The sequence below is a fragment of the Lycium barbarum genome, chromosome 6, assembly GCF_019175385.1.
Source record: "Lycium barbarum isolate Lr01 chromosome 6, ASM1917538v2, whole genome shotgun sequence".
Taxonomy (NCBI): Eukaryota; Viridiplantae; Streptophyta; class Magnoliopsida; order Solanales; family Solanaceae; genus Lycium; species Lycium barbarum.
In genome coordinates, this window is record NC_083342.1 from 83,252,501 (window position 1) to 83,324,589 (window position 72,089).

The 72,089-nt window shown below is 37.8% G+C and overlaps 2 protein-coding genes and 1 pseudogene across 2 annotated transcripts; all 3 read right to left on the reverse strand.

Annotated features, from left to right (window-relative positions):
• Positions 1–2,119: 2,119 nt before the first annotated feature.
• Positions 2,120–4,779, reverse strand: LOC132644411 (F-box/kelch-repeat protein At3g06240-like). Its single transcript, XM_060361008.1, has 2 exons — positions 3,495–4,779; positions 2,120–2,759 (listed from the first exon to the last, which is right to left on the reverse strand). Exon 1 carries the CDS (start codon positions 4,617–4,619, stop codon positions 3,537–3,539), a length of 1,083 nt encoding a protein of 360 aa, XP_060216991.1. The 5' UTR covers positions 4,620–4,779; the 3' UTR covers positions 2,120–2,759; positions 3,495–3,536.
• A 16,741-nt stretch (positions 4,780–21,520) lies between these two features.
• LOC132644413 (putative late blight resistance protein homolog R1A-3) lies at positions 21,521–30,687 on the reverse strand (annotated as a pseudogene).
• On the reverse strand, positions 22,104–23,098 carry LOC132644116 (alcohol dehydrogenase 1-like). Its single transcript, XM_060360675.1, has 4 exons — positions 23,029–23,098; positions 22,836–22,918; positions 22,550–22,718; positions 22,104–22,258 (listed from the first exon to the last, which is right to left on the reverse strand). Exons 1-4 carry the CDS (start codon positions 23,096–23,098, stop codon positions 22,104–22,106), a joined length of 477 nt encoding a protein of 158 aa, XP_060216658.1.
• Positions 30,688–72,089: the final 41,402 nt, after the last annotated feature.

Here is a 72,089-nt window from a genome sequence, read left to right on the forward strand (position 1 = left end):
ATCACCTAATATTTTGTTTCCGCTCGAAATTAAACCTGAGACCTCATGGTGCTCAAGCCTCAACCCATTTATCAGCGCCTCATGATTCTTATTCCTTCATTTACTTTAGATGTTTCTGCTCTTTGCGGCCAGTGTTTGGTGCATTTGATCCAAGGTTAGTTTGTAGCTCCTGCAATATCTCATCCAATAAACTTCACTTCAATAAAGTATTATACCATTTATCCGTATGTGGTTATCAAAGTTATTTGTCTCTCCTTTTATTTGTCTCTCCTGCAGTATATCATGAGCATAGACGGATCCAGAATTTGAAGGTTCGGGGTGCCGCATTTCTTTAAATCCAAACAAAGAAAATTCTTGATTGGTTTGATCGACATTGAGCTTCGAATCAGATTATTCGCCTTTTCAATTTATATTAGACAAATCGATTGAATGGAAAAATATATAACTATGACAACTCGGCATAATAGAGATTTGGTTCCGAAGGGAGAGAGAAGATTTTTGGACTAGAAAACTTATGATAATTTAACTTTATATATTTTAGCAAATACTATATATATATATATATATATATATATATATAAAGTCAAGATTAATTAAACAAAGATAATAATACTAATAACTAAAAGCAAGTTAAGAGGAGGAACTAAGGAAAAGAAAAGAAATGAAAGAGACTAAAAGCATTTTATCAAGCGTGTATTTTGTTTAGGTACAGCAAGCTAAAAAGTAACAAAAGTGCCTTGAATGAGGCTCGAACCCTCATCTCCTGGGAGGCAACTCCCGCTCCTTGCCACTGGCACTTTCTCAATATAATTTCATATGGAGATATACATATACACATAGCGGTTTCACCGAAGCTTGCGGGTGGCGTGGCACTCTCCCAGCCCTTAGTAGATCCCCCCCCCCCCCCCCCCCCCCCCCCCGCGATCATGAGAGTGAAATTGTGTTAGACTCGGCATTTGACATGAAAGTAAAATTCAAAATACACGTGCAATTTTTCTTTCATATGTCTTGAGATTCTAAATGCCGGGAAAGATTTTTCAGAAAATATTTCCCTTCGTACCAAACACACCCAAAGTGTACTATTTACGGAAGGATATCAAATTCAATTTCGCAGTCTTGTCCCTCACCCTCTGTTTGGATGATTGTTTCCCGTGGTTCATTAATGTACAGTATGGTATTGTATTGTATTATACTGTATTAATGAACACGATGTTTGGATAGACTGTATCGTTTGTTGTGGTTTAATAACATTTATATTGTTTGGTTTGACTATATGGTACTGTATAATAACTTGTAAGTTTACTAAAATACCCTTAACTCTTAATTAGAAATTAGTTTATATATATTAATAAAACTCAGATAAAGAATGAAATAGGAACTTTAAAAAATAAGTAGGTAGTGGGTGGTAGGGTCGGGGTGAGTGGGTGGTAGGGTGAGGGTGGGGTTGGGTGGTGGTGAGGGGTAGTGGGTGGGGGTGGTGGAGGGGTGGATGGGGGTGAGGTGGGTGGTTGTGGGATGAGGATGGGGGTAGTGGGTCGTAGGGTGGGAGTGAGTGGTTGTGGGGTGGGGTTAGGCGGTGGTGAGAGGTAGTGGGTGGCAGAGGAGTGGGGTAGTTAGGGGTGGGGGTGGGTGGATGGTGGAGGGTGGGCAGGAGTGGGGTGGGGGTGGGGTGGCATGGGGGTGGGGTATAATGGAGAAATGAAATAAGTAACCACGGAAAAACCACCAAATCCGTGGTTACAAAAATTGGGACTTATCATGGTTATATAACAATGGGATGAACCACAGGTTTACAACACCATACCACATAATTTTAAGAACAACGGAAACAAACATGGTTCATAGAAAACCATACATTAATGAACCACGGGAAACCACCATCCAAACAGGGAGTCAGTGTCTCCATTCTTGAGCTGTGTCCATTTTGAAATGGATACTCTCCTCCTATCATAGTATCCATTTTATAACATCGTAATTAAGGAGTAACACCCTTGGAACTAAAATATATTGAGATTTAGGCCTCTGTGATTCTGTCCACATTTCTCCAAACACTTCTATGCCACATAAGCAGATTAATCCTATGCAATAGAAAAGGATATGCAACCCTGTACTCTCAACACGTCTGTAGACTATATATTGTAACATGATGGCAACTTCAGAAGAATAAATATGAAAACCAGCAATATTCATTCCCTTTTACCTATGCCATGATGCTCATGGGCAGCTTATCTCTAATTGAATTTCCTTATCTTTCTTCTTCAAATTATGAGTTCAGATTTGGGGAGAGTGGATATGACAGGGTGGTGGAATCAAAGCGATTTCATAACCATAAAGAAAGACCTCCAGTTCCGTCCCTAGATGTAGTAGTCAATCAGCGGGATGTAATTTCAAAGAGGCGCGACCGAACCCAAGAACCGGACCGAAGACAGGCCCCACTGTGATACCTCGTGCAAGTTCTAGGAAAAAGCAACCCCAAAGATTTGGGACCAAAAGCGATTAGCGGTGATTCAATTCCTAGTCTGCCCTCTCTTTCACAGCCTAGGAGTACACATCGATGAGCTTAAGTAAGCGTTTTTGACTAATACACTTTGTTGATACAACGAACTCTTTCTATTTTCTCATAACGAATAGGCTAGCTCTATCTCTCAATGACCTATCCTGCGCTCGAAAAGGTCCCTCAGTTCCTCAGCAGCACCTCGAGCAATGCCTTCATAATACTGCTGATACTATTACCTATCAAGATTGCTACCACAGTGTTCCTACACAAATAAAACAGTGGTTTTTGAATAAATTACTGAACAAACAAGACAATCAGTGACAAACCATCCTGTTGTAGCAAAAAACTGAACCAGAAAATAGCAACATATTTCTACATCAAGAGTTCAAAAGAGCTTATCTTATAAGTAAAAGACAATGTGTTGAACCATTAATCTGCTTTAAGCTATAACACTAGCCAACATTGATCTTCAGTCTTGATAATTACATGATCATGCAGGTAGCAACATAAATGTTATTTCTGTATTTAGAGCAGCTAGATGGGACTTACGGTAAAATTGCTTAAAACCCGTATTGCACAAAAGTAGCCACAATATATTAGTCCATTATGAGATTAACTCATGATTCAAAGAAGAGTGAAAACATCTGGAAACTATTCTTTTCAAGACACTGTATGCCCAATGTAGCAATTGTTTCCCCCTTATAAAGCACCACCATTTTGCGATGCTGAATTGATGCAAGCGACAAATCAAAGTTTTTCCTTTTTCATGTAATACAGTTAGTCACTGTATATTTCCTTCAGTAATGAAGAATTACCATCACAAAACTCTATGAGGACCAGCGACTTACCATTCACACAACTCTTATGAGGACAAAAGAATTACCAGCATAAAACTCTATGGATTCATTTTATTGATGAAATATGAAGACCAATATCAAAAACATTATGCAAAATACACTAAAAGTAATAAGGAATGATGAAAATATTGATGTAATACCTGAGTACAACATCATCTCAGAATTATGCAATATGGTAACTCTCAGTTCACTTGCCATTTGCCAAACATAGGAGAGACAAGACTATCGATGAAAGTTTCAGTCCTTTCAAACTTAGCAGTTATTCCATCAACCTTCATATCTCTCCACTGATCCTCTTTCATGTTGTAGACAGTCAACTTCTCTCTATCCACATTCAATACAATATCGTCATCACTGATTGTACAAAATGGTACCAATCCATACTCAATACACATTCTAGCAACTCTAAATCTGGTCCAAGATTCCTCAACTCGATACTCCCTCATCATCCAAATATCAATTTCATTTTCTAATGTATCATATAACATACAAAGACACCCTCTAAGAGCCGAAAGCTTATTAAACAATAAATTATTGTTATCTAGAGTAGTAGGTGTTGGCACCTCCAAAAATTTCTCAGTACTTAAATCAAAAGCAACAATTACATATGAAAAATCAGGAGCTTTCCTAGCCAACCAATGCAAAGCCCCATTTACCAATACCCCAGAAGCGCGCATACGAACTGCGCGATAATGAGGTAAACTCTCAAGTCTCCTCCATAGACCCATTCTCAAAGAGTAGACATCAACAAAAGTATTGTCAATACGCCCTCGATAACGAGAAAGAGTAACCACCTTACAATCATCACTAACAAAATCATACCCTAGACCATACACACTACAACTATCCAGCTTGGGAATAGCCAAATCAAAGTTTGGAATTCTATGGTACTTTAAGGTTGTGGGGTTGATTAAAAATATAATATTCTCCTCATTCACTACCAAAACCAAGCCATTACATGAGCCAACAACTCTTACCCAATTGTGTGAGAGCCCCTGAAAATTAAGCTTTCTTGAAGTGACATCAGTTCCATTATGGTTAAACATGATAGTGTGGAGAGCATGAGAGTGAGAGATAAAAATGAGTTTCTTTTCTTGCTTATGGGCATGGATAGTGAGGTGAAATTTGATGAATTGTGGGTCTGACAGAAAATTACACCATTGCTTTGACACATACCTGTATTGGCCTATGTATTTTGTAGGCAGCAAGGAAAGTATGTCAATTATAATTTCTTGAGGTAAGGTTTCAGCTTTGCTCATGGCCATGGTTGCATTTGGATTTGGAGGAGAAATTTACACCGTTGCTTTGACACAAACCTCCATTGACCTATCTGACTAGTGTATTTTCTTGAATCTGTAAACCGACAATTACAGAGAAAATAACAAAAATGGTTCCGTACGTTTGAGGTAAGCTTCAAAATGGTCTATTAAGTTTGCACTGAACAGTTTTGTTCCCTTAAGTTTGTCAAAATTTGATACTCGTTATTTTCTAGATTTGCCCCTATGAAGAGGTATGTGATCAAATCTCAATACCTATTTAATTAGGATAGTTTAGTCAATTACTTATTTTATTCTAGGAGTTAGTATTTTCTTGAGGGATGTACAAATGGTTAGGTGGATACTCTTTTTGATCCGGAGGGAGTAATTTTAGACTCTTTGAAATAATTAACTATATAATATAAGTTTGTAAGGAAAAAATGAAAAAAAAAATTACACACCAGAAAACCCATCAAATCTTAGAAAAATGCAATAGAGACCAAAATGACATAAGAAATAGCAGAAATTGCACCTCAAAAAGCTGGATCAATTTATAAAACATAAATCAAAATATCAGAAACTATAATAATTTAATCTCTAAATATGAGTTCCCGCTATTTATTTTTTATAGTTCTCCTTAAATCTAACAAACAGATCTCGGTAAAAATTTGATAGAGCGTAAAAGTTTTAACTTTTGGCAAACTTGAAGGACCAAAATTATCCGGTGCAATGGAAAAGACAACCTTAAACCTACCTCAAACATAAGAGGCATTTTTGTCATTTTCTCACAATTGTACTTTAGTATTTTTTCAATTTTAGAAAGAAAAAAAAAACTAAAAATAAATTTTAGCAGGAAAAGTTTTTCAACATTCGTTCCAGGCTTTCCGAAAATTAGAAGCGTTTTCACTCTAATAAAATTTTATCTTTCGACTTGTTCTTTGCACAATATTTTGATGCAGTAGAAATTGAATAGTTGAAAGTTAAAGTTCTATTTGAATATAAATTTTACTTGAAACAATGAAAATTTTATAAGTGAAAATCAAATTTCACTTATTTAAAAAAAAATGTAATAAAAGAAGAAACTACGGGTATGTTTGGTACGATGGAAAATGTTTTCATATTTTCTCTTGTTTGGTTGCACTTAAAGATCTTGTAAAATATTTGCCTCCAAAAAGGAGAAAATGTTTCCATAAAAAATTGAGGAAAAACTATTTTCCGGATTAACAAATACACACCAACGCATTCCCCAACTGATGCAATCCAAATTACCACGGTGACGACTAAAGTGTTCAAGCCGAGGAGACCCAAATTGAAGTCCGAAAGGATGTGGATTGAAGCCCAAGATCTGAAAGAACAAGTCTAGCAGCCCAAATTAGGACTTCTAGAAGCTCTAGTGTGAACATGAGGGGCTGGACTAATGTGAACGAAGGAAGCTTCCCTTTTTATGTTTTCTAGACTTATTAAAGGCTATTTTGACTTTCAATATATGTAGTGGCTTTCTAGGTTTCTAGGAGTATGCATTTTGTAGTCTTCTATTCACCTAGAAGACTACACTTCTATTTATTTCTTTTAACTAGTATATTTTAAGAACCTTATTTAAAGGTGCTTGTAATTGATTTGGAGAAACCTATCTTTGAATATTGAATATTATTGAAACCCTTTAGTCTTGAATGACTAGTGTTAATTTGGTGGACTCCAAATTGTACAACCCCCGTTTAATCTAACAGTTTGCAAGAGATGGTTATTCTCTTGAGGATTGTTCGAATAAGATAGGTGCCTTTTGATCCTTTTGGGAGGTAACTAGGACTAGTTCTTCTAGTTATTGTCCAATTGTTATTCAAATTGTGTCTTCTTTCTATCTTTGTTATTTTTCTTGCATCATTTGGTATCAGAGCGAGTCATAGATTTGTCCCTACAAGTCTAGTCCTTGTTTTGTATCAAACTTTATTTAACCAAAAAAAAAAAATTATTCTGTTTTGGACGAATTTCTTAGTGTTCTTAGGGTTAAACTTCTTGATAGTTGTTGTTTTGGATGAAATTTGTGTTACTTGGAGTATTTGGGTGTTCTTGATCTGTTGGTGAATCTGATTTTGTTTTGTGTTTGAAGACATGTGTTCTTGGATGTTCATATGTTCAAGAAAAAGTTCATGAACTATTATTTTAAGTCTCAAATCGTGCCATTAGTTTAGGTATCTTGAGTGATCCATGGTGATATTTGGAAACTAGGCATCAAGATGGTCATTTTGGTATATCATTTGAAGTGTTTTGAATACTTGTGTTCTTGAGTGTTCATAAATATTTTGTGAATGTTCATGTGTGTTCTTGATAATTTTAGATTTACAAACTTTGTTTGATCTAATTTTGGTGATAAGTTAAGCTTTCAAGGTGTTATGGAGTGTGAAAGCTATTTGGGAAGTCAAAGGGACTAGTCAAGAGTTAATTCCCAAGGAGTTGGTGCATTGAACCCCTCCAAAATGTGGAGAAGGGGGCTGCACTCATTAGGAGAAGTCAAAAATCAGTTTGGGGTGTGTGAAAGGGAGTAGAGGCAAACAAATAGTCAAACCATTAATTGACACAAGTTCCCAAGTCAATTCTTGGGAAGACTAACAGTCACCTTGAGAAAAGAGTGTCCAAGTTCCTAATCACCTCTTGGGAAAATGAGAAGTCAAGTTTGCAAGTCCCTAGTCATCTTTTGGGAAAACGAGAAGCTACATTGAAACTTGTAGTAATTAAATTCCAAGACAAGTTGGTCAAAAGATATTAATTAGCAAGACTTAAGGGGCTGCCTTGCACATTTTAAAGGGGGGTTGGGAAGCTTCTTAATCCTCCTTTCTTTGTGACATAACTTCTAGCTAGTATCCATTGAGTAATTACCTACTCAAAGTTTACTAGTTCTTGAGCTATAACTTTTTCCGTGCTAATTCTTTCAAGTTTTTCTCGTTTTAACTCGTCGTGAATTGTTTGACTCAAGTGCGCCACGATTAAAAGAGTCGTCCGACTATAGAGTCCATAATCTCACTCTAATCCCGAAGAGGTAGCATCTTTTGTATAATTTGGGAGATTGAATAGGAGTTGGTCAATTCCGAGGAAGCCAAGTACTACAAGACGGAGTGAACTAAACCTATGTATCATTGAGTGAACCGAGGGCCACCCAAATAAAGTAAGGGAGTGAGTAAGGTGATTCTTAACTCATAACGTTTTCTTTGAGCTTTGTTATGCAGGTATGATGGACCAAGGTGCAATGAGGACTAAACCCGTTCAATCGGAAGTAAGAACTAGATGGCTTACACAAAGGAGAGGACCACTATTTCCAAGAAAAGGAGAGAGATTGCCTAAGCCAAGGTTTCAAAAATTGAAGGTGAATGTTTGTGGGTATAATGGCTTTGATCTAGAGCTTGACGATTTGTGTAACTCCACATTCATCTCTCCTTATGCGGCTGATTGGTTGAATTTGACATGGGTTAAAAAGAGATATCCATATTACTATAATGGGTATCAAGTTGAGTGGATGGTCAAGGTGGTAATATCTCATGGAGATTATGTTGAAACGGTCCGATGTGATGTGTTTCCCCTAAAAATAAGTCACTTATGCTTTGGACAACCCTAGTTTCGAAAACACAACGTTCCAAATGTACGAGATTGGATAAGGTATGTCATAGACGAGGAAGGATGGCCTCTCTTTCCATTCCCACTTCCGAAAGAAAATCCCAATAGTGCATATGTCTCTTCTATGCCTATAGGGGAGTGTAATGCCATGCAAAATGGGAAGTCCTGGTTGACTGGAATGAGTGGGCTGCCACAAAAGAAACAAGAGAATGGAATTGAAAAGAACATGAGAGAAAAGAAAGAAGAAAAGAAAAAGAATGGGGGAGAGAAAGTTCTTCACTCTGACACTCACAATCTTTCTTTTTCCTCTAGTTGCTTGAATTCTTTTGTAGGTACCGGTGAAAACAAGCTGGAAAGTGAGCCTCCGACAATGGAAACTCATGAAGAGGATGCAATGACTTCGGAAGAGCTGATTTGCCGAAAAGAGGAACTTGAAGGTAAAGAGAACCATTCTTGTGAGCTTGAAGGTAAGTTGACTAAATTCACTACTTTAGATGCTAATGTTGAGCATGCTGATTGTGTGAGTATGAGTAAGGAATTATCTTGTGTGGGCTTAAAATCTTCTTTGTCTTGTAATGATAAGTTGAATGAATCTTGTGGAGATACACTAGTTGTTCTTGGTTGTGATCCTGAAACTGAAACTACTTGTGCGTTTAATGTGATGAAAACTAGTGTTGACACTTATGATGAGAGTCTTAATGCAAAAGACACAACTTTTGTGGGTGAAAGGAGTGTAAACAAGTTGATTGATTTTAGCGTCTTGTCTTTAGAAAGCAATCTTGAACCTTGTGTGTGTGTGAGCAATATTCCATTATTAGTTGATGATTATTCTGGATATGATGGAATTGTTGGCCATAAATGTGATTGTTTGGGATTAGGCACACCACCCATGTTTGATAAGGAAGAAAGCAATTCATCTTTAAGTCTTTATGATGTTGAATCTGCGCATGATAATGAAATTGACTTGAATGATGAGTTTGAACATGTGAACTTAGATGAGACCTTTCTTGTGAAACTATTTTTACTTGGAGATGCTTGTTTGTTTAATGATGAGTTTGAGTTTCTTAATACTCTTTCTTGTGATGGAATTAACTCCTTGCTGGATAGTTCACTTGATAGAGGACATTGTCTTGGAAAGGAAAGTGTGGAAAGTTGCTTAAGTAATAAATCTTCTTTGTGTGGTCCAAATCGTGATCTTGTGCTTAATAGTATTCATGATTGTGAAAGTGAACTTACTGATGGTGAAGTGACCTTAAGTAGCACTTTTCTTTACTATTTGTTTGCATATGATGAGGGTCATGATTGTTTTAGGAGCTTTTGTGATGTGGAGGACCTAAAGTGTGACTTTGAGTGTGCTAGACGTGTAGGAAGTGATCTTGAAGAGGATTGGGAAAGTAGTGCAGAATTCTTTAATAGTGAAGAAGAATGTGAGGATGAGTTCTCACTAGGAGCAGAATTTGAGTTGAAATCTCTAGGTGTGATTCTTGAAGCGGAAAAGGAAAGTAGAATGGTGGATGCTAGTTCTAGTGTCTATTACTTTACTTATTGTGATCCTTACATGGATAACTCACTTGAGATAGGCTATACCAAATTCCTTAGCTTGAAATGTGGAAGTTATGCATTTGAACCTTGGGATTGTAGTCATGATCTTAGAGGTAAAATTCTTCCTTTTGATAAGTTTGATTGCTTATTTGATTTTTGTGTGAGTTCTTGTCAAAGGAAAAGACGAGAGAAGTATGAGAAATCTGGTCATTACACATGGTTTGATCCCTTTGATGTTTCTAAGATCAATGATGGCACATATTCTTACCTCATGATTCATGCTTCTCTAGAGTACTCTTGTAGTAATTGGATACATCATTGTCACTCTTGTTTGTTGTTACTATTCGAGTTACTAGTTGATATGCTTGAGACATATGCTAACCTTGATGTGTTGACCATTTTTGTTTTTGACCCTGGAATTGATCATAAGGTTCATAACTTGTTGGAATTGATGACTTTGGGGTGGGCTGGTACATTACTTCGGTATTGGGAGTTGAGTTATTCTACTTGTTTTGTACTTAGCCTTGGAGCGAATTTAGTGTATTTTAAGGTGAATCAGGTGGAAAGCCATTGGAAAGATCCTCCCTGGACATCATTGTGGTATGCAACCACGATTTATAAACTCACTAAAGATGGTAGGTTTTCTTGGCTCATGCTTCTTCTTGGGCTTTCCAAATCCATGACGGTAATCTCTATTATCTTTGGGCAGTTTTGTAGCACTCTTGTTTTATATCATGATTATTCACTCATGTTGCTACTGAACTCTTACCCGATTGAGACTTGGAAGCAACACATAGTCATTCTCGTCCATGTTTTGCAGGGATCGAATTTGAGGACAAATCCTTTTCAAGAGGGGGAGAATGATGTAATCCGTATAGCCATGATGATGATCCAACTGTGCCATACTGATGTGGTTGAGGTTGATGATGCGGTCGCTGCGGTCGAGGTTGATATTAATGTTGTAATTTCGAGGACGAAATTCTTCCAAGAAAGGGAGGATGATGCAATCCAAATTACCATGGTGACGACTAAAGTGTTCAAGCCGAGGAGACCCAAATTGAAGTCCGAAAGGATGTGGATTGAAGCCCAAGATCTGAAAGAACAAGTCTAGCAGTCCAAATTAGGACTTCTAGAAGCTCTAGTGTGAACATGAGGGGCTGGACTAATGTGAACGAAGGAATCTTCCCTTTTTATGTTTTCTAGGCTTATTAAAGGCTATTTTGACTTTCAATATGTGTAGTGGCTTTCTAGGCTTCTAGGATTATGCATTTTGTAGTCTTCTATGCACCTAGAAGACTACACTTCTATTTATTTCTTTTAACTAGTATATTTTAAGAACCTTATTTAAAGGTGCTTGTAATTGATTTGGAGAAACCTATCTTTGAATATTGAATATTATTGAAACCCTTTAGTCTTGAATGACTAGTGTTAATTTGGTGGACTCCAAATTGTACAACCCCTGTTTGATCTAACAGTTTGCAAGAGATGACTATTCTCTTGAGGATTGTTCGAATAGGATAGGTGCCTTTTGATCCTTTTGGGAGGTAACTAGGACTAGTTCTTCTAGTTATTGTCCAATTGTTATTCAAATTGTGTCTTCTTTCTATCTTTGTTATTTTTCTTGCATCACCAACTCGCTCCCCGCACACCCCACCCCACCACCCCCAACTTCTACCCCCACACCAACCAAACCCAACCCCACGCCCCCCACCCACCACACCCTAAACCCCCCCCACCCCAAGCCACCCCACACCCTACCTTCCACCACCCACCCCATCCCAAACCCCACTCCACTACCCCCATCACCCCCACCAACCCCTATCTTCCACCACCCCCCTTCGAATTTTCTTTTTCATATATTTTGTTTTACTTTTATAAAAAATTTATAAGAGATAGAAAAAAATTTCTTACCCCCACCACCCCGCGACCCCCCCCCTCCCCCCCCCCCCCCCCTTTCACCAACCCCTCCAAAAAAGTTTAATTTTTTTTAAAAAAAAGTTTTTAAAAGTTTTTTTTTTAGATATGCATAGCGGTTTTGCTTTGAGTATATGCAAATGCTCTTAAAATGACATTTTCGAACTTGCGTACCAAACACAAGAAACTGAGTAGAAAAACTACTTATTTTATTGGAATACATTTTCTTTCATACCAAACACACCTTACATAAATATTTAAAGGGTCAGTGTGCCATGTAGCATGGGAAAAGAAAGGAGATATTTAATAGGAGTTTTGATAGTTTTAACCTTATACTTTTGATATCAATGCCAAATAATTTATGAATGATTATGAGATTGGAGTCAACACACTTTGGCAGAGTGACCGGGACTAATTAGAGAGTTTGACAACAAAGGATCTTATCATGGTTGACTGTCTTGTGAGTTATTAGCTTTTTCTTGCCTATTAGAACGGTATTTTTAGCCAGAAACTTAATGTCAAGGGCACCTTTGAGCCAAAAATGCAATGGAGGATAAAATTCATCTATTTCGAAAAGCTCAGACAAATTTTTGGCCTTTTCCTTTGTAGTAATTTATAAAATATTAAAAATTAAAAATTCACGGGATTTATACATGCCCTGCGCCTCGAGTCTTATACCTCAAACCTTATCAGGTACAACGCCTCGCCTTAGGCTCGCATTTTTAAAAATACTGGACTGTATTGGATTGGAGGCTTTGTGGAATCTTCACGCGTTTAGCATTAGAGTCTAAAAGTGAGATATATGCCATGAAAATGTCACGATAGTATGCCATGCGCGTTTCTTTACCTCTAATTAAACAGAATGAGTAGCAAAATGATTGTGAAACAAACCAGTCATGCCTTTTCTGCAAAAATCCACAACACACGAGTTTCATTTCAATGTAAAGTTTATGATTCCGTATTTAATTATTTTCTTTGGGCAGCAAATATAGTAATTTAAAAACACTATAACTATTTCTAATTGTAGCGCTTTGCCGCTTTATAATGTGTAACTAGATGACTTATGCCCGTGCTGCGCACGAGCCCAATACTTCGGATTATAGTGTATTTATGTATATGTAGTTGTGTTTAGATAGTGATAATATATATATATATATATATATATATACTATGTTCAAAATACGATTAATATAACATTGTAGTTTGTGCTCCGTATCTAAAACTTTATTTTATTCGTGTTTGCTACGAAAATTTATTAATGTATTTTAAAAGAGAAGACTTGTTTAAAAGAAAACTATTTTCCTCTCTTTGAGATAAAATAATAGCAATATTTAAGCATCAGTTGATACTTTCAATTTTAATTCGATTAATTTAAAAGTGTAAAATACTTATTATTTTTTATCAAATTTTGATTTGGATAATTCTAATTCAAATTATTAAATTAATTTTACATGTTTGAAACGAAACAAAGTGGAAATTAATTTTCTATTTAAACGAAGAAATGCTATTTTTTAATTTTTGGTAAATATTCTCGGTTTAACTCATTTTACTTGTCATGTTGTCTTTTGCATGGTTTTTAAGGAAATGTGAATTAGAATTATAATTTGACTAATTTACCTTATGCATTATTTGATCTTCATTTGATATTAATCTCTTTTCACATTTATGAGAGTAAGAATAAAAATAAAAAAGTAATTAAATTGTATCTTATTTTTTAAATATATATATTTTAAGTATATTTAACACGGACGACGATCTTGCCTCTATAAACCGGCTCTTCTATATGTAGTAATAGTAAAGTAATACATATAATTTTTTTATCAAATTTTGATTTGGATAATTCTAATTCAAATTATTATATTAATTTTACATGTTTAAGATGAAACAAAGTAGAAATTTGATTTTTTATCTAAATGAAGAACTTCTATTTTTTAATTTTTAGTAAATATTTTTTGTTTAACTCATTTTACCTGTCATGTTGTTTTTTACACGATTTTTAAGGAAATGTCAATTAGAATTATAATTTCACTAATTTACCTTATTAATTATTTGATCTCCATTTAATATTATTTTTTCTTTTATGACATTAATCTCTTTTCACATTTATTAGAGTAAGGAAAAAATGAAAAAGTAATTAAATTCTATCTTATTTTAATATATAAGTATTTTAAGTATGTTGCTGCACAATAATTTCATTTGCTCCCACTAATGGGTTGATACGCATGTGACAATGAATCCATCATTATTGATTTAATTGTTTGATTTTCTAAGAACTTTTTTTTAACATTGTTTGTTTTTTTAATATGGGATTTATTTTTTTTATTATTATTAATATTACTTGATTTTGTTAACATGAGGTCCACGTTTTTTTCCCATGAGTTTGGATGTGGTGGGTTCCACTTTTTTTCCCGTGAGTTTGGATGTGGGGCCATGGGGATACTTTGGGAATTACATGCATATTGTTTGATTTTTTAGTATATGGGGTGCTCGTTTTTTTTTTTTTTTTTGACGTTGCCTTTTTTCTTTTCTTTTTTTAATATTGGGTCCATTTTTTTTTTTCATGAGTTTGGAGAGGGTGGGGTCCACTTTATTTTTTTCATGAGTTTGGGGAGGGTGGGGTCCAGTTTTTTTTTTTTTTAAGAGTGACTATCGACGAAGCATGGGTAAACCGATGCTTCTATATAGTAGAAAAATAGAAATATAATAAAATATTTCTATCTACTTTTTAGAAGAGTTGGTAATATAAAGTATAAAATGTTATTTTTTTGCCCTTAAATAAAAAAGTGGGTGGGACCACAAATGATTTTTAGTAAATATTTTTTGTTTAACTCATTTTACATGTCATGTTATTTTTTACACGATTTTTTAAGGAAATGTCAATTAGAATTAGAATTTCACTAATTTACCTTATTAATTATTTGATCTCCATTCAATATTATTTTTTCTTTTATGACATTAATCTATTTTCACATTTATTAGAGTAAGGAAAAAATGAAAAAGTAATTAAATTCTATTTTATTTTAATATATAAGTATTTTAAGTATGTTGCTGCACAATAATTTCATTTGCTCCCACTAATGGGTTGATACGCATGTGGCAATGAATCCATCATTATTGATTTAATTATTTGATTTTCTAAGCACTTTTTTTTTTAACAATGTTTGTTTTTTTAATATGAGATTCAATTTTTTTTATATTAATATTGCTTGATTTTGTTAATATGGGATCCACTTTTTTTTTCGTGAGTTTGGATGTGGTGGGTTCCACTTTTTTTTTTTTTAATACTAGTTGGTGTTTAATATGGGGCCATGAAGAACTTCTATTTTTTAATTTTTAGTAAATATTTTTTGTTTAACTCATTTTACTTGTCATGTTGTTTTTTACACAGTTTTTTAAGGAAACGTCAATTAGAATTATAATTTCACTAATTTAGCTTATTAATTATTTGATCTCCATTTAATATTATTTTTTCTTTTATGACATTAATCTCTTTTCACATTTATTAGAGTAAGGAAAAAATGAAAAAGTAATTAAATTCCATCTTATTTTAATATATAAATATTTTAAGTATGTTGTTGTACAATAATTTCATTTGCTCCCACTAATGAGTTGATACGCATGTGGCAATGAGTCCATCATTATTGATTTAATTGTTTGATTTTCTACGCATTTGTTGTTTAACATTGTTTGTTTTATTAATATGTGATTCACTTTTTTTTTATTGTTTGTTTTTACTATATATATGGGGCCCACAATTTTTTTTGCTTGATTCTGTTAATATGGGGTTCACTTTTTTTTTTCCCGTGAGTTTGGATGGGGTGGGTTCAACTTTTTTTTTTTTTTTTTTAATACTGGTTGGTGTTTAATATGGGCCCACAATTTTTTTTTAACATTGTTTGTTTTTTTAATATGGGATTCACTTTTTTTTTTAATATTGCTTGATTTTGTTAATATGGGGTCCACTTTTTTTTCCCGTGAGTTTGGATGTGGTGGTTTCCACTTTTTTTTTTTTAATACTGGTTGGTGTTTAATATGGGGCCCACATTTTTTTTGAATATTAGTTGTTGTTTAATATATATGGGGCCCACAATTTTTTTTATGGACCTGTTTAATATGGGGCCAAAAAAAAAAAATTTTTTTTTAAGGGCCCACGATGGACGACCAAAAAGGACCACAACGGACGACGAAAAAGGCACCAACTAGTGCTTAATATTGCTTGATTTTGTTAATATGGGGTCCACTTTTTTTTCCCGTGAGTTTGGATGTGGTGGTTTTTACTTTTTTTTTTTAATACTGGTTAATGTTTAATATGAGACCCACAATATTTTTTTTTATGGGCCTGTTAATATAGTGCCCAAAAAAAAAAAATTTTTAAGGGCCCACGATGGACGATGAAAAAGGACCACAACGGACGACGAAAAAGGCACCAACTGGTGCTTGTAAATAGTAGTAATAATAATATAACTTGGCCTACTCCTATATATATTTGTGCAGTTTTATACAACACATATGTCTATAGTTTTGACGCAAATAATTACTTTCTCGGATCCAGCTGGCAGCTCGTCTCCATTACACTATAAATACACCCCAATTGCGCGAGGTGTTTTCATTCTTCATCTTCACAACATCCGTTTAAAAGCTCGTGAACAACTCTTTTAAATTGTCATCAGAACATTAGTCACTACTAGTGCTGACATTTTCCAATAGAGGAAGATCAGCATGTAAACAACGGCAATAACTGCTCTAGTCCCATTGGTTGTTGAGACGAACAGATTGTTGCCGCTAAAGAATTTAATCAGAACAAACAATCTGCTCGCAACTATTGATGAGACTAGAGCAGTTATTGCCAAAGGAGGATATTCTCAACACTCCTCTGCAAAATTTACTGCAATACCGTAGAACATTTTATGGTATTGTTACCACGTACCATTGTCTTCTTAGTATTTCTTTTCATTTTCCCCAACAGTTTTGCTATTCATACATATAGACACAAGTCATCATGATAAGAGTATGGAATACGTGCCACTTTGGCTCTCATTCTTTGTTGCTCTATCTTGCGGTTCATGGTTTATCTACATAAGCAAGTGTACAGTCTCCCTCAATATTTTTTTTTTTTTTTAAATTTCTCAAATGAAGTGAATCACTTACGTACAGAGACAGATCCATGATTTGAAGCTTATGGGTTCCCAGCTAACCGTGTCTGTTGTTACTGGATTCTCAGCTCAAATTTCTTATATATTTGAAGGATCTCACATTATAAATACAAAATTTTGATAAAGTTGTGAGTTCCCGCAAACGCACAACCAATGGTGTTTCCGCCCCTGGGTATATATTTATCTTGATCTATTGTAGATTTCATCTGGTGTTGGCCCATTTTGGGCATACTGCAGCTTATCATGTACGCAATTTATAAAGGGGTACTGGAGAATGTCGCAATATCGGTAGAAGGGTGTAATAGCAATAGCAACTGATGTACCCAACTAACTTGGGCTTTATCAATCGATATGTGACTTGGATAAGATGACACTATATCTCATGTAAAGATCCCCTGTCACTTACATTGGTTGGACACAGACATCAAATTTACTGAATCCTTTATCGTTAGATATTTCATATACATATTTGCAGTCTCTGAAAGAGATTAATTCCGTGATTATTCTCATTGATTGAGTTGGTAAATATACCATAGTTCCAATGTCCTATTAGGATACAAACTATACTAACCTAAAATAGAAGATTTACAAAATATTCTTTTACTACATATTTACACTATTTATCACACCCCCGCAGTCGAAACGGGAGGTTTACGAACGCTGAGACTGTCCCGAAAATCTTCAAATAAGACCTGTGGCAGTCCTTTAGTGAAAATATCGGCGAGCTGATATCGGGACGGAACATGAAGGACACGGACGTGGCCGCGAGCCACATTTTCACGAACAAAATGTATATCCATCTTAATGTGCTTGGTGCGCTGATGTTGGACTGGATTTCCTGACAGGTAAATGGCACTGACATTATCACAATAAACTAAAGTAGCCTTAGGGATCAGACAATGTAGTTCCAAGAGGAGGTTACGTATCCAGCATGATTCAGAGACAACATTAGCAACCCCCCTATATTCTGCTTCCGCACTAGAGCGGGAAAGAGTAGGTTGGCGCTTAGATGACCAGGATATCAAATTATCTCCCAAAAACACGCAATAACCCGACGTCGAGCGTCTGGTGTCTGGACATCCCCCTAATCAGCATCAGTGTATGAAACCAAATCAGTAACTGAAGATGAGTAGAGATGCAAACCATGATCAAGAGTACCCTGAATATACCGAATAATCCGCTTAAGAGCAAGCATATGCATATCTCGTGGAGCATGCATATGAAGACAAATCTGTTGTACGGCATAAGAAATATCCGGTCTAGTGAAGGTAAGATACTGAAGAGCACCTGCAAGGCTCCGGAAATGAGTGGGATCGTCACACAGATCGCCAGAAGAGGAACTGACCTTCGGTTTAGTGTCAACCGGAGTGGAAGAAGGCTTACACGAGGACATTCCTGCACGTTCAATAATGTCCGTAGCATAACTTCGTTGTGATAGAAACATACCACCCTTGTGACGGGTCACCGCAATGCCAAGAAAATAGTTCAAAGGACCTAAGTCCTTCATAGCAAATTCTGAGCCAAGAAGACCCATAATAGAATAGCGGAGAGCATCTGAAGAAGCAGTAAGAATAATATCATCCACATATAGTAAAATGTAAGCCAAGTGGTGCCCTTTGCGATAGATGAACAAGGAGTGGTCAGACCTGCTATTAGCAAAACCAATGGAAGAAACAAAGTCAGCAAATCTTTTATACCAAGCTCTCGGTGCCTGTTTAAGCCCATATAAGGACTTGCGCAACAAACACACATAATCGGGACGAGATGGGTCTCTAAAACCCATAGGCATCTCCTTGAGCTCGCCATGAAGAAATGCATTTTTGACATCCAACTGATGAATGGGCCAATGTTTAGATAGAGCTAGACTTAAGACAATGCGGATCGTTGTTGGCTTCACGACCGGACTGAAAGTCTCACCACAATCAATGCCAACCTGCTGTGTTTTGCCATCACCTACAAGACGGGCTTTATGCCTCTCAAAACCACCATTAGACTTTTCTTTATGAGTAAAAATCCACATAGACCGAATAACATTCACATTAGGTGGACGGGGTACCAAATCCCACGTCTTATTTTTAATAAGAGCATCATATTCATCATCCATGGCCAATTTCCAATTCGGGTCACGTAGCGCATCCAACGGTTTACGAGGTATGGGGGACTTGGTAACCGCCGCATGTAGATTAAATGGGTGCTTGGGTTTGAAAATCCCGCGCTGACTACGAGTGACCATGCGTGTGTGGGTATTGGGCTGGACAGGTGGAGAAATGGTCGAGTTTTGCGGGGTGGTGGGAAGCTGGTGGGGGAGAGGGGCGGACTGGTCCTGCGTAGAGGACGATGGAGGCTGCTGCCCAAGTGGGGAGGGGTCGGCGTGGTCCTGAGTCACGGGCAGCGACGGAGGGGGACAGGGCAGCGGTGGAGGGCTGACGGCTATATGATGGATCAAGTAAGGAGAGAGACCATCATCAAGGAAGTCATAAGAGGTGGGAGCCGGAGTATGGATTTTGGAAAACGGTAATTGAGTCTCATCAAATAAAACGTGACGACAAATAATGATTTTATTTGAGGATAAATCAAAACATTTGTAGCCACGATGGTTTGGTGGATATCCCAAAAAGACACATGGAGTTGACCGAGGGTGCAACTTGTGAATAGTAGTAGACGGAAAAAGGGGATAACATAAACACCCAAAGACTCGGAGATGAGAATAAGATGGTTTCCGTTGGTAAAGGACCTCTAAAGATGATTTGTGACCCAATAGCTTACTTGGTAAAATATTAATGAGATACGTCACCATTTGCAATGCATGATGCCAAAAAGACGGAGGAATGGAGGCATGAGCAAGAAGAGTCCGGATGACATTATTTAGTGAACGAATTTTTCTTTCTGCTTTTCCATTTTGAGAGGATGTATGAGGACACGAAAGACGGAAAGACATCCCATTGGATGCACAAAATTTTCCGAATTGACTATTAGTATATTCCCTCCCATTATCACATTGGACATTCTTGATAGGACGTTCAAATTGAGTACGAATATGGGTCTTAAAATCCATGAATTTTGAGTAAACATCAGATTTTCTAGCCAAAGGGAAAGTCCACAAATAGTTGGTAAAATCATCCAAAAACATAACATAATAACGATGGCCCATAGAACTCAAAATGGGAGAAGTCCACAAATCACTATGAATAATGTCAAATGGAAACAAAGTTTCGGAAATAGAACTAGCAAATGACAACTTAACATGTTTACCAAGAACGCAAGAATGACAAATACTAGATGAACTAGAACTATTACATTCAATGCTTTTATTACGCCTAAGAAAATCCAAAATAGAAGCTCCCGGGTGGCCCAAACGATCATGCCAACGGGTAGAAGACAAGGCAGCAAAAGTCGACGGTGAATTGGTGGAAAATTTGAAGGTGGACAATGGATAGAGAGCACCCCTACTATTACATCTCATGAGAGCCATCCCCGTCCAGAAATCCTTCACAGAAAACCCATAAGGATCAAATTCAACACTCACATAGTTATCAGTAGTAAATTTACGAACCGATATCAAATTCTTTATGAGTTTTGGCGCATGAAGGACATTGTTTAACAATAAAGGAGGGTTCGGGGGAGGCAATTTAGCATGACCACAACCTCGAATTGGAATTGAATTACCATTACCAACAACAATGCAGTATTACGATTTCTCAAATTAAAATAAGACGAGAGAGTACCTTTTATGGATGTCATATGGGACGTGGCGCCGGTATCCATATACCAATTCGAATCGGGTTGGTTCAACGTCATCGTGTGCATGACCGATTCAATATCCGTCGGAGTCCATTGCGTCGGGGGGCCCGCGACTGCATATGCCTGCTGCTGTGGTCGCGAGCCCAAAATGCCAGGCTGGGCCAGCGACCTCGGGCCAGACGAAGAAGATGGCGACTGCCACTGCTGCTGTGGCCGAGCCCACTGCGTGGTAGGATACGGGCAAGGGGGAGCCCACTGAGGCATCCAACCCCACTGCCACGGTGAGGAGGGTTGTTGCCACTGCTGCTGGTCACCTGAGGGGCGTCCTCCATGGCGTCGGCTGCCACTGCCGCCGCCCGAACCACGGCCACCGCCGTTATTATTCCCGCCGCTAGAGCCGCGGTTTTTGTTGTTATTTTTGCCCCGATGATGGTGAGAACGACCAGAATTTTCCAGATGAGAAGAGTCATCAAAATCACATTTGGAATTAACCACCATAGCCGCGGGCGAGTCATCGTGCATTTCAGCCAACGCCTTTTCCTCAAGGCACAAACTTGACCGAGCTTCGGAGAATGGTGGAAAGGCTTACTTTGGCGGATGTAGGTACCCAAATTCTTGTATGCCTCTGGGAGTCTAGCCACCAGCTGGAGAACGAGGCGGTTGTCGGTCACCGGAGCCCCCACACTCTTAAGTTGATCGGCCAAGGTCTTGAGACGTTGGCAATACGCCGAAGCGTTTGGAAAATCCCGCATCTTGACATGAGAGAAATCATGTTCCAAAGCAACGGCACGGGAGTTTTTGTTGTCTTGAAAAAGATTACGGAGGCGATCCCAGGCCTCCTTTGCCGATAGGTCTTCTTCGATGATTGTATGCAATAAGTCCGTGGAGATGGTTGCATATACCCATTGAAGTACCGTGGCATCCAAAGTGGACCGCAACTCCTTTTCGTCGTCGGTGGTAGGAGCCTTCTCCTTTCCGGTTGGTAGAATGTGGGAAAGGACACGGTGAGACCGGACATGAAGTTTGAATAATTCGGCCCAAGCCGAATAATGATCCGTTTCCATCTCAAGAATGATTGGGATGTGATTCTTGATATTGGAGACAGCCAAAGCAGGATGGAACTTGGTGTCTGCCATTGATGGAAGGCAAGAAAAAATGGACGAAAATCGAAGAAGAAGAAGTAGAAGACGTCGGAAAAGTGAGTAGAGGACGTCGGAGAATTAGGGCAGCGGAAGAGAAGGAAAAGAAACCCTAGTATCTGATACCATGAAAGAGATTAATTCCGTGATTATTCTCATTGATTGAGTTGGTAAATATACCATAGTTACAATGTCCTATTAGGATACAAACTATACTAACCTAAAATAGAAGATTTACAAAATATTCTTTTACTACATATTTACACTAATTATCAGTCTCATTTATGCTCATTTATGCTTGCTGCATTTTGTTTTCCATTATTATAAATCTTAAACTATTTGGACTCTGCACTGTCTTAATGCAAAAATAGATCGATAGCGGACCTTGTTCATTATCATTAACTCAAAAGCCTTGTTGATCTGAGCAAATGGGATTTATGAGTGATGAACTTCTCCAATTCAAGTTCCTTGTTCATGTGTTTCTCAACTACAGAAGGAAGGCCGGGACGACTGATGACGCTTGTAGTTTCCAAAGAAGGTTCCTCTGAGAGTCCTTCCATTCAATAAGTTCATAGGGTGTGAAATTATAAGAACAGCCATTCCCCAGCCCTGAAATTATAAGGTTCATTAGCATCTATTTTCCTGTAAAATTAATGTAGTAATTTGAACGTACACATTCAAATTCTGATATAAACATACGTCCTGGACACATTCAAATTCTGAAATCATAGCATCAATGTGGCAAGTACGTTCCACGCTACTGCGGACATTAGTCATCTCAACAATTACCGATCAAGCAATCAAGAATCCTGTAGACTCCGCCATTAGTCATCTCAACAATTACCGATCAAGCAATCAAGAATCCAATAAATAATTATCAATTTCTGACCCATGGATGCCTCTTTTCTTTTGTTGCAAATTGATCCATTAGGGAAAGAATCCATTGAGTTCAAAAATTCTGTCACACCAAATTTCTTAGCTGTAGAAAAGAGGTAAAATTCATGAATGAGTTGCTTTGCAATAAGACAAGCTATAAGGAAGGAACTAAATAAGACAATGGATCAAGAAAGTAGAAGATACAAGAAGTTTTATAGCATTGGCACATGTGTAGGTACAACTTAATTAATTACCTTCCTCGAATCTTCTACTCCATTTAAATCAACACCAATTATCCTTGAAGCACCAGCAATTCTTGCTCCTTCAGCAGAGCAGCCTGATCAAATGGGATCAAATAAATAATAAGATTACTTAAAGTAAAAAAAGGGAAAGAACAAAACAGAAGAAAGGTAGATCATTAATGTGATTTGCAATACGGAGACTCACAGCAAGGCCTGAAGCTTCCAGTCCAAATATAGCCACACTTCACCCTTTTTGCTGGTTTAACTACATCCATAGTTGCACCCAAGGTCTAGAAAAGAAGCATTTGATCAAATCAACAATTGAACCCCTTAAAAGAAACTACTATTTAAGGTACATCACTTATCTTCGTTTCTTCTTGAAGGTACAATCATCAAAGTGCTTATATATAAAAAAGTTAATTTATTGGATCTATTACTTCATTTTTCAATGTTGACGTCACCATTTTCAGGTCAAAGCACCGCTTCTGTGGAAACTAATGTTGTTAATTCAAAAATAAAATCTACGTCTGGAACATCTGATGATGCCTAAATTTCTCTAATAAATATATGCGGGAATGTTACAATTCAAAAAGTTGGTGAAGGCCATAACCCTTGAAATCTACCACTAACAAGGCAACCTGTTTCATGTAGTTCAGTTATAGCCTAATGTAGAAACCACAGCCTACATACCTTACTGGTATGCAATTCAGTAAGATTGCAAATCTTTAGCTATTGCAATGCAGAGTCCCAAAGAATATTTAATCAGTCAAAACAGATTATGTTTATTCAGCTATCAATTAAAAGAAGAATGCCTTGTACCTTATTCCAAATAAAAGCTTCCAATATAACTTACAAATATGCAAGGCCGTGTCTGAAGTATAAAGAAACCACAGACGTGCTTAAGATTTATTTAGCTGAGATGAGTCTTCTCATAGAATGTTGCGACAATTAAATCATCCAATTTACTCAGTCTAGCTTAAACTTCAAGATTATTAATTCCCAATATTTGATGGGGCTTTTTCACTCCAAACAAGCAATTTAGCTACGCAAAGAGTTAGTTAAGGAGCATTGCATCTATTAGTTATGTATGTCTGTTGCCAATTATATGATATAAAAAAAAGTAAATGATAACTGTGGAAACTGATACTATTGCTCGACATTTCTCACATAGAAATGTCCCAACATCAGCAGGATGCAGGTTAAAGGTGTCATGTAATTAAGTTTTGCCTATGGCATTTATTATCCCATGCAGAACCAGATAGAGAAAAATAGTTAATTAGTGTTCCTTTAAAAAAGAAAAATATAGCACTGCTGGAAATTTGTTAATGTTATGCATCTTTGATTTTGAAAGTACAACAATCTTCTTATTAGAGACCAGGCAGTGCATTAGAATGGCTAGGTAATTTAACCTCAATGCAGTACTTAAAAATCAGCACAACTGTGAGAGCAAGAAATATATGGAAAAACTTAAATAGGTTTTCTAATAAATCTCTCTCTTTTTGTTTTTATTTGGTTGATTGATAATTATAACAAAGAAGAAAACAAAAATAGTAAAGGGACCAAAAGGTTTTTAAGTCTAAATAAACTTTACAATCTGTGTTCAAAATCTGTTCCAATAAAGAGGAGCTCGCCTTTTGAGAAAATATAGACAAATGAAATGAGAATTATTAATAAGTCAAACTATGGCAAACGGTCATATATACCCCTGTACTATCCCAAAATAGTTGTGCGTATCCTCCGTTTGCTTTTTCGATGATATGTACCCCTGCCGTTAGCGTTTTGGTCATATATACCCCCGCGTCTAACGGCTCCGTTTAACATGGACATGTGGCACGATCTCAACGGCTCCAACCATTTTCTTTTTTATTTAATCTAATTTATCATTAAAAATTATTTTAAACCAGAAAAGGGCTATTTCTTAAAAATGTGGCTATTTCTGAAATTCAAAATGCGGGATTTCTTCTTCTTCTCCAACTAATTTTCAACTGAAATTCACCCAAAAACCCACCGAATTCTTCACCAAATTATCCCAAATTTCAGATATCAATTCTTCAAGATTTAACCGATCTTTTTCAATAACATTCACTAGAAACAAAGCTCATTTGACGAAACCCAAACCTTGAACTTGAAGCTTCAAGTTTCATTAATGGCTGTCCATGGAGTTTCTGTTTTTTCTTCACGTTCCAGCTTTTCAAGACAAGCTTTAATTACAATTTTTAGATTCAATTATCAATACACAATTTATTCCAACAAATTTTTCACCATTTTGAATTTTTTTTCGGCCACCATTTTCATATGCAAGAATCTAATTGTAGAGTTCATGAACCTTATGGGCAGATTTCAAAGTGAGTTTAATTTTGGATCTATGAATATACCGTTGTAGTCGTCGGATGCCGGTGGTGGAGCTTCACCGGAGATTAGACTTTCTAATTTTCAATTTTTTATTTTGTTTTGTGTTTTTTTTATGATAAATTAGATTAAATAAAAAAAATGGTTGGAGCCGTGAGATCGTGCCACGTGTCCCTATTAAATGGAACTGTTAGATGCGGGGGTATATATGACCAAAACGCTAACGGCGGGGGTACATTTCATCGAAAAAGCAAATGGAGGATACGCACAACTATTTTGGGATATTATAGGGGTATATATGACCCTTTGCCGGTCAAACTAATTCTCGTAGGTGCAATACATAGAATGAAACATACAGACAAAAGAAGATGACCTAATTCTTCTATGAGCATTGCTGCAACACTTATGCTTGTGCTTTGTGCACTTGTCTAAGCAACCGTCGAATCAAACACATCATCATCAAATTAAGATCGCATGGAGAAATTAAGAGAAAGCAAACATCTAATCAAGAAAAAGAAAAAAAGAACGTACCATGTTGTTGTGCCAAGCACTTGAGTCAATGCCACCAAGCACCCTGTATTGAGCATATTGTTTGCACATTAGAAGAACATTGGTACTCAAAAACAGAACATAGGAGTTTGCTTCTACTTACTTTGGTAATGACGTCTAGACGGTCACATCCTTCAACCTCTTTAATTTCTTCCTTAATTTTCAGTGTTGAATCCTTGAGAGATTTCTTACACCATGCAATCAACTTTATCTGTTCCAGTGTTTGAATATCTGCAAAGCTAAGGGGGATCTCCTCGAGCTGGAAACACCCTTTCATAACAAGAATTTCAAGCAGGGGAAAAGATGCCTCTGAGGCATCCCAACTTGAGATACCTAAGTTCACCAGTTTCAAGACCTTAAGTTTATCAAATGTGATATCTCTGAGGCACCACTCTTCCGACTCAAGTCTTGAATCCTTTAATTGGAGATACTCCAAACATGGTAGTCCTGCAATTAACGAAGCCACGCTTACTATATGAGAACCATAAAGTACCAGCTTCCTTAGATTTGAAGGCAAGTGTAACTCGGATAAAATAATATTGCTACCACGAAAGCAAAGTTTAAGTGATTGAAGCTGGGTAAGGCTCTCCAAATTGAAACTGGAGGTACTACTCTGCGCAGAATAAAATTCATAGCTAAAAATCTCTGTAGAATAAAATTCATCGCTAAAAGCACTAATCTCAAGTTCTTGAAGACTAGGACATTTCTGTGATAACACATTTATGCAATCAACATCTCAATTGGAAATTCAACTTTCCTTAATATCTTCAAATTTTCCACCATAGATGATTCGTCAAAGATCCTCTGCTTATTGTTTTCCAAATCAAAAGAAGCATAACACTCAATATACCTTAACTTTTCCATTTGCCAAAAAATTGCTGGCAACAATACACGACCACTTCCTTTCACTACAAAAGTTTCTAGATGGCGCAGATGTGATTCTGGATGGAAATCGAAATCAATTGTGGAAACTGCGAGGTACTTAAGGTGAATTAGTGGATTCAATGTAGTTGACGACAAACGATCCACTCTATTGGAACTCAAATCCAAGACTTTAAGAAGCCTCAATTTACTAATCTGAGGGAAGGGATTCCAAAATAAACCATTGGTTATTATCAGTGACCTCAAATGTTGATGGAAGGATTTCCGTGGTTAAGATTTCAACCTCAAGTTCGCATCGTTGAAAATAGACTGAGCTTTACTGAAACTAAAGCTCAGTCTATTTTCCTTCCAATCAGAAGGTTGAAATTGGCTTCGATGCCCCTTCACCGCCAGCATAAACTTTTCTTCTCTGCTCCTCTCCAAGCAAAAGTGAAGCACGACATCATGAACATGGCAGTATTTGACTTTACTGTTATATCTTCTCCTTGAAACCATAACCATGTTACTGCTAATGAGATGCAGCAAGCAACCTTCAGCTGCCTCTTCCAATCTTCCAGATTCAATGTTCAGCACGAAGCCTTCGGCAATCCATAAACTTATCAATTTAGACACTGGAATTCTTGCATCCTCCTGGAACATGCCCATGTATAGAAGGCAAGGTCTTAAATAATCGGGTAAGTTATCATAACTTAACAGCACAGTCGAAAGACTATAATCTTCAGACTCACCAAGATAGGAAAGCATAGAATTTTTAACCTCATGCCACCAAGAGGCTTCCATTTTCTTCCTTTTGATAATTCCAGCAACCAAGATAATTACCAGAGGGAGTCCTTTGCATTTTTCTGGAATTGCTAAACTCACATTGTATAGTTCAGGCGAGGGACACTCCTTTTGGAATACTTTTCTCCACAACAATTCACAACTTTCTTTTGGTGGGAGGAATGGAAGGAAATAAAGGTCGGTATTTTGCTTGATTTGCGTACCCACTTTCTCAAGTCGGGTTATTACGACTATTCTACTTCTGTTTTCACCATTTGGGAAAGATAATATTAAATCTTCCCATGCCTTAACATCCGACATATCATCCAAGACAATCAGATATCTCCTGCCCATTAACCTTTTTCTCAACATGTCAGCAAGTTCATCATCCGGATCCTTATCTACATCGTCCTCGGAACGGCAAACTTGTCTGTAGATCTTTTTTAATAGCTCTATCCTATTATACGTCTGGGAAATGTAACACCATGCTAGACGATCAAAGTGAGAAGCAATTATGTCATTATTATACACCTTTCTAGCAATAGTTGTTTTCCCCTGTCCCCCCATCCCTACAATTGGGATGACATCTAGCTCATTTGTACCTCGAATCAGATATTCAATTATTTTTTCTGCTTCATGTTCAAAACCAACTATCTCCTCATCATTCACAAGATTGCGATGTTGAATTGGCAAACCTTTAGATGGCTCTACCACATAGCAGGGCTTAAGAGCAAGACTCTCAGACCACATCTTGGTCACCTCCGCTCTAATATGCTTTACCTCTTTTAAGATTCTAGGAAGTGGGCAAAAAATATGCCTAAGAGCATTATATTCAACAAGAATAGAGTCAATAGCAACTTCAGCTTCATATGCCAAATTTATAGTATGCCTATGAAGATCTTAAAGAATTTCATGTTCATGGTGCACCTCTCTGAAAATAGACGATAGAGATGACAGCTCCTTCTCTAAAATGGATATAGGAGATGACAGCTCTTACTCGAATATACCAATATGAGGTTTCTTCATGAAATCTAAACCTGCTTCAGATTTCAGCATCTCACTAAATTTCCTTAAAAGGGAATCCAGAAAGCTCAATCCACCAACCGTGGGAAACTGAGATGCAGTGAATTTTAAGGATTTGTAGTACGTCTTCACTTGTGCCTTTAGATCTTTAGTTTTCTCCAATATCTGTATTGAGCAAACATTTATTTTGCTAGTGCCATCGCTGTTTATTGAGCTAGGAAGAAGTTTTTGAATTACATATAGGACATCACCCACTATAGCTCCAACATTTTCCAAGATCTCATTCAATGTTTTACCATTAATAACACAATTTGACACATCAACAAGAAAAATCAACAAGAACTCTATTGCCACATCAATATTTTGAGCAGAGACATAATTAGGAAAGTTGTCATGCTTTTTGTCTCTGAGATACACCAGCAGCCTGTGGAGATGATGTGAAAATCCTTTTGGCAATATCTTGTCCATGAACGTTCTTGCTTGAGTAAATTTTGAAGCCTTCAGTTCACCAAGGAAAATCTTCTTCATTTCCAGCTCCACTAGCACAATCAAGCATAATAGATACGGAGGTTTATACAAGAGATCATCTTCATCGTCATCCTCATCTATATCATCGTCGTCTTCAACCTCATAAACATAAATACCAAGACAAAACTATCCTACATTATCAGCCATGAACAGGATTTGGGTCTCCAAACCTTCCAGCTTCTCATGGTTAACGTAACCCTTTATCTCTTTGACGTATAAGTATCTCAAAAATCTCATTTTCTTTTGAATAATTTTCACTTGCTTTGAAAACCAGTTCAACTTAAGGATATGTCCATTCGTCAAAGAAGGGTCAGTCCTAACCATTTCCGAGCGCATGAGTATATCATTTAGATTCTTGCTGAGGCAATCCATATCTTCCGATAAATTGGAATCATTCAACTCATAACTGTACCTTAAACAGGTGTTTCCTTCAATGAATTCCTACAACTGTGTTAAAAGCCTTTCCACATTATGGTTAGTTTCACATACATCTGGAATTCCACCAAAAAACGGAGTGAAGAATTTCCACAATCAATTTGGCTCTCTTTGTGATTTTGACTAAGGAATCAGGCGAAAGAACGTGATGGTACTTCATAAAGGTTCTCCAAAATCTTAGATGCATTTCAAGATTCTCAATTTCATCAAATTTGACGCTATTCAGATCACCTCGACTCTTGATCCTTCTTAGGTTTTCTAACATATCCTCAATGTCATTATGATCCATCTTCTGTAGATAAAGTAAAATATTCCTGCAAGTTCACCAAATTCTTGGAAAATTAGTTTCATTAATTAAGAGCAACATTTTATTCATGTCTTTCAATATCTACTGTTAGAAGCTATAATACTTGTGAAAGATTATACACCTCGTACCGTTTTGGTTACGTGAAATTTCACAAACTTCCCTTGAGGTTTTGACTAGTAATACATAACTCTCTCCTGGTTTCAAATATGGCATAAATAAATAAAACACAAGCTAACAAAGGTGTTTTGGTGCTAATAGTGTTTCATTAATATACCCCAAAACCATCTCTGTAAGTAATTGTTCAAAATTTTCTAGTTTCGGAAGGTGCCACATGAAACGGGCTTAAATTTAGGATTAAATTATAAAGTCCAACGTATGAACTTTTAGTTGATCAATCATTATTCGACTAGTAAAAATGAGAGAATGGTTAGTTTGACACGTATCAAATTAAAAAGAAAAATAACTTTCACAACAAAAGCAATTAAAAGTAATTGTTATCAAGGTAAAAAATGAATTAATGTAATTGTTCTAGCAATTTAAGAACTTGACTTACAGATAACAAGTGAAACCAACTTACGTCTAACAATCAATGTGCCTGCGTGTATTTGTCTTCTTTCGCCCGTTTTATATCTTAAATTTCTGATCCAATCCTAAAAAGGAGTAAAAGAGATGATAATTACAATTACAATTAAAAGCAGGTTAATTCCATCAAGGAAATTAAAAAGACATCTGGGGTTAAAAAAAGAAAAAGAAATATATACTGTGTTTGCTTCATAAATTTGAAAAGAAATTCCACAAAAAAAGTTTAAATTCTTTTTTTCTTTTTGTTGCAAAAACTGTTTTCCAACCAAACCAAGAAAGAAAAACTTTCCTTTTCTTTATTTGAAAAACCACTCAAAGTAGACTGTTCTTTCTTGGTTTTTGGCCGAAAAACTAATTTTGCAAAAAATTGAAAAGGATTTGGTAAAACTTAACATCACATAACAAGGAAGAAGGTTTGAAGGAGAGTAAGATCAAGATAAGGTTAATGGATGAATACTTTTCTAAATACCTTAGAAAATATGAAACCAAATAATGGTTCAACCAAATGGAATTTACCACAATTTGCTGTCTAGTAAAGAAAGATGACTGAGGAGATCAAACAATAATTCGAGTCGTTAATGGCACAACAAGATAGATTAACATTGCATTAATGCACTAAACTAATTAATTAGTGTCAGGTAATTTGATTTTACACAAAATTTAAGAAATAATGAAAAAAAATTGAAATGTAAAGTTTAAAAGAAATCTATTTATGTTGTTATAAATTATCTTATAAAATTAAATTATTTATAGTTAAAAAAGAAAAGAAGATAATTTTTTGAAATAGTAATATTTTTTTGTACAAATAGCTAAGTAAATATTTTATTTTATCCGGATGGAGTATTAATTAGTGGGAGGTAACAACAATTATTGCTTTAAGTGGAAAACGACAAGAACTTTGTCGGTGGCCTTATTCAAATCCTGGCCGGTTCTTTTCACCTAATTATGGTGTAGCCGCTTTTGGTCTCAAATTTTTGAGGTTGTTCTTTTCAATAAATGTTGATCACCTTTCTACGGGGACGTCCTAATGTTGTAGATTTTAAGAATTTTAAAAAGGTACTTATGTCATGATTTGCGGTTTAATTATTTTATTTAAGCTAATATACGCCTTGATGTTTTATTTTTATTTATTTATAATAAAATTTCAACAAAAAAAGTACACATAAGAGGGGTCAAGTTTTACCTTATTAATCTGGCAAGATAAGCCATGGAAAGTGTAACAACTCGTACCATTAAACAAAACTATGTTCATGATTGAGGACTTAGAAACCAAGATAGGTAGTGTTGGATTGAAAATTTGCTGCAGATTGTTAAATGGACGTTTTACGTCATTTGTACGGCCCGTACTTTATAGACGTACCTCACAAGGGAAAATTCGAGGTTTCTGGTATTTGGCATTCTAGGTACGACTATATTGTACGGGCTGTAAATTAAAGTACGAGCCGTACATGGTGCCCGTACCTCACCGGAGAAAAATCGAGGTTACTGGAAATTGCCATTCCAGGTATGGCCATAATGTACGGGTTGTACATTCATGTACAGTATATGGTGCCCGTACTTTTCCTGTCTCAGCAGACAGTATAAATACGGGACTTCAGTTCCTTTTTTTATTTTCATATTCTCAAGCCCTGGGACGAAGTGTTTCTCCTCCCATCACTCTCATACGCTAAGGTAAGCCTCCTTTCAAGTGAATTCTAACCTGTATCCATGATTGCTAAATAAGAATTCATCATTCCTAACCTAGGGTTTTCAAGAAAACTCATCACAAGGATTCAAGACTAAGGCTTTTGGACTTCTTCTCAAAGTTCAGACTATTATACAAGTTTTAGAGCGTTACAGGTATGTAGGTTTTCTATCTACGTGTGGGAACATCATTGTTCTTCCCCACGCCACGTTCATCCATGAAAAACACGAAGTTCCATAAACCTATGGTTTCTATTACAATCCATGTTAACCCTAAGTTACAAGTATCATGCTATACCATGTTTGTATTACTATTTCGTTATTGTACTCTTGATATTTCAATTTGGATATTGACAATCCGTCTGTAATCCATGAATACCCATGTCTTGAATTCCATGGGTTCTTAAATGCAAGATATAAATTATTATGCCTATTTTCATGAAATGCTACATGCTTAAATGTTTTCATGCAAGTTATACTAAATATTATACACTCACGAATCATGTTTAGAACCATGTTTAAGTAATTCATGGACTTCTAAGCCAATTATATCCATGTTCATGTTTTGAGAGTTGCATAGATTACCGAAAAGGTTTAATACCTAAAACTATATCTGCCAACGTAGGATAAGGATTGCTCCGCCCAGTTAGGACGGTTCCTTCATGTTTACCTATTGCGGGTTATTAGATCCATTCATGTTCATGTTCATGTCTTGTACCCCGACAAGGTACATGATGGCTTAGTTGGTCGGGCAGAGATCAGATGTCACGTACTTACATGGAGGTTACATGTCGGTTATACTAAGGCTTTCCCACTTAAAATGTTTTACATGTTTCACATATATATTCATGTCAGATGATACTCATGCTCATGTTCATGTTCAGCTTACAGATACAGTTTCAGTTTCGATTCTATTATTTCATGTGTCATGCTTATTTCATTCAGTTGCTTTACATACCAGTACAATTCGAATGTACTGACGTCTCCTTTTATTTGCCCGGGGGCCTGCATTTCACGATGCAGATTTACAGGACGACAGATTAGCTTGTTAGGACTTTGCTCGTATCAACTATTGGTGAGCCTCATTCTATTCGGGGTGTTATCTTTATTTATTTTATGTCAGTTATGCAGTTAAGGTATGCCAGGAGCCTTGTCCCGGTAAATAGTTTAGCAGTCAAACTCATGTCAGATGTTTTCATAGACTAGACTAGTTTAGTTATGTCATGTCAGATGTTCAAAGTCGTATAACTAGTATTGGCTTAACATTTATTATATATTTTCAGACTTATGATTATTTGATCTCATGTTTTACTATCACAACGCATGTTGGTATTACATTCCGCATCAGTACATGCCCCATGTTGATTCAGCAAGCCATGTGGTTCACTCGGTCACATGCAGTAAGGCACCGAGTGTCGTGTTACGCCTAGGCCATAGTTCGGGACGTGACGAAGCTTGGTATCAGAGATTAGGTTCAAATGTCTTAGGGAGTCTATGAAATCGTGTCCAGTGGGATTACTTTTATAAATGTGTGCGCGCCACACATATAAACAGTTGACCACCAAGACATCTAAAATTGTCTCACTTCCTTCATACTCTAGATCGTGCAGTTGGAACTATGCTTTCAGGAATCCTTCTAACTCGTGCGTATTATGTATTTTAGTTAATGCCTGCGAAAAGAAAGTACACCAAGAGGACATCAACCACTAGCCAAAGGGCTACTACTGAAGACTCTCAGACTTAGGAAGTTCACACCGAGGCATAGGGGCTTGCATCGGATGCAGTGCCCCCGACTGAACCCCTATCTACGGAAAGACCTGCGGAGGTCCATCCTACAGTTACTCCGTAGCCCAGTGCTACCGACATGTATGTTAGGGGTGCAATCCAGCTGCTCACCCAAATTCTTGCTAACCAGGCTCAACGTCAGGAAATGGCTCCTAGCACAGGTGCTAGTGGAGGGCCGAACAATTCTAGGACCAAATAATTTCTGCATATGAAGCCCCCAATGTTCACAGGGACTGTTAAGGGGAAAGATCCTCAAAATTTCATCGATGGGCTTTATAAAGTTTTTCATGTCATGCATGCTACTGAAACAGAGGAAGTAGAGTTGAGAGCTTATTAGTTACAAGATGTTGCTCATATTTGGTATGATGCGTGGGAACAGTCTTGTGGGGAAGATACATCTTAAGCAACTTGGGACGAGTTTGTAGACGCCTTAATTGACTACTTCCAGCCGATTGAGGTCAGAGAGGCAAAGGCCAACAAATTTGAGAGACTCAAGCAGAATGACATGAGTGTGAATGACTATTATCTCAAAGTTGTTTCTTTGGCCAAGTATGCTCTTCACATAGTCCCTGACATGAGGGCCAGAGTTAGGCGCTTTGTGTTGGGCCTTATACCCGACTTACATGGTGATGCGAATATTGTTGTTCAGAATGGGACGATGACTATCACCAAGATGGTTGCTTTTGTTCAGGGTATTGAGGACAAAATGAAAGAGGAAGAAGCTCTTCAGAAAGAGAAAGACAGAGAGTTTAATAAAGAGCTAGTGTACAGGTAACTTCAGTCATAGGGGAGGTGGAGGCAGGAAATTCTTCAAGAATAGGTCATTAGGAAACGCTCCATCTGCAGCCAGTGCCCCAACCCCAAAGTTCAGGAACGATCAGTAGAGACAAAATTTCAGGCCAACATGCTCCTACTCTGAGGCTAGTGTGGGTCGGAAGACTTATGACAATCTGATCTGCAGTAAGTGTGGTAAGAGACACCCAGAGGATTGTTGCATGGGTATGGATATATGCTATGGGTATAGCAAGCGGGGCTATTTTTAGAAGGACTGTCCAACAACGAAACAGGGTACCGATGGTAATGTGGCTCAACCCACTAATTCAGCAGCTCCTCCGAATTGATGAGCCCAGTCAGGGCATGGTGCAGCTAAGTCTGGCAATGCAGGCTGAAGTCAAAACCTCTTGTATGCTTTAGTAAGTATTCAGGATACAGAGGCATGTGCAGATGTTGTCACAGGTATAATAACAGTTTTCACTTTTGAAGTTTATGCCCTTATTGACCCAGGATCCACTCTATATTATGTAACTCCATTTATTGCTAAAAACTTTGGGATAGAACTAGAAAATTTGCATGAACCCTTTGAGGTGTCCACTCCGGTTGGAGAGTCTGTTATAGCTAGATGTATTTATAGGGGTGCCCAGTTTTAGTCTATCACCGCAGAACCATAGCTGACTTAGCAGAATTGGAAATGGTAGACTTTGATGTAATCATGGGTATGGATTGGTTAGCTTTATCTTATGCCACAGTGGGTTGTAGAACAAAAATAATAAGATGTTAGTTTCCTAATGAACTAGTCATAGAATGGAAGGGCAATTCAGTAGTGCCTAAGGGTAGATTTATTTCCTATCTCAAAGCCAAAAAGATGATTTTCAAGGGGTATATCTATCACTTAGTCCGAGTCAGGGATACAGATACCAAGACCCCAACTCTCCAGTACGTGCCAGTCGTTAATGAGTTTCCAGAAGTCTTTCCAGAAGATCTTCTCGGAGTTCCTCCCGACAGGGAGATAGACTTTGGAATTGATCTACTTCCCAACACTGAGCCGATATCTATTCCGCCATACAGAATGGCTCCAGCAGAGTTAAAAGAGTTAAAAGCCTAGTTGAAAGATATTCTTGACAAGGGATTTATTAGGCCAAGTGTCTTACCTTGGGGCACGCCAGTCTTGTTTGTCCGAAAGAAATATGGTTCCTTAGGCATGTGCATTGATTACCGTCAGTTGAAAAAGGTCAACATTAAGAACAAATACCCTCTCCCCAGAATAGATAATTTACTTTACCAACTTCATGGTGCCTAGTGTTACTCCAAGATGGACCTCAGATCAGGATACCATCAATTAAAGGTTAAGGAAGTTGAGATTCCTAAGACTGCTTTCAGAACCCGTTATGGTCACTTTAAATTTCTTGATATGTCATTTAGGTTGACAAACGCTCCAGCTGCTTTCATGGACCTTATAAACAGAGTCTTCAAGCCTTATCTTGATTTATTCATCATTGGGTTTATTGATGATATTTTGTTATATTCCCGTAGTGAGACTGAACATGCAGGACATCTCACAATAGTGTTGCAGACACTTCAGGATCGTGAGCTTTATGCGAAATTTTTGAAGTGTGAATTTTGGCTTAAGTCAATGGCATTTTTAGGCTATGTAATTTCAGGGGAAGGTGTGAAAGTTGATTCTCAGAAAATAGATGTCGTAAAGAATGGGCCCAAACCCACCTCAGTTTCAGATATAAGAAGTTTCTTGGGTCTGACAGGTTATTACCGATGCTTTGTGGAGGGATTTTCCTCTATCTCAGCTCTATTGACTGAGTTGACACAGAAAAAGGTTAAATTTCTGTGGTCAGATGCATGTGAGCAAAGTTTTGAAGAGTTGAAGAAGAGGTTGACTTTTGCTCGACTTTTGACGCTACCAGAAGGAACCGAAGGGTTTGTAGTTTATTGTGATGCTTTGGGAGTTGGTCTCGGATGTGTCTTAATGCAGCATGGTAAGGTTGTAACTTATGCATCCCGGCAACTTAAGGCTCATGAAAAGAATTATCCGACTCATGACTTGGAATTGACAGTTGTGGTTTTTGCACTTAAGATATGGCATCATTATTTGTATGGAGTGCATTGTGATATTTTCACCAATCACAAAAGCATATAGTATATTTTCAAGCAAAGAGAGTTGATCCTCTGGCAGGGGAGGTGACTCGAATTGCTTAAATATTATGATGTAGATATTCTCTATGGATATTCTCTATTATCCAAGGAAGGTGAATGTTGTAGCTGATGCTCTTAGTCGGCATTCCATAGGAAGTATAGCTCACTTTGAAGCAGATAAGAGAATTATGACTAAAGAAGTTCATCGCTTAGCTAACCTGGGAGTTTGACTCTTGGACTCCGAAGATGCTGGAGTTGTTATTAGAACAGGGCTTATTCCTCCTTAGCGGCCGAAGTAATGGAAAAATAGTTTAGTGATCCCTACTTATTGCATCTAAAAGGAGGGATTCACAAACATAAGACAACGGCTTTCGAACAAGGGGGAGATGTGTCACGCCTCGAACCATATCCTGGGCAAAACACGGCACTCGGTGCCATACTGCATGTGACCGAGCGAACCACGTGTCTTGCTGAATCATCATGAGGCATATATGAGCGTAAATATAACATGAATGTGATGAGCTTTTATAAAACATGAGATGTCATAATAATTTAATGAAATACTTGTTTAAATCATAAATGCGGAAGTAAACACCTTGCATGTCTAACATAACTAAACTGACTAGTCTATGAAACCTCTAATTATGAGTCCTGACTGAAAAACGTACTTGCTAGGACAAGGCCCCCAACATACCTTTAAATGCATAACTACTAAAATAAAGATCACTGACTAAAACCCCGAATAAGATGGGGCTCACTAATAAGCTGATACGAGCGAATCCTACTGAGCAGATATGGCGTCCTGTAAATCCGTACCTGCATCGTGAAATGTAGGCCCCCGGGCAATAAAAGGGGATGTCAGCACATTGAATGTACTGGTATGTAAATCAACTGAATGAAATAACATGGGACATGAAAATAACATAACAAAAACTGAGCTGAAACATGATCATGATCATGAACATGAGTACATATACATATATAACATGTGTAAAGCATCGTAAATAAGGAGAGCAGTAAATATAACCGACAACATGGTTTGGTACCTGCGTCCTACCAGCAGAACACTCATACCTTGCCAGGGACATTAGATTTAATAATATTATGAAAGGATCCAGTCATTATGAGAGATCGTCCTAAGAATGGATGGAGCAATCCTCATCCTACGGTGGCTACGTAGTTTCAGGCTGTTTGAAGCCTTCTCGGTAATTAATACAACTCCCAAAACGTGAACATGTAAAATAAGTGGCACTTGCTGCCCATGGTTTTCATGAATATAACTTGCTTGTACATGGATATCATGAATTATAACTTGCTTGCATGAACTTGTAAAACATGCATAGTATTTTCTTGAAAATAGCATAATATATCATAAACTAGCATGCATGAACCCATGGAATGAGATATATGGTTTTTTCATAGATTACAGACAAATTCTTAATAATCATAAAGAAAAATTAAGAACTCAATGATGGAGTTATAACAATTCACACATAATATAACCATGGACATGAACCTAGGGTTGTTATGAGCATAATATAGAAACCCTAGTTTTCGTAAAGAATCATACTTTATGGATTAAGAGGCGCGAGGAAGAACAATGATGTTCGCACACGTAGATAGTAACTCCACATACCTGATAATGCTCCACAACTTGAACTTTGAAGAAAATTTCCAAAATTTTGAATTCTTGAACCTTGAGATGGGTTTTCTTGAAAACCCTAGGTTAGGAATGATGATTTCTTGTTTAGATTACAATGATATATATTAGAATTGACTTGGAATGATTAGAGTAGGATTACCTTGGTGTTCTTGATGATGGGAGAGGGTAGGAGGTCGTTCTAGGGCTTAGGGATGTGAAGAATGAAGTGAAAAAGTCTTAAAACGAAGTTTTAAAATTGCTGTCGGACCTGTTTTACGCCCCATTTTATAGCCTGCAAAAGTTTTACGGTCCTTAGATCCCACCGTAAATCAATTACAGTGATTTGGGCTTTCTAGACCAGTTTTACGACCCAAATCTACGGCCCGTAGATTCCACCGTAAATCGGCAGAACACTATTTTTGTAAAACGGGCATAACTTTTTGTACAAATGTCTGTTTGACCTCCATAATATACTGTTGGAAAGGTATTTCAAAGATCTACAACTTTCAAGAAGCAAATTTTCCCAAATTCCTTATATATGTTTTCCATATACTCATTTTAATTGAGACATGGTGCGAACTCACTTGAAAACACGCCCCATAGGGTAGCTTCCGACTTTCCTTTGCTCAAGGACTCTTCTCATGTCTTGATTGGGTTTTAAACACCATTTATACACTACTCAAATTGGGTTCATTATACCCCGGTCTTACGAGTCAAATCTTAGCCCGAATGTACGAGGTGTTACAAGATGATGGTACTTTGAGGTACCAAGGCAAATTATGTGTTCCAGATGTTGACAAGCTTAGAGAGCGAATTATGTCAGAATCCCACAATTACAGGTATTCTATCCATCCAGGTTCCACGAAGATGTATCATGACCTTAAGCAAATTTATTGGTGGAATGATATGAAAAAGAATGTAGCATATTTTGTGGCTAAGTGTCTAAATTGTCAGCAAGTGAAAGCCGAGCACCAGAGGCCTGGTGGGTTGGCTCAAAATATTGATATTCCTGTTTGAAAATGGGAGATGATTTATATTGACTTTATAACAGGGCTACCTCGCTCATCGCGAAGACATGACTCGATTTGGGTGATTGTGGATCGACTTACTAAGTTACCACACTTTTTGCCAGTCAAGACCATATATTCAGCAGAAGATTATGCCAAGTTGTACATTCATGAGATTCTCAGGTTGCATGGGATCCTAGTGTCCATTATTTCAGATCGTGGTGCTCAGTTCATAGCGAGATTTTAGAAATCCTTTTAGAAGGGATTGGGTACCAAGGTTAACCTAAGCACAGCTTTTCATCCGCAGACAGATAGTCAGGCAGAGCGTACCATTCAGGCTATTGAAGACATGTTGAGAGCATGTGTCCTAGATTTTAAAGGTAATTGTGAGGATCACTTTCCTCTCATTGAATTTTCGTATAATAAAAGTTACCATGTTAGTATCAAGATGGCACCATTTGAAGCTCTGTATGGGGAAAGGTGTAGATCACCCATTGGTTGGTTTGAAGTTGGTGAAGTAGAGTTTTTGGAATCAGATTTGGTCTATCAGGCTATGGAGAAAGTTAAGTTAATTCAAGAGTGTTTGAGAACTGCTCAGAGTCACCAGAAGTCTTATACAGATGTGCAGGGTAGAGACTTAGAGTTTCAAGTTGATGATTGAGTGTTCTTAAAGGTTTCGCCTATGAAAGGTATGATGAGATTTGGCAAGAAAGGAAAGCTTAGTCCCAGATATATCGAACCCTATAGAATCCTGTGAAGGATTAGTTAAGTAGAGTTACGCCTCGTAATTTTATACATTTAAAATCATCGTACGTTAGTTTCCTTAGTCTTGTACACCGGGATTGTCTTCGAGGTTATATGAGGCTGGACATGTCTATTTTATGTTTATAAGGGTTTAAGTTCATGTTTGGTGAGTTGTGGAAGGATTAGAGAATAAGAGAATAGAAGAAAATACGTTTCGACAAGGTTTGGTTCTAAGATTGCCTTATACGGACCATATTTCTTGAGATACGGACCTTATCTTAAAATACTGGCCGTATTTAGGGATCTAAAAATTTAACAGAGAGGCAGATTTTTGGGTTGAGAAATACGGACCACTATATGGTCCGTATAAGATTATACGGCCAAAAAGTTGGCCGTATAATTTTATACGGCCAGTATTACGGACCGTATTTCCAGAGGTGGTGGAATTTTGCTGATTTTATATTTCACGACCCCTCTTCATATCTAAGTCATGTGAACATAAACCCAAGTTCATGAAAGCTTTAGAAACCTCCTTCAACATATTCAATCACTCTTCCAAGTAAAAATCAAAGATTAAAGTGAGAATCAAAGTGCTTAGGGTTTCCAAGTATTGTTGAACTTGTCTCTTCTTCTTGTAGAAGGTTTGAAGGATATTTCAAGGTGAAGTGATCTTGGAATTGAAGTATTCTTGAGGTAAGATTTCATCTGATTTCCATGATTAAGTGTTTATGTGATAGTTATACTAAGGTTTGAGAGAAAGAAATTGGAGGAAAGGTTCAAACATGAACTTGATGTTATTTTGAGTTGTAATTTAACTTGAGCTATGATTGTTAGTGTATTTTGAGCAAAATCTTGTTATGAGAGTTAATAGTTAATGTTGAGAATGTGTTGAGGTGGTTATACTTGGTATATTTGAAAGAAGGAAGTGTTGTATACAAGCGTATATGGGGTTGCTCAATTGTATATATTTAAACGTTATTAATATGAGTTTAAAGAAGATCATATGAGGTTGTTGTGTTAATTGTTGGTTGTGGACTTTGTTACGGTTCACTTTTATGCGGGTTAAGACATAAAAGTTACTACGAGGTTGTTGGTACTCTAATTGGATTTTAGTTTTTTTTTTAGAGTCGCCACCTAATTTATTTATGGAAAACTAGGAAAACTGAGTTTAAAGATTTTTTCAAAATAAGTAAAAAAACAATTTTGGACCAAAGTTTGAGGTAATGGTTCTGGTGATCCCCTAGGGAAGGTTTTACGCATCCTAGTATTAAAGATCCGTATAATACGGTTGACCTATGAGCTTCAATGGTGTGATTAATGTACTTATTTGTTTTAAAAGTGTTTAATTTTATGCAAAACTTTCATTTTTTATATCATATCATAATTTCAAGAAAAAATTCGGCAAAAAGTCCCCTTATAAAGGAGTTTTGGTTTAGAAAATCTAAATAAGTGTTTAACTCACTTTATTGTTGGACTAGGACCCACCCGGGATTTCTCCCGAGTAGAGTTGCTACTATGCTAGTCCTAATAAAATGAGTTTAGTCCTTACGGGTTTTATACATATATATACGAAAGTATGGAGTATATCTCCGTTTTATACATATATATAAGAAAAATCACGATTATTAGTGAGTTAAGTCAAATTTTAGCCATTAAAGCCCATAGTCAAATATTCTAAGTCCAAATCCATCCCACATCATACTTGGTCCCATAATGCCCCTTTTTAGTCAGAAACGGTTTGTGGGCTTCCAGTCCCAATACAGTCATTTTCCCTAGAAGTTTGCTTTAGACAAAATCCAGTATTTTCTACAAAATGATCCGTTCATTTTAGCCCAAAATTTCTCAAGTGCAAAGTTCATTTTTTACTTCATAAAAATGTCCAGATCTTGTTCACTTCAACAGGTCCATTACACAATCATTTTTTGCCATATAGAAACAGTTTTCAACTCGTTTCAACTCGTTTCAACTTAATTCCAGTTTTCCAAAAGCAAAGTTTATCACAAGAATCCATTGTTTTTACCAGCTCATAATCCAAAGTTATTTGTTTCATTGGAAGACTATTTTTTAGTATACAAAAAGACCAGTTTCAAGTAAAAATCCTATTAAGTGTTAGTTCACACAATTCTAAAATTTGACCGATTTTTAAAAGTGTTTTTTAGGCGACTTACCTAAATGGTACGTATTTCCTAATTCTAACATTCATAGGGTTCCAATAATATGTGAGTGTTTTTTACAAATACAGTTTTTGTACAAATAAGTAACACAAAAGGAGGAAAGTTTAGGCTGGTGGGCCTACCTAAGCCTACCAGTTGGCTATTTTTATCCATAGTTGGGCCTTCATAGCAAATAATAGCTTCCATTACATATTTCTCAAAAGCGGACTCGATCAAGGAAGTTGTGGTTTTATGTAGGAGGAGATGGCCCGAGTGGCCCGTATTGAATCACATAGACATAGAATAGAAAGAAAGATTAGTATCCTACTTAGGTATTTAAATTAAAGCATTTAATCCATGTTTAAACCGGAAAAGTACAATGATCAAGCAATGGTGTAAAGATTTAAAGGGAATATAGCATTTCAGGAGAAAAACAACTCAAGCCCAATATCAAGCAAGTCAAAGAATATTCATGGCCCAAGTTGCTTATGCTATCTGAATCGAATAGATGAGCCCAAATATAGAAATAAAAATCGTAGCCCAATATAAAGCACACACAGATGAGGCCCAACAGTCATAAAATGGTATAAATCCCACAACATCAATCATTTCTTAAAGAAAATAGGAAGGGGTATATACTTATATACATTAACTATACCACTTCATATACACTGGAGTGTGTATGAAGCTAGATATACCTTGTATATCAAGTGTATATCTCCTATGTTCAGAGAGTTCAAAACCAGAGGAGGCAAGAAGAGAGTGTAAAAGACTAAAACACTTAACCCAAACTTTCATGTGACTGCAGGAATAAAGTAAGAACACACACAACACATCCAAATATAGATTTTAACACCAAATAAAAACAAAAGCAGTCTCACACAGGTTCTCTATTTCATTTACTTGCTTCAAACTTACTCCTTATACCAAATTTAGAGTCAAACAGTCATACTAATTGGCATAGAAAGAAAGAGATGAAAAGAAGACACTACTCATACTAATCAAGCATAGGCAAACCTAGTATAGATGGGCATAACATACATTTTTTGTTGTTCTTTTCAGTAGGTTGCAAGATATAGCAATCCCATTTTCCATATAAGTTCAATCAGACATTATACTAGGTGACATACTCATTTGACTTGTTAAATAGGCATGAATAGGTTTCAGTTAACAACATGATCAAACAATACATTCAACACGTTTATCTCATAGAGAACTTCAAATATTTTTTGCAAAGCTTCAACAGAATACTAAAGTAGGCTCAGAGATGCAGCAGATTAAACTCAAAATCCTTTTGACACATTTTAAGGCTTATGACACTATATTAATAGTAGAACCAAGTAGGATAAGCCTTATAGCTTGGCACAAAATGATTCAAGAAGCATACAGAGGTCTTGGATACTACCCAGCTAAGCAATAGGTCATTTCGACTTCAAAACATACAATTTCAGGTCCAATAAATATAAGGTTTCATTTTTACCGTTAAATACATTGTGAGGACATAGTTAGATTCAAAACAAAGCACAGTTCAGGGGAAACAGTCCAGTGCATCAAAATTTGGGTCATAAATGGCTAAGTTTAGACATTGAACAAGTACAAGCATTTGTCAAGGGTCAATCATTAATACAAGTTAGTCCAGAATCAAAGAGATGGTTTAGTATGTTAATCTTGTTGCTAACAAAGGGACTTAGGAACCAGTTCAACAGGCATTTAGATTAGGGAAGTTAGGTCCAATATTTACACAGGGGCAACTATCATAAACAATCAACAATGCCATTAGGCATATATCAGTCATTCTTAGCAGATTTATACATCAAACCAAGTTCAGCTTTCATTAATGAAATAACAGCAGGCCACACAGACTCACATTCAAAGAATAAGTAAAGACATGATAATCTTTAATGCATAGATTTTGAAGGCATATGAGCATATCATTAATATAATATTGGACACTTAGTTCCACAGAGATTCTAGTTATGCAAGACATGAGGCAGAAAAAAAGCCAAATACTTTGGGTAAAGAACATGATCCAAAACAAGCTAGCATTTGCTCATTAAGATGTTTAAAAAACTCTTGGTGTCATTTCCCTTCTTAATATATCTAATATGGATTAAACAAGGCTATAACAAGACTGCTCTATGTATTAAAGGGACAAACAAACAGGGATCAGATCATTATGTACTTCACAAAATGTTTTAGAACTAAGCATTATTACATAAGGATTTATCTGATCAAGCTTGGTCAAGATAATGTACAAACATGCTTTGTTGAAACAAACTAACAATAGAAGAACATGCTTTAGTATAGGCTAAGTTAATCTAAATTAACACATGAGGCATATTAAAAAAATAAACTAGGCTAAAGCTAAATAAGAATTAAACCAACTGAACCAATATTGATATACAAACAAATACTCTACTGCCTAAACTAAACTAACATGGCACATAAACATATTTAACTAAAAATTAAACTAAAACTAGCACATAAACACAATACAAACAACTAAGGAACTGAATTAAAAGGTAGAAAAATAAAGAGGAAGGAGGATTACCTCTTTGATGCACAGCGTTGAAGAGATTTGGACTTGGCAGCTTTTGTTATTTCCCCCCAAATGCTAAAACAATCACACAAAATACCACACAAACACAGAATTAAACCTTTAAAATTTGAACTTAACCGAAAGTTAAAGGTCTTAAGCAAATAATGCTAGAAACCCTGAGTATTTGATTTTTTGCAAGTGAAATTTCACATGCCAGGTCTGTTGAACAATGAAAATTGGGGCCCTATTTATAGAATCCTCAAGTCCTTAAAACCCTAATGTAGCCGATGTGGGAGAAATCCCAAATTTGGGATTTCTTCCTCACAATTCGACGTTGTAGGGATAAGATTTCGTCAAATAATATATCAGAGGTCAACTCTCAAAAGTTCATCAAGAACCAATCAGGATGCGATATTCAAAATCAGGAACAAACAAGAACCATTAAAGATTCACAGTGTTGACCATTAAGTCGTAGAAAAGTAAAGAAAAAAATACAGAGATTTATACCATGTTTGGAGGTGGCGTTAGGTGAGAAGGAGCAAAAATAATTAATGTTTGCTTGATCTGGTTGTACCGGGCCCTGAAAATGCCTCACGCATCCTAACCAGTGGCCATGGTGACGAGGAGAGAGGAAGGGGAAGGGGTGGCGGCGCTAGGGTTTGCCCCCCATTTCTTCCGCATTTTGTACAAATGAGACCTTAGGGTCTGTTTGTGTTTTGTTGTTGTTGTTGTTGTTGTTGTTGTTGCTGCTGCTGCTGTTGTATAAGAAAAGGGTTAGGCTGCATCTGGCCTTATTGGGCTGGACTCGACTCAACCTTTTTCTTAAAGGAAAAGGGGGCCCGATCTCATACACACACGCACACACACACACACATGATATACATGAGTATAGACGAGTTGAATATGCTCATACTCATGTATATATAGACGGGGTGAATATGCAAAATTCAACAAGTAGCCTAAATTTAAACAATGTCTATTAATAGGATATTTAAATTAGGGCCACATTTAAATAATTAAAAATTAATAAAAAATACATTCTTTGTTAAAAGTGACCTTAATTGAATTAAGCCATGTGCTTGGCTAGTTCAATTATTCCCATAATTGGCTAATAATTGATTATTTCAATTACAGCCGTTTAATGGGCAATTTCAGAATTAATTACAATTAAGACTTAATCAATTGTGACAAAACTCTGATAATTTGATTAAATAAGAATTGAGAGGTAAAAATGGTTAATTTATTTAATTAAACTGATTCTTTGCATCAAACAGAGTAAAATACTTGGTAAATTGACATTTAACAATTTAGACAATTAAGTGAATAATTATGGTAAATTATTTTCTCTCTGGGTTGGTTTTAGCAAAAGTATTATAATTGTGAAAATACTTTATAACATTATAGAAATCATTTTACAAAAAAAAAAATTGGTAAAATATTAGCTAAATAATTTTTATAAAATTATTTTGACTTCTGAAAAAATATAGATTTCACTCTGTTTAATATTCAAGAACTCTGGGTAATTAAACAAATTATGGGAGGTCAAAAATCAGGTATCAACAAACTTTGTGGTAATGATTAAGGAATAAGGGAAAAGCTTCCCGTTTCACTGTTGAATCGAGTTATCATTGATAGACATGATATACTAGCGTCATCTAAGTTGTACATGTATTATTTTGTTATAGGATTGGCGCTCTAAAGGTGATAAGCTTGTTGAGATTATTTGGGCGACTTGAGGTATGTAGGTTAACTTTCCTTCTTTTTGGTGTGATCCTTAGGAACAAAACGTACACCTTACGAAGCTAAGGATGATCCATTTTGATTCATGTTCTATAATGTTGTCTTTAGAAAGTTTTTCTTCAGATTCAGTATGGTCCCTAGAGTTACTTGTTGATGAAAATGCTATCTCATAATGATGTTCGGAGATATAACGACCTTACGTTACTCCGACAGATTCAAAATGTACTCTTATTATGTTTATGCATTTCATTTCATTTATATATATGCATGTATAGACCTGTGACCCCTCAGGCGTTATATATGCGTATATTATGTATTATATATATGTATGGGGTATGGGGAAGGTGACGTCGTTATATACGCACTACCACCTGATCAACTGGTCACATGCTGATAACAATGATGATGATGATGCCCACAGAGGCCGACATGATACGATGGGATGCTCACAGAGGCTTGACAGGCGTTATATATATATATATATATATATATATATATATATATATGTATATGGATGACCTCATGCCTGCATGCACAGTATTTATAAACATCATTGGCCCACGGAGGCAGTTCAGACATGCAGGTTGTATTTATCTATGTTTTCTTATGTCTCTTTCATGTTACTTTCATGCCTTACATGCGAACTAACGTCCCTTTTTAGGGACGCTGCGTTGCATGCCCGCAGGTGCAGTTAGACAGTTTGGTGATCCACCCCTGTAGATTGCCGTTCAGTTGACATTGGAGCACTCCTCTTGTTCCGGAGTTGCTGTTGTACTTTTGGTATGTTGTTCTGTGTGTACATATGGGTATGTTGGGGCCCTGTCTCGACCTCTTTATGTCAGATACTCCAGTAGAGGCTTGTAGACAGTCATGGTATGGTTAGATTTGATATGGCCCTTTTGGTCTATATTACTGTATAGTTTTTCACGACGGCCTAGTTGGCTTGTATAGTTTCGTCCAGCATAGTTGTATAGTATATCTTCTTGAGCTTGTCCCTTCTCAGCATATTTCCTATATGATTTAGCAGATTTACACCTAGTGACCCTCGTGGTCCATTCTTGTTTCTGGTCATGGTAGGAAAGCATGTTTAGTAGTGCTCAGCAGGTAGGGCCCGGATGCCCATCATGGCCCCTCTAGTTTGGGTCGTGACAAACTTGGTATCAGAGCAGTTGCGTCCTAGGGTTATCTATAAGCCGAGTCTAGCAGAGTCTTGTTTATGGTGTGTTGTGCACCACACTTATACACAGGAAGCTGCATGACATTTTGGAAGATTGCATTTCTTTCTCATCTTAGATCGTATGATAGAGCTGTACCATTAGGATTTCTTTTCTAATAATGTATTATGGTTTCAGTGATTCTTGTGACGAGGTGAGCATTAGCCAGCCAGATAGGCAAGGCTCTGACAGATGAGGGTACCAGTAGGGTGTTACCAGTAGCTGCAGGCCAGGTCGAGTCTCAGAGTGAGGCCCCATCTCAGTGTTCTCAGAGCCCTTTTGTTCCAACAGATCCTAGAGGGGCTGCAACTATAGTACCCCCAGTTTCTCCACCTGATACATTAGGCCAGGAGATGCGAGAGGCTATTCAGTTGTTGACTCAGTTAGTAGCTGCTCAAGCCTAGTGTCAGGGTACTGGTACTGGTCATAGTGACAGGGCTGTTAGTGTCAGGGTTTGAGATTTTATTAATTTTCACCCTCCTGAATCCTTTGGATCATGAGGATTCGCAGGATTTTATAGATCAGATGCTGATGACGTTGCGGGTAATGCATGCTTCAGACACTGAGTCAGTAGAATTGGCTTCGTACCGGTTGCGAGATGTTGCTGTTCAGTGGTATGAGACCTGGGTGTTATCTAGAGGAGCTAATGCACCACCACCTGTGTGCAAGGAGTTCATAGAGGCCTTTATCCGTCACTATTTGCCGCCAGAGATCCGACGGGCCCGAGCTGATAGATTCCTGAACCTTAGACGGGGGAGTATGAGTGTTCGAGATTACAGTCTTCACTTTAATTCATTGGCGAGATATGCTCCAGCTGTTGTAGTTGATGTTACGGTTAGCTTTTCATGTGGCCGTTAAGGCATAAAAGGCTATTGCAATCTCGTTGGTGCTCTTTCAGACTTTGTTTTAAAAGACTTGCCACCTAATTTTTAGGAAACTAGGAAAACCGGTGGTGAAGGATTTATTCAAATACAGTGAAAATTCCTTATAATCCAGAGTTCTAGGTAAAGGTTCTGATGATCCCCTGGGGAAGGTGTTAGGCACCCCAGTATTAAGGGTTCGTACTATACGGTTGACCTTCGAATTCCAAAGTATGAGTATTTGGCTAAACTGTCTATTTTGTGTTTATTCTAGCAAAGAAACTGTCATTTTTTTGTAAATTGCACATCATTTTTTGGAAAGGAAATTTGAAAATATACCCTTTATATATAGGGTATCGTAGTTTTGGAATTATAATATCCGAATATAAATAACCTTCCTTTATACATAAGGAATATGTATATTTTGGGGTTGTATAAAAAAAGAAAGTGGTTATGATCCATGCTTATACTCATACTCTGTCTCGGGTTAATCTGTCTTAATACGTCCAGTGTTTATCCATAACTTTATATTACGATGGTTTTATATTTGAAGACATTTTATTTAAGAAGGGGCAGTATATCCAGGCTGAATATATTCCTTTTTTGGCCATTTCAGGCTCAAAATGTTTAAGAGGGTGAGGGAGGGGGTTTTTACTTGAAAAAACATTGATAGTCCTTTTGTTAAGAAAGGATACTCTTTGCTTTTGGAAGCTTATAAAGAATACCCAGTTTTGCATTTTTTGAAACCGTTCTGCTCAGTTAAGACTTCTCCTGGAAAGCTTATAAATAAAGCAAGTTTTTTGGTTGGTTTAAAAGCTCATGGGCGTTGGACCAATTTTGATTTTTGGAGGAAAGACGATGATCTATTTTTTGCCAATTATCTGAAAATGACGGAGGGTTTTTCTAATACTCTATTCATTCAAAGCTGTTTCAAATTTAATGTTCTAGTTTTGCCTATTTGTTTGCCTAGAAATGCCAAGTTTTGTATTCGACTCATTTTTTGTAAAAAAGGAGAGTGGCTTGCATCAACCAATTTTAAGAAAAAAACGTAAGGTTGCCGAGGTTTTAAAATTATTATCCTAGGATGTCTAACTCATTAGGTCCACCATAATATGAGTTGCATACATTTACATCCAGGACTGGCCCTTTTGCGCGCCTTGCTAGCATCTTCTCCAACAGACTCAATGAAAGAATATCGCGTTGGGCCTTTGGCCCAACAAAGGCTCGTTTGGGACCCAAGTGGTCATGTGAAGGGAGGTGGGCAAGGAAAAAAAAAGAGACGGTTAGTTTGGGAATAACTATCCTTATATCTAATATAACTAAACACATATACATAGTATACACAAACACGTGAAGATGATAACTCACATAGGGCAGCGCACGTACTTGCCCTTTTTGCGCATTGGATTACCATTCTAGTCTAATTTTGGGGTTAGATATGGCATGGGGACTGGGTCTTAATCCCATAATCCCGATGTCGCACAAGTTCCAAGGGGTTTCATGAACCCCAGGCATGGCTAACACCGGGGAGATATTACCAAATCTTCTTCAAAATATTACTTATATTAACCCACTACACTCAAGGGAGTATGTGAAGATAGGAAAATCAACTACAAATAGTTATATAGATCAATCACTGATGAGGAAAGAAACTAATCACTCAATGTAAGTGTAACTCTACAATATACATAGATACAAGCTGTATACATAAAAGGAAAAAGAAATAAAAAGCACAAGTACAATTGTTGGAAAACACTCTTGGGCCAGGCCCAGATATGAGAGAGAAATGAAATGGCCTGAAACTCCTGCACTGTTACTCTTATTATGGCCCAGACCTCTTAGCACAAACCAATTCGATCATAAATCAATGGGCTAATTTTCAATTTACACAACGTCACACGAGCCCAATCAAGTAGGAACAAATGTAGAAGGAAACTCAAAGTAGTGACAAACAACAACTTCAACGCAAGCTATTCTAGTCAGTAAAACTTTATGAAAGAGGTTGGGCACGTCTATATGATTATCAAAATATTACACAGCCCAGGGACAAGGGAGAGAGAGGAGCATGTATCAAGTATTTTCAATTAATAAAAGGATTCAAGTAAACATTTAGGTAGAGACCTTAAGTTATATAGACACTGTCAACGACATAAGTACTCCAGTATTAAATAGATTTCAAGCAAAGGTCTGAAGGGTGTTGTTCTAGACATGAGGTACTCGCACAATCAAATCTTCCTCAGAAATTCAAGTATAGGGCTTCTAAATAACATAATGGAGATGAGCTAATGCAGATGAGGGAGAATGTAAACAAATGAGGTTAAAATTATGTGTAATCTGCTATATATGGTTTTGAAATAAGAGGAAATTTGCAGGAATGTCCTATCTTGTTACACCTCAAAAAAATTTTCGTTGATGCATAGTGGATAGACTAACGAAGGGCACGAAGTATATGATGTTTCAATAAGTAAGAAATAACACTTGATGATCCTAATTGAGATTTCAAAGACATTGAGGTAAGAGAAGAGAGTTGCCACAAAAAGCAAGGTATACGTTATGTGTCGAATAAGATTTATGAGTATCGAATTAATGATGACTTAATGATGTCTTAGAGAAGAGTTATAACGTCCCTTAGATCGTTAATGAGGTGTTAAACAAGTATCAAGAAGGCTCCATAAGGATTGGAGATCAAACGAAGTGACAAGAACAAGATTAGAGAAAAGATGGGTTACACGGCCGATTATACGGTCCGTATAATGTTATACGGTCCGTATAATGGTCCGCAGAATCGTCACAGTGAAGGTCCCTCACTGATAGGATTATACGGTCACTTATACGGACCGTATAAAATTATACGGACCGTATAATGTGCCGTATAATGGTCACAGAAGCGACAAGTTGAAGGGGCGATTTCACGGTCACTTATACGGACCGTATAAGTTTATACGGACCGTATAAGTGTCCGTATATTTTCCTGATGGGTCAGATTTTAAGTTTTAAATAAGAGGACCCAAGTTCTTTATTTTCATTTCCCATCTTCTCATTTCTCCTCCATGACTCAATAACTCTATAGAACCTTCCACACTCTTCATCCACAAGAACCCAGGAGAGATTGGTGATCAACTTCATCAAACCAACAAAATTAGGTGTAAGGAACACATTAAAGTTCATCCATGCCAAGGAATTTCAATGGAAGTGAACTAGGGTTTTGGTTCTAGAGGAGTATTTCCACCCAAGGCTTATTCCTACACTATCTAAGGTAAGTTTTATGATCTTTTCATGTTGTTTAAGGTAATGAGAGGTTGAAAGACTTAGATTATGGAAGGAGATAGAAAATGGGTCACAGAGATAGGAATAATGAGATTTTGAGTAGTAGTTTGGGATGAGTCATGAATATTGATATGTTGTGAATGTAAGTATGATATAAGTGACATTTAGAATATGGGATAAGTATTATATGTGAGAAAATGCAATAGTGAACTATGACCATGATTATGGAGGAATTCAAGTGAAATTGTGAAATGTGGATAATGTAGATGAATGATGATTGTTGCCTATAATACTGTGAATGTTGTTATGGATGCTTGGGAGTCGATATGTGATATGAGGAAAGTCGTATAAACAAAGGAAATGCTGCCCAATTTTCTCTAGCTTTAGTAAGCACGTTCATATAATCGATTAGCTAATGTTAATGCGAATTCTCTTGAAGGTAAAACGTGAGCATTGAAGGAGAACAATCAAGCGATGGAATTGTTAAACGAAAGAGGTATGTAAGGCTAGTCCCTTCTTTCTAAGGCATGACTCCTATGGAATGAATCCTCCTATCTTTCCATGATTTTCCTACATATCGGAAATTATGAGTCTACGATTATAAGGAGCTTCATACAAGATAAAGAAAAGAGATACGTTATGAGCATCACAATACTGATGATGAATCTAAGTCTAGAAGTCCTAAAGCTCATGATATGACATTCCTACGAAGCTAATGAACCTTATATGATTCCTACGATATTATTTTCCCTACCTCTCCATGACTTTCTTACATTCCGGGAACTATGAGTCAATGTTGATAAAGAGCTTCTTATGAGATAAAGATGAGAAATATGTCATGAATATGATGATAATGATGACGATGAGTAAGTATAAAGAATCTTAAAGAAAGGTATGATGTCCATGAGGTTAATGATCCTAAGCACGTGTCACGACCCAGCTAGGGGCCGCGACGGGTACCCGGAGCAATTACCGAGTACCGCTTACTCTACTGCTTGTCTTGCTCATTTGATACTATTTTATCAATTTTACATACCAATTGTAGGAAAATCATATTTAATTAAAACATAAATACTTTATATACATTTGCCTCTTGGCCATCAAAATAATATACATGCATGTGAAAACATCTTGTGAGACCATCTAACCCACACTGCGTATCTACGAGCCTCTACTAATATAATGAATACATAGACGGAACAAGACTCCGTCATGCCCAAAATATGCATGTATGAATGTACATCAAAAGAATAGCCATAAGCACCTCCGAACAATGGAGTGCTATCTATCAGCTAACAGCTACTGAGGACCTGGGCCAAGCTCTCCTCCCTGTCTACCTGTGGGCATGAACACAACGTCCGAAGAAAGGACGTCAGTACGAATATTGTACCGAGTATGAGAGGCATACATAATGAAAGGAGACATCAATAATATGAGGATAATATCAACATGAGACATCTGGATCTGACTGATAATCATAAATGAAGTAATGCATGCTATCTTACTCATAATCATCATCATAACATGTATGCATCATATGCAAGCTGCCCGTCCATGTCGGAACGGTGTGATAATCAATAATATTAGCCCGCGTCCAGGTCTCCCGCGTCCGGGGTACCATCTCATGCCGCCCACTAGTGGTGTCTGCCCACGCCCGTAGGTCGTGGTGTATCCGTATCGCTGCCCGCCGAAGCGGTGTCTGCCCGGCCAACTAGGCCTGGTGTGAATGCAATCATGACATGCTTAATGTAAATACTCATAGTAATATGCTTATCATAAAATACTTATCTTATCATAATGCGTATATAAGACTCATGATCAACTTTACTCTACCGGGGTTACGTAAGGTCGTGATCCCCCGATTACATTATGGAACCATTATGGACATTCTGCCTCACCTTGAAAGGACTAGTAAATAAGGTGAGTGTAGGCAAGGAATAACATCATCATCATTCTAGTGTCATCATATTGTATAACTTATCTCATATAGACATTCATAGGCATAAGCTTTTAACTTCTCAGAATGTAAGAATTCATGAAAGGAATAGGGATTCAAGCTAAAAGATTCATGCCATTATAAAGAAGGACTAGCCTCACATACCTTGGTTGTTTAGCTAAGATATCGCTCACTTGTTCTCCGTCGATATCACGTCGTTACCTTCATAAGAGAATTCGTATCAACATTAGTAGCTAGCTATAAGAACGCGTCGCTAATTCTAGGAAAACTCGGACAACGCTTCCTTCGCTCATGCCACTTTTCCGACGTTCTATATCAACTCCCAATATTCATAGTATTATTCGCAATATCATAATCGACAACCGTCATTTACGTACATTTGGCAAAATCCACCATTTTCCTCCAAATTTTCCCTTATTTCTACTTCTAGCTCATCCTTGCGTTTTCATGCATTTAATGCTTGTTTCATGATATAAACATCATTTATAACGTATTTGTACTCACAACACTTCAATATTCATAGTTCAATTCCACTATCATTCATTTATGTCACTATTCACTCAATATTAACCCATTCCTATGTTCTTCTACATTTCAAGTGTCTAAGCTTTCTAATACTTCAAACAACATGGAATAATCATGAAACTTACCTTGGATGATGGTTGAACAATCCTTAAGTTGAAATACTTCAATTAGCCAAAACCCTAGTTCCACCTTCTTGGGGATTTCTTGACTTAGAAGATCCTTTGATGTGTTCTTAGACTTAATTCCATGAATTTTGTGTTGATAATCTTAGGTTTCCTTGGATTTTCTTGGTATTCTTAGAGTTGAAGTGTATCAGAATACTCTAGAGTTTTCTTGAAGTGTTTGGATGAAAAATGACGTGAAATGGGCTTAAGTCCCTCTTAATAATCCCAAAATCTGATCTTTAATGAATTCTTGTCGGGATGAACAGTGGTCGTAAATTGCAGTTTACGGACCGTATTGTGGTTTACGGTCTGTCCTCCATGGTCGTTTTTAATCATTTTAAAAACAGAAAGTTTTGGCTGAGGAACATGGCAGTTTACGACCTGGTTTACGGACCGTAAACCAGTTTACGGGCCGTAAACTGTGTCGTATTTAACCATATCATCACTGGGCTGAACTTGAGATTTTTGGCAAGCTGAAGGACGACTGCACTATACGGTCCGTAAATCACTTTACGGGCCGTATAGTGCCATATACGACCACTGGGCTGAAAAATTTTCCGCGACTTCCTTATTACCAAAAATTCATAATTAGCCATTCCTGACTTAACAAAACATCATACACTCAAACTCTTCCTTATTCCACTCGTCATACAAGTACGGAGAAATTTCCGAGGTGTAACATTCTTCCCCCCTTTTGGAACATTCGTCCTCGAATGTTCGACACTCGGGGATTCTAGAAAAAATTTGCCAGAGTTTCCTTTGTAATTTGGACACTACCTTTCCATTACAACAACCCACAATATCTTCGCCTCACAGGGCTATATCACAATATCAACACATTTATGGCCACACACGACCAAAATATAAAATTAAAACATACAGACCTTGCATCATCGACGTCTCATCTTGAATCTCTTCTGGGGATTGGAACAAATGGGGGTACATAGATTTCATATTCTCCTCCGCTTCCCAAGTCATTTCTTCCCGATTATTGTTCCGCCATAGAACTTTGGCTGAAGCAACCTCTTTATTCCGAAGCCTTCGTACTTGTCTGTCCAGAATGCCAATGGGCATTTCCTCGTATGATAGCTTCTCTGTTACTTGCATATCATTAGCCGGAACTATTCTCGTTGGGTCTGCAATACACTTACGGAGCATCGAAACATGGAACACTGGATGCACGGATTCGAGCTCTGAAGGCAAGTCCAATTTATAGGCTACTCGACTCACCTTGCGAATGATTTGGTAGGGTCCGATATCTGGGACTTAGCTTTCCCTTCTTGCCAAATCTCATCACTCCCTTCATCGGCGATACCTTCAGGAACACCCAATCGTCCACTTGAAATTCCAAGTCTCGTCGGCGATTATCTGCATAAGACTTTTGGCGACTTTGAGCTGTTAACAGTCGGTCTCGAATCACTTTATCCTTTTCAACTGCTTGTTGGATCAAGTCGGGGCCTATCAATTGTACTTCACCGGTTTCAAACCATCCAATTGGAGATCTGCATTTTCTTCCATATAAGGCTTCATACGGAGCCATTTGAATACTGGAATGATAGCTGTTATTATAGGAAAATTCAATAAGAGGCAAATGCTCATCCCAACTACCACCAAGGTCCAGCACACATGCTCGTAGCATATCTTCCAAGGTCTGAATAGTACGCTCGGCTTGTCCGTCAGTCTGCGGATGGAACGCCGTGGTGAGCTTAACTTGAGTACCTAGACCTTCTTGAAAGGACTTCCAGAACTTGGCTGTGAACTGTGCCCCTCTGTCTGTGATAATGGCCAAAGGAATACCGTGAAGTCGTACAATCTCCTTGAGATACAATTTAGCATAATCTTCCGCTGAATATGTGGTTCTAACGGGGAGAAAATGAGCTGCTTTCGTGAGTCTATCCACGATCACCCATATAGAATCATACTTCCCTCGCGTATGGGGTAATCCTACAACAAAATCCATGTTAATTTCTTCCCATTTCCACGTAGGAATTTCTATCGCTTGTAATAAGCCTCCTGGCTTTTGATGCTCGGCCTTCACTTGCTGGCAATTTGGGCAGTGTGCTACAAATTCTGCTATGCCTCGCTTCATGCCATCCCACCAATATATCGATTTAAGATCATGGTACATCTTAGTTGCACCTGGATGAATAGAATACCGGGAATAATGTGCTTCCTCTAAAATCCGTTGGCGCAAGTTTGCCTCATTCGGTACACATAGCCGATCTCGATATCTAAGAAACCCTTCTATGGAAACTTCGAATGGAGACTTTTCCTTTTCCTGAGATAGATCTCGATAGTGGCTTAATTGAGGATCTTCATATTGCCGTTCCTTCACTTCTAGATTCAATGATGAAACTGTGGGGTCATTGATGCTAATACTTGCATCTCCTGAATCAATTGGCCGTACGCCGAGACTTGCTAACCGATGGACTTCACGAACCATTTCTCGCTTTTCCGAAGGAACTCCACATAAACTACCCATCGATCGGCGGCTAAGTGCATCCGCTACTACATTCGCCTTCCCTGGGTGATATAGAATGTTCACATCGTAATCCTTCAGTAATTCCAACCATCGCCTTTGCCGCAGGTTCAACTCCTTCTGTTTGAAAATATATTGAAGGCTTTTGTGATCCGTATAGATGTCCACGTGCACACCATATAAGTAGTGTCTCCATATTTTCAATGCATGAATGACCGTCGCTAGCTCAAGATCATGAGTGGGGTAATTCTGTTCATGTTTTCGCAACTGTCTCGAAGCATATGCAATAACTTTCCCATTCTGCATCAATACACATCCTAATCCCACACCGGAGGTGTCACAATATACTACATAGCCATCTGATCCTTTTGGAAGTGTTAGCACTGGCGCTGAGGTCAACCTGTTTTTCAACTCTTGAAAGCTATGCTCACAGGCATCACTCCACTAGAATTTAGCCAACTTCTGGGTTAACTTTGTCAATGGGGCTGAAATAGATGAGAAGCCCTCTACAAATCTTCTATAGTATCCTGCTAACCCAAGGAAACTACGAACTTCTGCAGGCGTCATAGGTCTTGGCCAAGTCTTCACAACTTCTATTTTCTGAGTGTCAACTCGGATACCATCATCTAAAATAACATGACCTAGAAATGCCACTGAGTTTAGCCAAAACTCGCACTTCGAACACTTTGCATACAATTCCCGATCTCGAAGGACGCCAAGAACAATTCTTAGATGATCTGCATGTTCTGACTCTGTGCGAGAGTACACCAAAATATCGTCGATGAACACTATCACAAAAAGGTCAAAAAACGGCCTGAACACATTATTCATTAAATTCATGAACACTGCCGGGGCATTCGTCAACCCGAACGACATTACTCGAAACTCGTAGTGACCATATCTTGTCTTGAAGGCAGTCTTGGGAATATCTGCTTCCCTAATTCTCACCTGATGATAACCCGATCTCAGATCTATCTTGCAGAACCATTTAGCACCTTGCAATTGATCGAACAAGTCGTCAATTCTAGGAAGGGGATATCTGTTCTTCACCGTCACTTTGTTCAGCTGTCTGTAATCAATACACATTCGTAACGAACCGTCCTTCTTCCTTACGAACAATACTGATGCTCCCCATAGCGAGGAACTAGGCCTTATAAACCCCTTCTAAAGTAAATCTTTTAGCTGTGCTTTTAGCTCTTTCAGTTCTGCTGGAGCCATTCGATATGGAGGAATAGAAATAGGCTCGGTGTTTGGTAGTACATCAATAGCAAAGTCGATTTCCCTTTCTGGAGGAAGGCCTGGTAACTCGTCGAGAAACACATCTGGGAATTCATTCACTACCGGGACAGACTGGAAAGTTGGCACTTCCGCTTCCGTGTCATGAACCCGAACTAGATGACAAATATAACCTTTGGCTATCATCTTCCTCGCCTTGAGGTAGGAAATAAACCTACCCTTTGGGGAAACTGTATTACCCTTCCACTCAAGTATGGGCTCTCCCGGAAATTGGAATCGAACTACCTTTGTCCGGCAACAAACATTAGCATAGCACGATGCCAACCAGTCCATACCCATAATTACGTCAAAATCTATCATCTCAAGTTCAATCAAATCAGCCCTTGTCTGACGATTACATATAATGACTACACAGTTCTTATATACTTGCCTCGCTATTACAGGCTCACCAACCGGAGTGAATACCTCGAAAGGTTTAATTGGCTCGGGTCTCACCCCAACCCAATCAACGATATACGGAGTAATATATGAGAAGGTAGAACCCGGATCAATCACAGCATACACGTCACGGGAAAATATAGTCAAGGTACCTGTGACAACATCTGGGGAAGACTCAAGTTCCTGTCGCCCAGCTAAAGCATACACACGGGGCTGAACAACACCTGAAGTGGATGATCCCCCTCTACCTCTGCCTCTGCCTGCTGTAGTCTGAGGAGTCTGTACTGCCGGGCGCGCTGAAGAAGACCCCGCTGCTGAACCTGTGGGCTGAGTCCCCGCTCTATCTCTCGCTGAAGGGCAATCTCTAATCATATGACCAACCTGCCCGCAAGCATAACAAGCATCCGAACCCTGACGACACTGTCCGGAATGTAATTTGCCACACTGGCTACACCGCGGTACTGAAGGTCTCCTCTGGCTGAAGTCTCCCCTAGATTGCGAATCTGAGGCCCTCGAACTCTGCCCCTGGCCTGACTGAAAAGAACGGTCGAATCTCCTATCCGAGAATCTGGGAGGTAAACTGGTCGCTGACTGACCTGAGTGCCTAGAATGCGTCTGTCTCGGTCCCCCTCGGTACTCACTGCTCTCCCTCATAGATCTAGCCCTCTTACCTTATCTTCTGTCACCCTCACGATCACTTCTCTGCTGTCGTTGTCGTTCCTCGAGGTTCTGAGCATGGGCCTGTATCCAGGAAATATCCATCCCGTCTTGCAAAGAGGCTGTCAGGCAATCTCTAAACAAGTGTGGTCCTAAACCACTCACAAATCTATAGACTCGGTCTCCCATGTCAGCCACCATAGTCGGAGCATACCGGGCCAATGAGTTGAATTGCATACTATACTCTCGGGCACTCATGTTTCCCTGTTTCAAATTCAAGAACCTATCCGCTCTAGCTCGGCGGACTTCAGGTGGCAAGTAGTGACGAATAAAGGCATCTACAAACTCTTGCCACACGGGAGGTGGTGCATTCTCCCCTCTTGTTATCACCCAATTTTTATACCATAGTACCGCCACGTCGCGAAGTCTATATGAGGCCAACTCCACGGATTCGGTCTCAGAAGCATGCATAAGTTTCAGCGTCCGCAACATCTCATCGATAAAACCTTGTGGGTCCTCATCCAGCTTCGACCCGAAAAATTCTGAAGGGTTTAGAGTAAGGAAATCACGGGCTCTTGTACTAGCCGAACGATCACTTGGGCCCGCATTCTATCGTTGTGCCTGAGCAGCAACCAACTGCGTCAATAAATGTATGGCCTCGGACACTTGTTGACCCGAAGCACCCGGTGGAGGAATCGGAGCTGAGGCTCCTCCCTGCTTTTCTACATTGGGCGCGACCTCACTTTGCGATTCACTTTCCTCTACCTCCACCGGAGGCTCCCTTTCTGCCCGCTTCTTCGTCGTAGCTTTGCCTTTCTGGGCAGCTGTAGCTTTTCCTTTCGGCGGCATTTTTCTGAAACCATAACGCACCTTTAGGAATGATATAATCCTAGATATGGCTCTATCGCACGATCTCATGAGAAGAAGAATGTTCATTTTCCTAAATGCCCTGTAGCCTCTTGTTTATTAGCGTGGCGCGCAACACACCATAAACAAGACTCTACTAGACACGGCTCGTAAACACTTCCTAGGGCGAACTGCTCTGATACCACTTCTGTCACGACCCAGCTAGGGGCCGCGACGGGTACCCGGAGCAATTACCGAGTACCGCTTACTCTACTGCTTGTCTTGCTCATTTGATACTATTTTATCAATTTTACATACCAATTGTAGGAAAATCATATTTAATTAAAACATAAATACTTTATATACATTTGTCTCTTGGCCATCAAAATAATATACATGCATGTGAAAACATCTTGTGAGACCATCTAACCCACACTGCGTATCTACGAGCCTCTACTAACATAATGAATACATAGACGGAACAAGACTCCGTCATGCCCAAATATGAATGTATGAATGTACATCAAAAGAATAGCTATAAGCACCTCCGAACAATGGAGTGCTATCTATCAGCTGACAGCTACTGAGGACCTGGGCCAAGCTCTCCTCCCTGTCTACCTGTGGGCATGAACACAACGTCCGAAGAAAGGACGTCAGTACGAATATTGTACCGAGTATGAGAGGCATACATAATGAAAGGAGACATCAATAATATGAGGATAACATCAACATGAGACATCTGGATATGACTGATAATCATAAATGAAGTAATGCATGCTATCTTACTCATAATCATCATCATAACATGTATGCATCATATGCAAGCTGCCCGTCCATGTCGGAACGGTGTGATAATCAATAATATTAGCCCGCGTCCAGGCCTCCCGCGTCCGGGGTACCATCTCATGCCGCCCACTAGTGGTGTCTGCCCACGCCCGTAGGTCGTGGTGTATCCGTATCGCCGCCCGCCGAAGCGGTGTCTGCCCGGTCAACTAGGCCCGGTGTGAATGCAATCACGACATGCTTAATGTAAATACTCATAGTAATATGCTTATCATAAAATACTTATCTTATCATAATGCGTATGTAAGACTCATGAGCAACTTTACTCTATCGGGGTGACGTAAGGTCGTGATCCCCCGATTACATTATGGAACCATTATGGACATTCTACCTCACCTTGAAAGGACTAGTACATAAGGTGAGTGTAGGCAAGGAATAACATCATCATCATTCTAGTGTCATCATATTGTATAACTTATCTCATATAGACATTCATAGGCATAAGCTTTTAACTTCTCAAAATGTAAGAATTCATGAAAGGAATAGGGATTCAAGCTAAAATATTCATGCCATTAGAAAGAAGGACTAGCCTCACATACCTTGGTTGTTTAGCTAAGATATCGCTCACTTGTTCTCCGTCGATATCACGTCGTTACCTTCATAAGAGAATTCGTATCAACATTAGTAGCTAGCTATAAGAACGCGTCGCTAATTCTAGGAAAAGTCGGACAACGCTTCCTTCGCTCATGCCACTTTTCCGACGTTCTATATCAACTCCCAATATTCATAGTATTATTCGCAATATCATAATCGACAACCGTCATTTACGTACATTTGGAAAAATCCACCATTTTCCTCCAAATTTTCCCTTATTTCTACTTCTAGCTCATCCTTGCGTTTTCATGCATTTAATGCTTGTTTCATGATATAAACATCATTTATAACGTATTTGTACTCACAACACTTCAATATTCATAGTTCAATTCCACTATCATTCATTTATGTCACTATTCACTCAATATTAACCCATTCCTATATTCTTCTACATTTCAAGTGTCTAAGCTTTCTAATACTTCAAACAACATGGAATAATCATGAAACTTACCTTGGATGATGGTTGAACAATCCTTAAGTTGAACAATCCACTAGTGGGCGGCATGTGATGGTTACCCGGACGCGGGTTAACGATGATAGTATATATATATGATATGGTGATGTATGTACTATGACGATATATGTACTACGATTATATGTGTTATATGTATGAAATGCATCCACTCTTAAAGGTTAAGCAGGTTATGTCTTCATCTTATGTCTTATGATTCCTCTATTATGTTCATTTCATTCATGCCTTACATATTCAGTACAATGTTCGTACTGACGTCCGTTTTCTTTGGACGCTGTGTTCATGCCCACAGGTAAACAGGGAGGAGATCCAGACTCATAGGAGCTGTTAGCAGGCCTTGAGAGCACTCCATTATTCCGGAGGTACCATTGCTCATTGTTTTGTGTATATGTATTTTGGGCACGGCGGGGTTCTGTCCCGTCCCTATGTCTAGCAATCTAGTAGAGGCTCGTAGATACGTATGTATGGGTAGCATGGTCTCACGATATCCTTATTGTATGTATATTATTTTGATAGGCGAAGGGCTTATGTAGATAAAGGTAATTATGTTCAAAGTGAAAAATGGGTTTCCTATGATTTTAGTATAAGATTAATGAATGAACGCTTGATGAGAACGATGGGTAATGGTATGAGCGGTGCTCGGTGGTTAGCCCCGGGTACCCGACATGGCCCCTAGTCGGGTCGTGACATATCTCTAGTGTGGCCTAAGAGTGATAAAGGGGCAAGCCAAATGTTCAACACTCAAGTAAAAATACCCAAGCCAGTTTCAAAAAGGAAGGGTCAACAGTTCTTGGGAATCTTAATTCCCAGGACAGTCTAATCTCTATGTTTTTGAGAGGGAAAGTGTATGAGCATAATGCTAGACAAGTGAGAATTCTACAGAAAACATTTAAGAAGGTTTTGAAGACAGAAGCAGTCAAGTAAAGAAAGCAATGCCCAATTTTTTGGAAAAATGCAAATTCTTAGAGTCAACAAAGTTTTTTCAGAAAATGGCATCAAGTAAAATTGGAAGCTATACAGTCTAAAACAAGTAGGCAGACTCAGACAAATGTGCAGACAAAGTGAGTAATTTTCATGAAGTCAAGCAGTCTCCAAGTCCAAAGCACACACTAAGCACATTCATGAAGTATTATTCAACTTCAAACATGACTGGGTCAAACAAGAAAGAGAACTCAACTTAACTCACTATCTGTTCCTATAAGTGAATCCAGACCAAAATATAAGGGGGGGGGGGGGGGGGGGGGGGGGGGGGGGACACAAAACCTATCATTTGCACAGAAACCAAAAAAAAAAAAAACAATTTGGATTAACATACAGAACTGTGCACTTACATATTTTCAGATAAAAAAGAAACAAAACCATGACTCATGTTAAGTCTAAAAAAGATTACTTCTTTTACCAAGTTTTTATGGGGGAAAAGGTATGAAAAGCAATTTATATCTTAATTTCAAACATCACATGGTTCAAGTATAAATAGACTTATCAAACCAAACATAAAACCAAATGGGAATACAATTTCCTTTTCTAGAAATGGTGAGCGAGGGTCTAAGGTTAGCTTCTTCTCCCCCCCCCCCCCCCCCCCCCCCCCCCCCCCCTTTTTTTTTTTAAGTTCTCAGTTTGATCAAGAAGAAACTTTTGGACCCCTGATCATGTCACAAGCAGAAAACCCCGAAGTGGAAAGCCACAAAATGAGGGATAGGAATAGGCATGACACAAACTATCACCCTTTCTTAGTCCTTTGTTATTTATTGAACTACATGATCACATAAAAGGAAAGCCAAGACAGGGTGAAGTGAAATACTACTTGGTCTTAGACAATTGATTAACTCACAATACACTAAGGTGATTATATAATCAAACAAGCTATCTTATCAATGTTCAAACAAGTTTGCGAGAGACAAACAAAGCACATTGGTTTAACAACTCATGACCACACACCTCTTGATCCTTTTAAGAGAAAACACCAACTGTTTTAAATGGTCTTAGCACAATGAACTAAGATCCCCCTTTGTCTTTGGAAAATCATTTACCTTGCATCATTCCACTAACCTAGACACATAAAAGAATCAAATATGAACCTATACCAAATAAAGAAAGACTGCAACACTTAGTGAACAAAAGAGTCCAGAAGACAACTTGACAAACTTCACACTTTTAACAGTAAGGCACAGTTTGATCGGTAATCCTAACAGTGCAAAAATAGTGCTATTTATACCTTTCAAAATCCTTTTTCCTTCAGTTTTGGACTACATTATGCCTAGGTGATGTAAAACCAAATAGAAAAATATCCTTTTCACACTATAGTCACTTAAAGATTACAATAGCCAGTTTGAAACAAATCTTTTACTCTTAAGACGAGCTTTGAGGAAATCCTTTTTTTTTTAGACAGCAAACACCAAGCAACTAAGAATCAAGAGACACTTAATGATTAGTAACACATCTATCTTAGCCCAAATTATAAACTCACAAACAAAAGGAATCCTAAAATACTTAAAGGGCACAAGCAGTTTAAAAAAAAAAAAAAAGCTAAAACAGGCAAGTCTAATTTTGGGAAGGAACCAGTGAGTACCAAACAATTTTTGAAGAAATGGACAAAAGAACCACTACTATATCAATACAGGATTAATTCAAATAACTCATATAGATCACGTAGGCCAACTTACACCAAGGTGAACCAAGAACGCATTATCTCCCCAAACAAGTTAATCAAATGATGTTGAATTTTGGCACACATGAGCTCAAACTAAATCAAACTAACACATGATTAATTTCAGAAGCATGATTGACTGGGCGAGGAGACTATAACACTTACTATGACATACTTAATCACTTGAAATGGGAGCAAGGTAGGGAACCTCAATAAGACCTCAGAGTGACACAAGATTGAGCCACAGTCTAAAAAAAAAAACTCAATCAAATTGTTACACCCTAGAAAATTTCGCGTTATCAAGACTGTGGATGGCTTAGTATGAGCTCAAGGGGGAGCAGAGTTATACAAGGATTAGGGATGAAAATTATATTATCTAAGTATAAGAATATATAGATGACATTTGGAGATCGTATGGAGTAAATTAGTTAACAAGTTATTTGATGATAGCCCTCGTAACCATAAGTTAAGGTGGGGCCGACATGTCGGGATTTTGTAAAGGACATATGAAAAGTGATACGAGTAGTACATGGAAAGTTGAGCAAATCTTAAGAAGGGCCCTTAAGCCAAATATGGGCATAAACCCTCCAAAAGGATGATTTAAAGATACGTTTTCGGATGACCTGACTTGGAGGGGCCAAAACGCTATTATACGTTTGGAATTTCGACAAACACAGAATGAAAGTTGTAGATAATTGAAAGAGTTTTCCAACCGTAGGTCGTGGGCCCTCACACCATATCGGGATCAAAAGTTATGGCCATTTTAAGAGCAAGACCCTAAGCTGCCAAAATGGCTCCGCGGGCCCCACATGAATAAGTCGGTGGAACCGACCTAGGGGGGGGGTATAAATACCCCATTAACCCGTTCTTTTCAGCATAATAACATTCCAAAAGGTCCTAGAAGTCTCTCAAAACATCTCCCAAACATTATGAATTTAACAAGATTACGCAAAACTAGTCCGTGAAAGGTGATTGTTCTTGCTTCTACTTAAGCTTGGTGTTGGAAAAAAGTTGAGGTGGCTGAGTTTCTTCAAGTATAAGGTATGTTATTCATCCCATCTCTTGTGTTAAGTTTATTTGAAGGTATAACAAGCTTTAAAAACGAAAATAGTTATGGAGGAAGGGTCATAAAGTGTTGTGTTGTAGTTGTTGTGTTTATGGGCTGTTTTGAACATGTTGTGGCCGTGTGGATGGACTGATTTATGCGTATAAAAAAAATGGTATCTAACATTGTTGGTGTGTTGATGAGATTATACTCCTTGATTGGATGGAAGGAAGTGTATATTGTTGTTGTACGTTGAAAAACATCGTGTGGGATGTTTATGAAATATATTGGTATGAATAATAGTGTTGTTGATGCTGGTATTATTGTTGTTGTTGATTGGTTGCTGAATTGTAATTTTGGGCTGGGCATATAAACAGGGGAGATGCTGCCCGATTTTCGGCAGAATATAGAATAGTCTGATTTGAAACTTGGAACAAATGTGAAATAAAGAGCCTAACGTTAGTGTGAATCCTCTTAAATGTAGACTTACGAGCTCGGACGAATAAGCGTAGCTATTAAGAGGTGGAACAGGTATGTTAAGGCTCGTCCCTTTCTTTCAAAGGCATGATTCCTATATTACTATTTTCATGAATGCTTCCGTAGCTCCCTGTTTTCAAAAGTTAGAAGTCTATGGTCCCAAGGCATGATTACTTTCCCGATAACCCGCAAATGTTTTCCAAAATGCCTGTATTTTTCCAAAACAGAGGTTTATGATTTTGTAAGCTCTTATGACAACAAGGATGGACATGTTTTTATCATGATGGCAATGATGCCAAAGATGAGAATATTTTTCTATGGTAATTATTATGAGAACGATTTCATGTTTAAAGGTTCCAAGTTTACTATTTTAATGACGATATAAGAATGTTAAGCTATTTCTTGACTTCTCAATTTTATTCATGGATGATGACTATTTTTAAGGATTCCAAAGTATATGGATTGACTCCTTATAAGATTTATGACCTTGTTATATGTTTTATCTTGATGTTAATCTTCATTGATAGTCTCACCTTATAGTAATTGTTCCTTCAAGGTGAGACAAAGCGATGATGATTATTTCATAATATAATCGGAGGTTACTGACCTTACGTCACTCCGATAGAGTTATAACTTTTCTTGGGCTCTCCTGCATGCTAGTTATATGATATATGTATATGTACATGGGGAATATGGGAAAAAGGGGTGAGCGTTATATACGCGTAATATGAATATGGGAAAAAGGGGTGAGCGTTATATACGCGTAACCACCTGATCAGTTGGCGTGACATGATATCATCCCGGACGCGGGATGCCCGAACGCAGGATATATGGGGTTGAATGGAGCGGAGCCGACGCCTCGACAATATGATATGTTCTATTTACTATATATATGAAAAAGAAATATTTTCAAAGAATGTATTACTATGGATATATGTATATATGTGGATCGGGCTGCACGTTCCGTAGCACTAAGCATGCATGGCACCGCCAAAAAGGCATTCATATGTACAAGTTACTCTTTTATCTTACGATATGCTCTATATTTCCATTCTGTCATTATTCATACTTTACATTCCTTACTATGTTACTGTTCATGCCTTACATACTTAGTACATTGCTCGTACTGACGTCCCTTCTTGTGGACGCTGCGTTTCATGCCACGCAGGTGTATACATATGAGTAGAGGATATTGTTAGAAGATGTTCCAGCTGGATTGGCAAGCTCCGTTTCCTTCCGGAGTGTTGCCGAGTCAAAGTATCTATGTTATGGTATAGTGATTTATATTAGAGACTTTGCAGACAAAGTCACGTACATAGCATGTCAGTCTTGTAAGCGGCCCTGCAAGCCGATGTACTATAATGCATTATGTTACAAATTTCATATGATTAGAGATTTTACTTGATCTGAGAACGACGAAAAGAATGCTTTTGACAAGTTTTCATTATGCATTTCATTTCGTGATTTAAGAGTCCAGTGAGGTTATGAATATAACGAGAACCAGCGGGTTAGCTCGGCTCTGAGTAAGTGGTCGGGTGCCCATCATACCCTATCAGGATTGGGGTGTGACAAATTGGTATCAAAGCAGTTCGTCCTAGGGGTTGTCTGCAAAGTCGTGTCCGGTAGAGTCCTGTTTATGGGTGTGAAGCTGGCCACACTTATAAACAGGAGGCTGCAGGGCATTTAGGAATCATTGACCTTCTTTCTGTCTTAGATCGTGCGATGGAGCCAAGTCATAGGAAATGAGATTCCTTATACTAACCTTTGATCTCAGCAGAAGCACAGTATCGACGGGAGGAGGTGAGTGATGATATGGGAAATCACAGAGGTGAGTTTTGATATTTTTGTTCTTTTACCTGAAATTGGGAGCCCTGGGTGGCTGGGATGTGTCGTATATATATATGCCCTGTGAGGAATTGCTGCTAATTTCTGCATACAGGTTTTGGGTAGTAAGAATTGTAAAGGAGACTCTGCTAGAATTTTTCAAAATCAGGTCATTTAGTTAGGTACCCATAACAGGAAGAAGCGTGGAAAGGAAATATCGTAAATAGACAATAAGTGGGATGCGATGTTTTAGAGGAGTTATGGATTTGGCATGGCATGAAGGATGATTGTGATAAAGACGATTAGCAGTCCGAAGGATTAAAATTGGTTACATTCGAGGTTTAGTAGGAGCAAGGCCTATTGGGGGATTTAGGGAAAGTCGACAAATGAGTTCTGTTGTAGATTATTATATAAGAATGGTGAGTGGAAATCCAAAGAGGCTGATAACCGAGTATTTACAAGTAATGGCGACGAAGGTGTGTTCCCTACCATCAGGAATCTGGAAATCCAGGATGAAAGGTAGTCGTATATACACAGGTGAAGGGTGAATATTGAGGATTGAAAGGGGCAATATAGTAATAGTGTAATCAGAAATAGTAAAAGACCCTTTCTAATTCGGAGGGAGACGTGTTACGAGAACGTTTTGAAGTCTGTCAAGGCTTCAAATTGCTTTAAATTAGGTGATAAAGGCCATGCAGTAAGGTGGATATGACTATATCAGCATTAACGCACCGAATTTTCTCAGAGTTTCAAGGTTAAGCGTGCTGGGGTGAGAGAAATCTTTGGATGGGTGACCCCCTGGGAAGTGTACTAAAAGTCCTATAGATTTAGACATAAGAGGCAAATGAGAAGCTAGAGTAGCCTAAGGGAAATTAGAGTACACGGAATGGTTGGAAACCTTAAGAGGTCGCGTAGGACGAGGCAGACTAGACCGGTGAAGAGAAAGAAAGTGCATCACAGCTCTGGAATTAGGATGAGTTTGAATAGCGTTTGGAAATATTTTGTAGGCGAGATGGTAGTAATTATATATATATATATATATATATATATATATATATATATATATATACGTATGCATATGATGTCCCATACATGGCTATATCAGCGGGTATGTGTATCCCGACAACCAATGTTGCGGTGTATGGAAGGCATTAATCGAACAGGGTAACGGAGTTCAAGGGACAAAACAAAAGATATGGTAAAAATGTTACAAGGTAAGTTGATGTTGTTTCCACTACAGGTTAAGATTGGAAAGTCCTAATACAACGATATTTGGAAAAGAAAGAAAGTGAGTATGTTATACCCCGTATTTTCGCATATTCGGAAAATTCGAAATAATTTTGACTTGTAAGAAATAAGGTCATATGTTGATTTTAATTAATATATGTGTGTTGGTCATGAAATATTAATGTGGAAATATAGAGGAAGGCTAGGGGCAAAATTGGAATTTTGGAAATTAGTTTCGGGAATTACGAAACAAGATCCATAACCAATTGGGCTCAAAATAATAATAAGAGAAAATGAGGCCCAAGAGTATAGGGGTGGCCGGCCATATGGCCAAGGCCCAAACCCATGGAAATTATCCATGTGATAAATTAGTCCTTATCATTAGAAGTTTCAAGAGAAAATAAGAGAAGGAGAAAAACAAAAGAAAGAAGAGCAAGAAAAATATAAGGCCATTCGGCCATGCTCCATGATTTTTGCCCCTTGAAATCTTGTTCCTAAAATTATTTTCTTGTGGCATTCCTACTAATTCAAGGTCCCTCTACAACGTGGTGTAGTTGTTTCAGAGGATAGGCCGCTTGTTTCGTCGATTTAATACCTTGGTCAAGTGAAGAAGCTAAGAAGAAAAAGGTAAGATTTTATTTCTTTTGTCTTGGAAGAAATATATATATATATATGTGTTGTAGAATGTGGAAAGGAATGTAGAGTATGAAAATTGTGTGTTATAGGTATGTGTGTGTATGGCCGAAAATGGTGTTGATGGATAGGGATGATTAAAATTTTATTTGTTATGCTAATTGTGTTGTTGAAGCCTTGTGATGGAAATGGAAGACAAATGGTTCAAGTTGGCATGAAAAATTGTTGAAAATGATTATAGGAAATTATGTGATTTTAATGTAGTTTTTATGTAATTATGGAAGTGGAGTTCTAAATGTGAATTGTTATGTTGATTGGTGAATTTGGAAGGATGCTAGTCCGTATTAGCATGAAAGATTGGTTGTTAAGTTGTTATGGGAAGTTTTGTGATTTTATGGTAGATTTATGTAATGATGAAAATGAAATTGTTAAGGTGTGAATTATGATTATTGTTAATGAAATCGGAAGATGAAAATGTGTTATGAATATTTATGTCGAAGATTAGAGGTTTCAGATGAATTATGATTTTGGTGGAATTTTTGTATATTTTGTAAATATTTTGTAGAATGATATGAAATTCTTCCGAATTGTATTGGAATGATCTTGATTAGTAAATGAACATGAAAACATTGATATTGGTTTGGAAGTGCGAAGTTAGGTTGGAAGTTGTCGCACTATGTAGGAAAGAAAACTATTCATGTTAGAATGCGTTTTACTTCGATTGTTGATGCTGTTGGTGTTGTTGTGGGTGCTGTTGTTGACAGTTTGGCCGAGTTAAATTCTCGGGGATGTTGTATGTATAAGGGAGATGCTGCTCAAATTTCTGTAGACAAGTATGAGTTAAGATTGAATTCCTAAAGGCTTGTAATTGATATTTGGTAATTGTGACCAATTGTAGATTTTGGAGGAAACGAGATTTGAGTTTGGAGAAGCGTAAGGAGCGAATAAGGTATGTAAAGCTTTACCTTTCCTTCTTTTGTCATGTCTTAGACACAATAGGTTTGGATACGAGCCTCGGGAACGACTCTATTCCTAGAAATCCAAGTTTGAATTTGACCCTTTTTCATTCAATAGAATTGAATTAAGTATTTCATGCCTTGGTGAGATAATTGCCTAAACACCTACAACTTGCCCAAATGGAACCGGATTACACTAAAACTTTCATAGGTGACTCCATAAAGCTTAATGTACGCAATTTGTGTACGCCACCTCAGTTGACTCGAGGTGGGCCCACTATTCCCGAATCCTCTCCTATTGTACTATTGACTTATTTTCGAGCGATCCTAAAGGAACTCTTCTAACTACTAAACGACAATTGTTTTAAATATTCCACTGAGCCTTATAAACTATTTTGGGACATGGAAACGATCCTAGAAAGATTATTTCTACGTAACTTATTATGACATCCGAAATACACCTACTATGATTATCGTCCGATTTCATTATTACGATTTGTCATTCGAGATGTCCTATCGAGTCTTTGTAAATGTATTGTGTTTTACATTGCATTTAGTTTCTCACTACTCCACTCGTGGACGCCTCAATGTTTCCCTCACTGAGCCCGAGCCAGGATATGTTATCAAGCGTATTCCACTGCATTGTTCGCCGTGCCTCGATGTGAGGGGGAAGGTATACACGTACATGGGTTGTGGAGTATGCTGTGCCATGTACACATATTCTGATATGATATGATATGATACGATATGGCCATCTGATATGATATGATATGTTACGGAGTTATTCCCTACTCTGGAGTATGATGTGTTGTGGCGCCAGTGTCGGGGTGGCGACCACGTTCTGTTCACCGAGTCCCTTGACGGGGGCCGGATATGGTATATGTTTCTGCATACACTATTTATGTTTTGTAAATATGCATTTGATATTTTGGATATTACACTCATTTTCTGTACGTTCTGTTCCGATTATGATTTTATTACTGTGCTCCAGGCTTTACATATTCAGTACATATTCCGTACTGACCCCTTTTCTTCGGGGGCTGCGTTTCATGCCGCGCAGGTACAGACGACCGATTTGCTGATCCGCCCGCTTGGGATTTTACTCCGCTGTCTTGGAGTGCTCTCTTGTCCGGAGCCTATATTTTGGTACAGACTTTTTCTATGGTACATATATATGTTATTCAGGGGTATGACGGGGCCCTGTCCCGTCTTATGATTCTGTTATTATTCGTAGAGGTCTGTAGACATACATGTGGGTTGTGTATATGTTTTG

What these genes read in the sequence shown, in the direction of transcription:
- LOC132644116 (XM_060360675.1), bottom strand. Translation starts at nt 23,098, where the DNA reads ATGGATGTAGTTAAACCAGCAAAAAGGGTGAAGTGTGGCTATATTTGG. An exon ending in GAGTAGAAGATTCGAGGAAG is followed by an intron (nt 22,719 to 22,835) that starts GTAATTAATTAA and finishes CTTATTGCAAAG; the next exon opens with CAACTCATTCATGAATTTTA. An exon ending in GATTCTTGATTGCTTGATCG is followed by an intron (nt 22,259 to 22,549) that starts GTAATTGTTGAG and finishes ATTGAATGGAAG; the next exon opens with GACTCTCAGAGGAACCTTCT.
- LOC132644411 (XM_060361008.1), bottom strand. Translation starts at nt 4,619, where the DNA reads ATGGCCATGAGCAAAGCTGAAACCTTACCTCAAGAAATTATAATTGAC.